Below are 72,089 nucleotides of genomic sequence, written 5' to 3'. Positions count from 1 at the left end.
TTGTTTCAAATTGTGTAAACATATTTTTTGTGACACAAGGAGGGTGTAGAATACAATATATTTGATAAATTTGAGATATAAGTCAATTAACTCTGTTACGAACACCAAGAACCTATAATTAGATTCATGTGTTAAACTAAGCCTTTACACAATCCATGCCCATGATAAGTCAACTATCTACTAATTTGTATACCTATCCCACTCCACCATACACTACCACACTCCTAATTTAGGTGCTAGCTACTCCTACTTCAATGCCTAATCACAACAATTTGGGATTAAAATGAAACTTTAAGTATATATGTGTGTAATGTCCATGGTGGGACGTATGAATTTTCGTCCCTGAATTATCTGTCAATGATTATAACCTTAAATGGGCTAGCAATGGTATATCTCATCATCTCAAAATGACCCGGCAAATGAAAATTTACAATTTCTACCATCATCACTTCACACTATCTCATGAATGACCCTTCCTATAGATTATATGCATGAATTTAGGGAGGGTCACCCCCTCTACCTATCCTATGATTGATTGTGATAGCAAGTGAATAAAGGACACCTGACAAATTTTTGTTGAAAAGATCCCCTACTTATAAATTGTACTTTGTTCACTTGTTCTCACAATCAATCATAGGCTAGGTAGAGGGGATGGTCTGTTAGAACTTCATGTATATAATCTGTAGAAGTGGTCATTTATGATATAGTGTGAAGTGATTATAACAAACATGATAATTTTTCATCTGTTGGGTCATTTTGATATGGTGATGATAGACCAATGCTAGCCCATTCAAGGTTAAAATCATTAATGGGCAATGTGCGAAGGAAAATTCATACATCCCATCATGGAAATTACACTCATGTTTACTTAAATTGTCATCATAATCACAAACAATTGTGAATTGACATCAAATATATGTTAGAATTTTGTTAGACTATTATAGATTAGAAAATGCAACCAATATATAGATTAGTTACAATAAATATAGTAGAAATTAATATATTAGCCATTCCAATAGTGTCGACTAATATATATTGAGACTAATATTGATGCTTCATGGGATGGTTTAACAACTCCTCTCATGCTTTATCCCAATAATCATTGAATGTCATAATATTTCTCTAAGGTTTTATTCAAATTCTGACAATCTATAAGACTTGTAGTCTTCCACTATTTGCATGGCTCTCTAGCTTCAAGTGGTACACTAAGTTTAGGTTAATTAGTATATGTTTAATGAAGGTAGTTTATTGTCCTTAATCCATATTCAGAATATATTGCAAACATTTCGTCATAGGTATGGGCTCTTGTAGGTTATTCATATTCTATATTTTCTTAGTTTGATTGATATTAGAAGTCTCATGCTCATAACACACACACACATACGCATATGCCAATATTTATCCAATATTAATAATTAAGATCTATGCATCAAACATATCTCTTAGCTTCTATACTCCTGTTCAGACTTCAGATCTTATATATGTATGTGAAATACTACTTTGTCCTATTCAAGTACCATGACTATAGTTTTCAGACTAGGTCCGATCTTTTAACAATGCGCTTTCAAACTTAATTTAGATACCCTGTTTAGAAAGTGAATTTCAGTCTTTAATCGTGATTAATATTTGTTTCTGGATTTTTGAAATGGTGTAACAATTCAGATGCCTAGTTTAAAAAACAATGCTCATGCATACCATTTGAATGAGATCTTAGAATCTATCGAAGGATAAATGTGCAATTATTAATTTCCAATGTTATTGAATTTCTCATTTTGGGCATCTAAAAACATCATCGAGTACACTCTTCGCTATATATTTTATACAAACCCCTCTTATCTATTCCCATAAAGCCCTAAGTATTTTGTATATATGATTAATGAATGAATAAATGAATGTTACATGCTAATGAATAATTTCTATATGTCTCTTTATGTACATGACATTTTTTTATATTATGTAAACATATTTTTTATGATAAAAATTATTGAGATGAAATATTTATGGATTTACAAATGAATGAATTAATTTTTACTATTTTTATGTATATTAATGTTTTGTTTTCATCTATTTCCTATATAGTACATATATTGGGTATTGGGGGTTTGAGAGTGATGTGGTGGGTGGGGGGCGGGGGGAGGCATGAGAGCTTCCAACTTCATGTGGTTGACCCTGTTCAGTAGAGAATAAAATAGGATTTAGATCATCTTGGAGAAAAACACCCTCAATCCAATAGAGTAACAACAAATTCAATGTTGACTTCGCTACTACTTCGTCAAGTGGAGGGAGGTTTGCTCGACCAAGATTAAACTACTCCAACAATTTATTCTCGAAACCAAGAGGAGCTCATTCAGATATCAATATTGTCTATATTAGAATCTCCATATTATAATGATTTTGTTTCTTATTGTCCATATTAGTATTGTCATATTTCCTTTGTTTGTCCTCTTCTTGGAAAATACAATTTTCAACCATTATATCATCTCCACAATCCATTAGTGATTCATGTCTTAAAAAAAATGACAGACGTTAAAAAAACCTAGAACTGATCTTCAAAACTTTAAAAAATGAAACAATTACCATAATATCAAAATGGAAAAGTACAATTCTACAAATACTTCTCAAACAAAGTGTCACTATTGATCAAGACAACCAATATTTCCATCATCTTCACCAATAGCATTTGGGGCATCTATGAATTCCAAACATACTCCTGCATAGATGCCATACATGCTACTGGTGAAGATGGGAGGCAATATTGGTTGTCTTGACCAATGTCGATTCTCTGTATGAGAAGTATCTACAAAATTACACTTTATGTTTTGATATTGTGGTAATTGTTTCCTTTTTTAAATTATAGCATTGACTAGTGAACGAGGTAAATAAAAATATAATTTTATTTTTATTAATGAATAATAACAAAAATATCAATTTAACATTTATTTTTTGTTACAGTTGATGATCCATCCCTCTTGCGGCAACCTCGACAACGTCATGAGTACACGACCAGGCCATAAAAAATAAAGAAATAGAAAAAGAAATGATTGTAATAGTTATATCATTAGAAACATCACATACCATATTATGAAAACATATTTTTGATGATATTTTTTTTTGAGATGAAGTATTTTGTGTCTATGATTAATGAATGAATGAATGTTATATGTTAATGAATAATTGTTATATGTCTATTTATGTACATGATATTGTTTCCTATTATGTAAACATATTTTTTATGATAAAATTTATTGATATGAAATATTTTGTAGATTTATGAATGAATGGATGTTTTCTATTTGTTTTTTTTATGTATCTTAATGTCTTGATTTTAACTATTTCCTATATAGAAGATAGATTGGGTATTGGGGAATTGCGAGTGATGTGAGGGGGGCAGGGGGTGCATGAAAGCTTCCATCTTCACGTGGTTGGCCTTGTTATGTAGAAAACAAGTTAGGATTTGGATAATATTGGAGGAAAACACCCTCAATCTAGCATAGCAACAAAAAAGTCCATGTTGACTTCATTACTGCTTCGTCGAGTGGAGGGAGGTTTACTATAAGATTAAACTACTCCAACAATTTATTCTTGAAACCAACAGGATCTCATTAAGGTATTCATGCACGCAAGTCTTTTTAATTATTATTTATTCATGTAATTAAATTTAATATTTGGTCAAATTTAATCTAAGTTTTCCTCATTAGTCTCATGAATATATGTAGGACAACTAGTTTCAATTTGGATGTTGAAGTGGAATAACTATTTGAAGAAAATAGCACAAAATGGTACGGGTTTAGGTGAGACAACATTTTTTTTTTATTTGTCTTGTATATATTGGTTGAGTGGGAGTTAAATAAAGTTTTATAAGAAAAAAGAAACTTTTCCATGAAAATAATTCATGTAGTATTTGTCTTTCTTTGACAATTGCATTTTTATTTGCATGAAATACCATAAATTGTGATTTTTCATGCAGGGGAATAGGAGAAACTTTTACTCGATTAATTGGGCATGAGGCACTAGTATGATTTTTCTTCAATTTTATTAATTATTTATCGCATCTAAATTCTCCTCCTTCCTTTTTTTTACAGGTACTTTCATTCGCATATATGGATTTGAAAGATTAACTACAGTTGGAGTCATATACGTGAAAAAAACTCATCGAAGTATTGCTCAACTTTAGTCCACCAAGTGCTTATCTACCAGGTGTGTGATTTAGTTTTCCATTGCATTTCATTTCAAGCAATTTTTTATTTCTACATTGCAAATCTTCCAATACCATAAATGTTGAGAAAATTACGGAAAACATAATTAGGGTTTATTTTATAATGTTTTCTATTGTTATATTGGCAATTCTTGTGATATAATGTTAGTTCATCATCATAATTATTATTTTTTGTTCATCATCAATACAATGCCAATAAAGATGACCACAATGCAAACAAGAACACCAGAAATAGGATCTAGATCAAGGAAAAACCCCTCCATAGGGGGAAAACCAAAAAAAATCTCTTCTTATATAAATTCAAGGAAGAATTCCAAGACCTTTGATCAAGACAACCCACCAAGTGTTAGGCCAGCCACCCAAACAACAATGCTTCTCTCTATAACTTGGTTTGTTTCTCTTCTCTATTTTGAAATCTAAACAAAGATAGCTTTATTCACATATGTGTGAGATTTACAAACAAAGAATCGATGCACAATCCAAATAAATATACCTTCTTGCTTTCCTCGCTATCCTTCACCTCTTTCTCGCTCTGAATTTGCCTCAGACTTATTGAAGAGACTGAATTATTTTTGTGACTGAAATGAGATTCAATACCTCTCCTTTGTTGAGAAATATATGGGCATTATGTGAGTTAGATTCTTCAATTTGATTTCTCTTATCTTGACAATTACTTGTGAAATTAGATGTTGATTATGTTAGTGTTCCTTTCATCAAATAAATGGAAACATGAAGATCACAAAGACAATAGCACTAGATGTAAGCACAAAGCCAAGGAAAACCCCCTATGAAGGCTAAAACCTAGAAAACTCTTTCTCTAGTATATTAAATCAGGTTGAGACACACTTGACCCTTTGACTAAAGAAATAGACTTACTCCAACCACTAAACCAGTTCCTCCTGCAATTGTCTTTGCAATCATGGTTCTTGGCTCTTTCTGTTTCAGCTTCAAATTTTTGATCCTCCTTCTACAATAGTCTCGACCCTCCTACTTCAGAAATCTTTGTCTTCCTACTTTAGAAATCTTGGCCTTCCTTCTGCAACATTCACAACCCTTTTTGTAATCATCTCTATAACAAGGAATTTTAACCTCCCTATAATTGTTTCTGCAATTCACATTTTTGGCTTCCTCTCTATAATGGTCTTCTAATATTCTCTACTTCCTCTCCATTTCTCAATCTTATAATACTTTCTCTTACTTCTTGAATTAATGCTTCACTTCTCTCCTTCAAATGGTGAAATAGTATGCTATTTATACTTATTGGTCACTATGCATTTTAGGCGACATGAACAAATTGACTTGAACCTAGCTTTGAAGGATGAATGGTAATCCTCTTGAGAGAAGGAACTTATTTGGTGGAGGATATATTTAGACACAAAAATATTTTTCCTTTCTTGACCTTAAGGATCCCAAGAAGGGTCTCTTACAAAAATGACTTTGACTTTGGCTCACAAAAATTTGGCTTCACAATTCCCAAAAAATGTATTTGAAGGCAAACATTTAAGAAATTATATTTCAAAGGCCTACCCCTTGATCATTCAATGTTGTCTTTTCTATAATGGATATGCAATCAAAGGAACATTTCTTGTTAACAAAATATTTCCATGTAAAACAATCCATTTTCAAGGTTCGATGATAAAGTTGAAAGAGATGAAATTATGTTCATTGCCCAAGTATCAACTCCTTGGAATATGTGGAATGATATATAAGTTGAGCACAATATCCATTTCAAGACATTTGGTTGCATTGCTTACTTATGGATAGATTCCAAAATATTTGTTTATTAAGCTTGTAATCAATGCTATAGAAAAAAATCAGAATGTACTTAAAGGTGAAACAAAAGCTTGGCAAGTTGTAAATAAATATAGAGATTTAGATGACGACCACATATGACATAATGTTATCATGTGGAATTCCTTTGCATGAATGAATTCTTATTGGATTGATCGGAACCACCCTTGGGGTACCATTAATTAAATGTGAAGAAATGATCTCAAAATAGGTATCTGGAATAAGCAAATGCTCCTAGGTCTGATGCAGGGGAAATATATGGATAACTATAGACATATAGCATATTAGATTTTACATAGAACCAAGTCATTTGTTAGTCCCTTGATGCTGATAGGAAAGAGAGAGGAAAAGTGTATAAGCCCAAATTCAATCCAAAACAAGATGTGCTCCAACTTATCCAAAGTATGGAAAACTAGTAGATTAATGAACCCATGATGGGATAACAACTCATTTTTACCCCTTTTTTTTCCTTGGAAATAATTCCATTTATGGATTGTAGGAGGAAGTATGACACTTTTATGGTATCTACAAGTTATAAGTGTGGTTGGTGTCTAGTTGGTATAGGAGTCTGAATTAATAAACATAAACTATACTTAGCCTTCTTCCATAGGATATGTATTTTAAAAATGTGATATGCTACCCCATCCTAGATACCTTAATAATAATGCCTTTAGTCACAAAAATTTCAATCCCCTTAACAATAGGCACATGTCTATCTTTCCCTTTTTCTGAAAATTCATGGAAAATTCCCTAGCTACATCATTATTATATCCTCTTAATTTGTTAAGTAATCCATCCAATGGTATCTCTCAAAAAATTTCACCACCTCGGGGTGTAGGCAGATCCTAAAGTGATTAGTGTGTTCCCTATGATTAAAGGTCTCCCCCATTTCAAAATCATGTGTTATATAATTATATACGAAGGTTGCAATGTTGAGGGATCTTATAGATGACCTCAAGGTCAAAAAATTATTTCGAGAGGAAAATCCCAATTACATATATAAGTGAATTCCCTTCTCGTTTAGAAAAATTGGATCAAAGAGATTCATTAGAATATTCTATTCAGTTGAGAGGTGTGTTCTATTGGAATGGTTAACAATAAATGAGTACATAAATTCCCTATTGCATTATATGTTTCCTAAAAAATTGTGGTGAATTCTCCTTTCTCTATATGCAAATATTTATACACTCTCCTATAGAGTAATAGGAAAAAATGTAGTGCAACAACAAAAATGAAATCTAGTCAAGGAACATGATTTGTGAGAAGTTCAACAACTTATTGATATATGACCAAACTGACTTATAATGTGGCTTCACGATAGGAGGTGTATTGGTGTTAGTGCTAGAAATGACCCTATATTAACTAATTTTGTAGTGTCCATTATCTTGTAATATAAAAATTTCTATAAGAGCGAGAGGAATTTTGATTATGATAGAGCCTATATATTTATGTTTGTATTATTTACAATGGTTAAAATAACTAATTGCATCACATCAGATCACTGGTTTAATTATCATGGAACCATGTGTGCACAAGACCCTACACCTACAAGGTAGAGTGGATGCCACACCACTATATCTAGCATTTTCATTAGCCACAAATGAAAAAGTTTTTCCAATATAACATGTTATTATAAAATTTAACTCTTCCTCATCGCCTACTTCATAGATATCATTAATTTCATATACGTTACATACATCATATGAAATGCGCTTCGTGAGCTGCATTGAGAAAATCAAGATCATCTCTTAAATTAAATGTTTAAATTTGTTTTAATGGTTGGCTCAAAGATGTTTCAATTTTTTTTAATGGTTGGCTCAGTCCCATTGCTCTTTCAATTTTTTTTTTGGGTGTATGTGTGTGCATACAAAATAAATGGAAATGGCCAAGTCAAAATAACAAAATAAGAAATAGTGAAGCTAGTTGATAGCAATTTCCATGGCCACAACCTTGTACCTCGCTGCTTATCCTTCCCAGGCCCAATTAGATGTATGTATCTCAGATCCCCCTCGGCGTAGGGGTCGCAAAATCCCTCCCAATTGGAATTGTTTCAACCAATTTTAGGGCACCGAATGATATACCATGAATAAACACCCATAATCCATTGAATTTTCACCGGTGACAAAACCCTACAATATCCCCCAAAACAACCAATCGAGTGGGCCAAACTTAAGATGATCCAACGCTTACATGTTAGGGATCAATCCTTACACCTCTACTTATTTTCTACATAATATCTTTGAGTTTACACTTCACTTCTTCCTCACTCTCCATGCAGAGAAAGACAAAGACAATGAAGTTGAGACGAAATGAGGTAGAGCCATAAGGGAGAGCCACAAAAGAAACAACAAAGTTAGGACAAAACAGAACATAGGAACAGAATGATGTCACTTATTATAGTCTTCAAAAGTTTATTGTGTATATATATATATATATATATATATATATTAAATGCATATCTCCATCAAATATTCGACGGACTAGTCTTCTTTTAAAAACATGACTTTGTAGCATGTTCGATGGCAGAGGCATGCCATCGAATATTAAATGATTGTTGGTTGAATTACTCATTGGATACTCAATGATTGAATCAATAAATGGAAGTGTCGATACCTTAACACTCCCCTTGGACATAACTCCCATCCGTCACATATCCAACGCTTCAGTGTCAGCTTGAAAGTGTCAGAGAGACAACACTTTTGTCGCATAATTTACATATGTCATCGATTATTTGATGCCTCAATGTTGGTTTGTTCCATCAGACAAAATTGTCAATGTGTTGAATATTTGACTGTGGTCTAGTGTGCAACCTACTAGTATTCAATGTTCTATCTGTCGGATATCTGGCGATTTGTAGCATCACAAAACCAACTTATAAACTTCGGTTTTTTAATGACCATTTCATAATTTTTATGTGTCAGATAATTGAAATTTGTACCATTTCATATCTGATGATATCTAAACTGTCGACTATTCAACAAAATTCCAATAAAAATTTGATAAGAACCAATGTGTCGGATAGCTAATGTCAATAAGTCACATATCCGACCAATAGTTGTCAGGCTTTGGCCTCATTTGTACTAGTGGTTAGTTTAAGATCCAAATCCATATACCTCAACCTCACCAAGGACATGCATATAGAAACAAAAAAGAGTATATTTCTCTAATACCATTTATTTGGATTGTGCATTAGATGAATGAAAGTAGAATATAAATGTAAACACACAGATATTGTAGAGATAAAAATAATACAACAAAACTCAAATTTTATTAATGTATGAAATAGAAAACTATTGTAAAATATAGGGCAATATAAAATATTTATAATGATGGTATCTTATATTTGAAAAGAGATGTGTTGTCTATGCTCATTCATAAGGAAAAATTGCAAGAGGTAAAAACTACTTTTTGACATAAATTGTGATTCTCTAAGTTACAATAACCCTAATCATATTACAAATTTTATTTGTAATATTTCATGGATATTCCATTGGATAACTCATCATAACATATCTACATGAAAATCTAAAATCTACAATGTTAGCATTAATTTCTCTTTATGTTTATGGATTCATTAATTACTATAGTATGCTTATACATGCAATAGATAAAATATGGAAAATAGACATGTTGACATTGCGATAAACACCCTCCAATTTTTTTCCCACACTTGAATTTTGGAGCCCATTGAGGATCTTACAGTCTATCGTCTTATGTTTAATCCATCTTCTTTTGATGTTTTGTAAATATTTTAAGTCTTCTTCCTAGTTTTAAATTGTCAAGTCACTTGCACACACATGCTCAGTCTTCGATGGGTTCATGAGAAAACTTCCTTTATGAAAGCTTGAATAGGCATAACACCATCCATAAACACAATGTTTAGGTAATGTTCAACTCATGTCAATAATCAGTGTGTACTTTCATTGACGATATCCCTCACTTTGATTGCAATTGCACTTTTAGTTCAGTGTTTTTTCCTAACTGTCGCTTTTTCTTACCTTTTCTTTCACAAGTGTCACTTTCATGTTTACAGCTATAGATTTTTCTTATTTCCACTTTAATAGGTGTATTTTTCATGATCTCATCACTCTGGCATGTGTCTATTTCAATTTCGGTCACATTTTACAAGTGTCATCTTCATGTTTTCCTACTACCTCGTGCAAGTTATAAAATCTTCAATCCTTCACCAAGTGATCAACGCCATCTATTCATGAGCCTCATTGATGTATCTTTTCCTCCTCTACTTGTGCACTAAGTAGTTTCTAAGGTTTCCTCCCTCTCACAGTGCATTAGTATTTCCTAGGATGAGTGGTCTAGCCTTTTACTACCTCCCTTAGTAGTAAGTCCATTCCAGATGAACAAGCAATCACTGTTGGATAAAAATGTGCCATCACAAGCCTAATGCAATTTGAAACAACGAAGCGAACTTCAAAAAAATTAAGTGTACTTTGGAAAAATTAAGACATATTTTGAAAGAAAAAGAGCCTTCTCTCCTTTCAAAATTGCATTTTAGAACAACAAAGTGCACTTCAGAACAACAAAGCACACTTGGGAAAAGAAAGGATCCTCTGTCTCTTAAAAATTGCATGGCATACTCATGAAGCAAGAAGACATAGGGTACACAACACACTTATGAATCATGAATCCTTCATCTTCCCTTAGGGTGCATGGGGAACTCATGAAGCACAGAGCCTTAGGGTGCATGGTGCACTCATGAAGCACAAAATCTCAGCATGCATGGCGCACTCACAAAGAAAAAATCCTTCATCCTTCCCTTAGGGAGCATGGCACACTCTTGTAACATGAAGCCTCCATCCTTCCCTCTTCCCTTAGGGTTTATGGTGTAATCATGAAGATTGAAACCTTCATTTGAGTGCACTCCTTCACCTTGAAGAATTGCACCCTCCTAGTTCCTATTGAGTGCACAAGCACACTACGAAGGTTGAAAGCATGACCCCTTCATCCCTTTGGTGTGTGCCCTTATGTCATCCTTGTCTCTTGAGTGCATAAGTGTAGCTTGCATGAATCTTGTGAGCCTTGAACTTTCATTTCCTTTAGCATAGTAAAAATTAACAGTGGAGCCTTACTAAGCCACTAATGAGTTTGACTATGCCCTCCTAATAAAGCCTATTTCTTTTAACCCTCTCACTGGCCTATCATGAGCTGATCATTCCATGAGTTAGATAGTGACAAACTAGATTTTTTAAGACTGATTTTATTTTTTCATGAATGATTTTCATCGGCAGGAGTACCTTCCTAGCATGACAAGGTAATGCTAAAAGTAGATAGCAAGGAGAAAGCATAAAGAAACATTTGCGGAGAAGAAAAAAAAGAGAGATATAATTGAGACATGAAGCATATCATAAACTGAGACAAAAAGAAGAAATTGCGTGATGACTCAGAGGATTTTGATATTGATCAAAGACCCTTTGGAGGGTGAATATAAACAACAAAGTTGATATTTCATGAAGATGAAGCATAGATTAGATCTACCATCAAGAATGCAAGATGAAGTAGCAAGGAAGACAACTTAACATTGCCACCTCATGATGAAGTCCATGTCACCATTGTTAAGTTGTAACTTGTACAAGTATCATCATAATGGTCAATATGTGTCTCTGTATCATGCCACATGATCATGTGGATTGTAATGATGTATATTCAAGGAAAAGGACAAAATGTAATGTGTGGAAGTCCAAGAGTCATATGTGTAATATGAAAATTCACATATCCATATATGTAAAAGAGTTTTGTATAAGTCTAAAATTCATATAAAGAAGTCCAAGAGTCATTCAAAAGTGCAAGGGTTGTTTAGAAGTCCAAAGGACATACTAAAAGTCCAAAAGTCGTGAGTAAATTCCAAGAGTCATGAGGATATGGAAAGTCATTCCTCTTGTTATAAAAGCAACCTCATAGCTCAAGCAAGGGGATTTTGGAGGCTTAAGGTTTGGAGATCAAGTCCTAGCATAGGAGAGAAAACTATTATTTGGAGAAGAAAGAAGTGACTTAATGTTCCACTATTGGAACTAGTGCCTCACCATTTTAACTTTGTACTTGGTATTTCACCTTATAATTGAAGCTCAATGAGGCAACACATTTTTATGCATGTATTGTGAATGTCTTAGGACTAGTCATCATATGTTTTCTATATATGTTTCATTCATATGTACTAAGGAAATTGAACTATTTTGGTGGCCTTAGTACTTATCTTTTTGAAGATGAGGTGCATGTTGTTGTGTCTATGTTAACTATTTTTCTAGATAACTAATGAATCATTCTTTTCTCATGTATCTCTCTTAGGTTATTACTATTATTTCCTTCTAGAGGCTCACTTTTGTCTCCCCCCTCGTGAAAGTCTCTTTTACACATTACAATTGGTGTTTAACTGTAGAAATATGGAGATAGAATTGCAACTACTCAAGAAATTTAATCTAAATCAAGTGACACAATTCTACTCTACTGCTATGCAGAAATTAATTCACAATTTAGAGAAACGTTCACAAACATGCAACAATCACGTACACAAGTACACAAATTTATCTAGAGGAAACCAACTGGTAAAAACCCCTTAAGCCTAATTTCATTAATTATATGAATAGAGAATGTATTACAATTGCTTGCACGATCTGGGATCAATCTGCAAGTGAATAACCGTTCTCTTTGCTCAATGGAAATATTTGACCCAGACTTATTCAATTTATGCCTCCACTTGAGCTCCTATTTCCTTGCACAAACCTTGAGAAAATTGGCCCCTATTTTTTAGGAATTTCCTCCAAATTGATTGCACAATTCCTAAGGATTGATCACTAATTGCATTGTTGTTGGGAAAAGTATCCAATACGGAATGACCCTATCCCACTCTAAGGGTGATAGTTCCTTAGCAACAATCAAAGCAAAGCTATCTGAGATTACTTCTTTATGAGATGTAAAAGAGGGGAGAAAGAGATCCACTAACCGATGTCTTTTGCTAATGGTTGATCCAATCTTCTCTCCTTGCTGCTTGCCCCCAGCTCCTTGCTCTTTCACTGGCCCAGCTACACCAAGATCCTGCAAAATAGCAAGAGAGGGAAACTACAAGAAGCATACATTCATAATTGATTCAAGGATTAGAATAAATCAAATACACAAGTATAACAATACACCATTGAGACACATGCATATAGAAGAACCTCAAATTCTTTATTAATGGAAGAAGTAAGGTTCAGGAAGTGATACAACCATAAGAGGCCCAATCCAGCATCACCTTCCCAGTAGAAAGAAATCTCCTCTTCACCTCCTTCAAAGCAAATCACCCAATAGTTCTAAACCCAAACCAACAGCAATTCTTTACATTCACAAGATTCCAGCCTCCTGGATCTCATGGGAGAGAGATCCATATATAGGAGTTTGGAGAGAGGATGAGTCAGCCTGAGATGTGACTAGTGTCCTCTCCCACTCCAGTTCTTCTTCAGTTCTTGAGTCCACTTGGAGGTTCTTGCTTCCACTTGGGGATCTAGAACCTCTTACTCATCACCAGTCGAATTCCTTGATCCAAGTGTCATTTTGGAAGCTTCCTGGGCATTGACACCTTGAGGAATGACTGTGCCACTTGTCCAAACTCGCCCAGCGTAGGTAGCCTTCTTTGCAGTTGACATTCAACGCAGGTAGATAGTGGAGCAGTTGACATTCAGCGCAGATGCTCAGTGGAGCAGTTGACATGATCCAGAATTGCCTTGTTTTTGAGTGTTTTCAGGTGGAGAACTTTTGTTCAGTGTTGTGGTTTGCTGGCCTTGTTCCTCTAGGGGTAGGAACAACATGTTTAGGGACTTTGGATCCCTTAGATTATGGACATTTCATGCTTCATGTTGTAAGGCACAAAAATGTCTATAACAGTTGCCCCCTAAAGTATGAGGTCGTTTATCGGGTGAAATGCTTTATCAGGAGGATCCGAAGTTCATTCAATCGCTGAGAGGTGACCTGTAATAAGATACAATACAATACATTATTTTTCATACTGCTTTCATGATCTAGCTGAGGTGGGCATTCCCATGCTCAGCTTTATAAATACATTTTTCTGTACATAGAACAGACAATCGTCTGATGGTAGACTGATAATTCTCTGTTGAAATTATCATCCTTTGAGTAGGATGATCATCTGCTGCACATGTCAATGTCTTTATTTCCTGAATATATATCACAGCCCGGATGGATGAAACTAGATCCGGGGTCTTCAAACTCGTCCGATCTTCACTCTAAGTACAAGTCGATCCATGTGAGAATTTCTTGGAGTCGAACATGGAAAGACATCGCTTGATTACCAGTCAGTGATGTAAACTGTTAACAAGCGCGAGAGGAATCACCGATAATGATGATGACCCTCAAGGTACGGCAGTACAATCCACGTGGTGTGAATAAAGGACTTGGCGTCGAACACCACGCAAAATCTTTCGGTCGAAGGTCATTGATGTATACCTGTCGCCGGAAGTGAGAAACTTGCCATTGAGGCATGCAAGCTTCAAAGTACTGAGGGGGTTGTTCCTAGATCAACTTCTTGGATAATGAGCTGAAGTCGACAAGAAGTGATCCGTCAAAGGAGGGCCTTAATGAATCCCACATCAGTGACACGGGACGGAGCTAATGATTGTGATGAAGGTGAAAACGATCTGTGAAATATGATTCAGGGTGGCGGTCATGAAAGGATGAAAGATGATGTATGGTAGTGGATGGGACACGGTTGACTCTTTCTAAACAACATCTCTTGAACATATAACGACACTGATGCGATGGATCGGTAGCATTACCCCAAATGTGGATGGTTTGGCGAGACCATGGTGATGAGACCGGTGAATGAAACAACCCAACCCGATGTGGTACGGAGGAAAAGTGTCATGTTCAAGAGTGACTTGCTACCATTAAAGCTTTGAGGTTCTCCCAATTTTTCCCCAGTCATTTCTGACCAGTGCCTCTTTATTTTTGTCAAGCTTGAGGAGGATAACATATGCTTGTTCTATAACCTGCCCTTCGGGCAAGCCCATCGCTATGTTTTAACGAGCCTAGCGATAGGGAAACTCGTTCTCATCTAAAGACAAGTTTGTCGCTATTTAATGCATTTTAACGAGTCTAGCGGCAAAGACAACTCGGTCCTTTTCATTTTTAGAGAGTCTGAAAAGGTACGTAAAGTTAACTCCAAAATTCCTTTTTCGTCATCTAATCCGTTAAGTCCAAAAAAGTATAAAACAATACAAAAGGGATGAGTTTTCGATAATTTTAACGAGCCGAATAAAACAAGCGCTCGACCTTTTTGTGCAATAATCCCTCAGGTCCAAAAAGATTAAAATCTAGAGGAGGGATAGCTCTTCCGGTCCTTTAACGAGCTGGAAGGCCAAAACTCGGCAATCTTTTCATATTTTACGAGTCAGTTGAAAAGAGCTTAAAGAAGACTCGTCTTTTGAGGAATGAGTGATAAACAGGGATAGCAACTGATTCCAGGTACAGGTTGGAATTTTCCAATCACGGCAGTGTCACAAGGATGGCTAGGTGAAATCACTCTTCGCAGCTGTTCCTCAAAATGGGTAAACAATCATATGGAGGTGAATGATTGGCCAAATGAAAGTGGAGGTGGCAGGTGCAAACACGACCAAGGCTTTTATGGCTGATAAATTTACGATCACAGCGGTTATTTACCGGGATAGGTTCATTTTTTAGTTAAAAATGAGCTTAAACTCTGGAGGAAACATTGCTCACTGCTTATATTTATTTTTTAACGAGCATGAAGACCGCGTTAAAACTGCTCGGATCTTGCGTTTATTTTTTAACGAGCATGAACTTTATGCTAAAACTGCTCGATTGTGCGTTTATTTTTTAACGAGCATGAACCTTGCTAAAACTGCTCGCTTATATAGTCAAATTTTGATTTTTACCATAAATAGCTTTTCTCTTTTCGAGGATAGTACTACATTCTCAATTGCTGCAACAAACTTTGTTAGAAATGAATAATATTTTCACGAAAATGAGATTATAACCCTAATATTTCGCTTTGAACTATGTAAAAAGCCATTAAAAGTTGTTTTTACCTCTCATTTTACCATTTCATTTGCATTTGGTTTGTTGGAGCTTTGGAGGTGCCTCTTCCCCCTTGATTTTCACCCGCTGATTTCGGGAGATTCTGCGGACGATTTTCAGCGCCGTCTGGACCAGGTAGGAGCTAAACCCTAGCTCTTTCTTTTCATGGTTTCCTTTTTCAGTTTTATGCCTGTTTTTCAGTCTTTCTGAGCCTCAGGGGTTTTGCCAGGGTGCCCTAACTTCAGCGCAGGTTTCCCATTCGAAACCTGCGTTGAATGTCAAGTTGCCTTAAGGCAGCCTGACCTTCAATGCAGGTAGGACACTCTCTGCCTACGTTGGGCTCAGAAAACTGAGTTTTTAGCACATTTTTTGATGAATTTTCGCCAGTTTCTCATCAAACTCAGGAACTTACTCCTTCTCTTGTTTGTTTTGCAGGGATCTTTGAACAAAATGTCCCTTACATGGCGAGAACGAGAACATGAAGAGGAGGACATGATTGCCCTCCATGACCCTGTCACGGTGAACGCGCTGTGGAACTGTGGCCTGCTGAAGTTTTTCCGTATTTCTAGCATGAGAGCACAGATCACTTTGCTGCAGTATATGCTTGATGCTTGGGATCCCATTAACCAAGTATTCCAGATCAGGGGAAAATCATCCCCTTGACCATAGAGGACATTTACTTCTTGACTGGATTGTCAAGGCGAGGTGCCCCCATTTCTTTGTCAGGATCGGCCCGGGGGACTGACTCTGTGAGAGATTACGTCCGCCAGTATTGCAGGGAAGGTTCCCAGCCGAGCAGAGACGGCAAGGTTGTTATCCGTGAGATTACTAATAGGTCTCTCAGGTCCATTCTGTATACCATTGGTAGGATGGCCGGTAGCGCAGCTCTACATGTTGCCAACAGATCTTATGTGCAGCACGCCTTGGAGTGTCTCCAACCGAAAGTATTCAACTGGTGTGATGCAGTACTTGTTCAGATGAAAAGTCAGTTGACCAAGGTAAAGGACAGGAAGCTGAAGAACTTTGGATTTGGTTCTATTCTGACTGCCTTCGCCTTGGAGAAAATCCCACTGATGTAGCCTCAGTATATTATACTTGACTTGCCTTCTCTGACCGAGCCACGCATGCAGAGGTGGGTCGATCACATGTCTAGGCATGCTGGTCAACCTCAGATTACTTTTACTGATGCCTTCTTCAGGTGGTTCGAGCGCCAGGAGATGGTCTTTTCGGAGTATCCATATGTGGGTATGGATTTCCGAGGTGATCCGGATTTGGTGCTACCGGATGGCGAACAGTGGGGCGCTATTGGTAAACTCTTTGACCATATCACTGTTTACTGTTTTTATTCATAATGTTCATGTGCTTTATTCTATCAAGGCTTTTAATCATACTCTTGGATGCATGCAGATGTTGGTCCTGTCCGTCCAGCAGTTCGTCCGAGACCGCCAATTGCTGCCCCGGCAGTGGAGCCTGCTAGGAGAGTTATTCTCCGCGACCTTGACGATGCTGAGACCCTTACAGCTGTGCAGGAGCAGGTTGAGAGCCTTACTCTCGGCATTCCCGATGTGAGGATTGATGAGTTACCTTTACAGCTGCAGCGACATACTACTGGTGTGCCTAGACGATGGACTCGTCTCTTGCGCATGATTGCACAGGCCGTGACGTGCTATCATGAGCACCACTAGGCTAGGGTGCCCCCTAGCACTTTTGAGTTTTTGGGTCATATGACCGATTTTGTCTTGGTTACAGAACATTATGTATGAACGATAAACAGCTTATATATATTTTGATTTTCGAGTTTTATTCTAGTTGAGTTATATGATCCATATGTACAATCTTTGATGATGTGTCCTTTTTATAAATGTTGCAAATGTCTATCTAACACATAGTTTGCTAATGAGTCGGTTAATGTGTTTAAGTTTATGGAAATATGCTGGTATTGAATTGAATCAAATTGTCTTTCCAAAATCTTAACCCTTAGGAACATGCGATAAATAGCTGGATTGCGAACGGAATATATACCATTGAGTTGTAGTATTACGAGCTGTGAGTCTAGCCTGACAATTAGTCGGCGTATGCCACGTGTGATGGCATCAGAGAGTAGTTCTATCAACGCGCTATACTCAATGATGTTATTCATTGATTGCCCAATACATACACCTCTGAAACTTACTAACTCGCCGCTTGGATCAAAAATGGCCCAAGCTGCGGAGGATAGGTTCCGCGAACTACGACTTGCTCCGTCGGCATATCCAACACATGTCTCCAGAAGGTTCGACATCTGCAACAAATGAAAAAGGTGGATCACTCGACCAGGACAAATACTTTAGCGAAAACAAAATACAACAAAAGCATGCAGGTTACTATTTAAGCATAGTAACGCTTGAGGTACAACCCGTTACGGGGCTGCGCCAGTGGAATTCCGTCATAATCCATTAACTCGTAGGCTCCTTTTGCTAACACCCTTTTAACAATATAGGGGCCCATCCATAAGGATTTGAATTTACTTGCTCCCAATTTATCGGATTCTTGGTCATAAAGCAAGACCAAATCACCTTCTGAGAAGACACGGGGTTTGACACTTTTGTCGAACTGCGCTTTGACTCATTTCTTATGGGCTTCGTTAGCCAAAGCGGCATCATGACGGGTTTCATCCAATTGGATTAATTCCAAGAAATGAGCCTCTTCTTCTGAAGTTCTGGGGAGGAGATCAATTGCGAGTTTAAGCGACGAAATTTCGCACTGGATTGGCAAGACTGCTTCCAGGCCATACACCAGTTGAAAAGGTGTGAACCCGGTTGCGTTCTTTACCGACGTTCGGTAAGCCCACAAGGCCGAGTACAAGATTAGGTGCCACCTTCTTTTATGAACCCCGATCATCCTTTGCAACATACGCTTTAGGACCTTGTTGATTGCTTCAACTTGTCCGTTGGCTTGCGGATAATACGGGGTAGAGCTATCGTGAGATAGCCCTAACTTGGCAGCTAATTCGACCATCATGTGATTGCAAAAATGCGATCCATGATCTGTAACTATAGCCTGTGGTACGCCGAACCTGGCGACTACATGATTGAAAAAGAAAAGGGCAGTTGTTTCACCAGTGTTATCCAATGTAGGCATCGCCTCGGCCCATTTGGTAAAATAGTCAACAACGACTTTAATATACCCATGCCCCCTGGTCGAGGTGGGGTTACATTGCATGAAATCGATGCCCCACTTGGCGAAGGGCCCAACAGCAACTATCGGCTGTAAAGGTGCGGGTGGTCTTCTGGTTTTGCTATCAAAAATTTGACAAGCATGGCAACTTCTGACTGCAGTTATGCAATCTTTGAACATGGTTGGCCAGAAGTATCCCGCTCTCAAGATCTTTTGTGCTGTTGCATATCCAGATTGATGCCCCCCACATGCGCCTGAATGACACTTATTCAGGGCTTTTTCGGCCTCCTCATGGGTAAGGCACCTCCTCAGGACTGTATCGATACCACGACGGTAAAGTGTATCACTGACGATCATGTAGTCTTTTGCTTGGTATCGTATACGTTTTTGTTAGGCCTGAATTTTTGGGTTTGGAGATAAACTATGATATCTCCATACCACTCATCGCTTTTAGATATCAGAAACAAACTTTTGTCCACGATTGACTCTTCTGATGTTTCATCATTGGACAACAATGGGAGATCGCATAATAATTCTGCGAAAACTAGAGCTTTCTTTGATTTGGATTTTACAAATTCCAGATCAAACTCTTGAAGGATCGCTATCCATTTTGAATATTTGCCCCCCAGCAACTGTGGCGACAGTATATAAGTGATGGGGTTGCAATCTGACAAGATGGTAGTTTTCCGAAAGAGGACATAATGTCGAAACTTTTGAATCGCTTGAACAGCTGCAAGCGCTAGTTTTTCAACATAAGAATATTTACTTTCTGTATCATTTAAGTTTTTACTTAAATAATATATAGGATTTTCAATTCCATCGACTTCTTGAACTAAAACCATCGCAATGGTCGTATCCGCTGCAGCCAGATACAGGTTAAAATCTCTTTGATAGTCTAGGGCGTACATTAATGATGCTTTTACTAGACAATCTTTCAGAGCATCAAAGGAAGCTTGCGCCACCTGGTCCCAGATGAAAGGTACATCCTTTTTCAAAAGACGAGTATAACCTTTAGCAAGTTCTGCGTAATTTGGAATGAACCTCCTCAGAAAGTTTGCTTTCCCTTGGAGTTTCTGAATCTGAAGCAAATTTGAAGGTGGAGGCAAATTAATGATTGCCTGAACCTTGCAGGGGTCGAGACGAATCCCATCCTTAGAGACTACAAAGCCAAGTAAACGACCAGAATCGACGCAAAACACACATTTGTGTGGATTGAGTCTTATCTTGTAGTGTCGGCAACGTAGAAATATCGCTCTTAAATGCTGCGGATGATCAGTCCGCTTTCGCAAATGAGCCGGAAGGTCGTCTAGATAAGGTTGAACAATGTTCTTGATGTCATGGAAGGCATAATTCATTGCCCTCTGAAACGTCGCCCCTGCATTCTTTAAACCAAAGGGTAATTTTCGATAAGCGAATGTGCCCCACGGACAAATAAATGCAGTCTTTGACTTGTCCTGTGGGCAGATATTTATTTGATTATACCAGGAAAATCCATCCATAAATGAAAAGATTTCACATCCGGCGCATTCATCAATTATCTGGTCGATGAAGGGTGTAGGGTAGTTGTCCTTTGGACAAGCTTGGTTTACATCCCTATAATCGACACACACTCTAATCGTCCCTTGTTTCTTCATAACAGGGACAATATTCGATACCCAATCGGTTAGAGGAACCGGGTAGATGAATCCAGCATGGAGAAGTTTTTCGACTTCCGCCTTAATGGCAGCGGCTTTCTTGGGGTGCACCTGCCGAAGCCGTTGTCTTACTGGTTTGACATCAGGATACATTTTAATTTCATGTTCAACGATACTCGAGTCAATGCCTGGCATTTCATCATATGACCAAGCAAAGACATCTCTGAATTCACGAAAAAGAGCGTTATACATTTCCAGTTCTGAAGGGGAACAACCTTTGCTGACATAAATATTCTCTACAACATTTGTTTTAGTCGAGATATTTATGGCTATAGTCTCTTCAATATTGGATAAGTTTCGCTCAGAGTCCACCGTATTTACAGTAATTGTTAGGAATTCAAAAACTGAAGGGTGATAAAGGTCACTTTGAGTATCTTCTTCATATTCCGGAAGAAGGGAACGATGGTGGTGATCATTCCATGGTGCCCCCTCAATCAACATTGATTGTAAGATTCCTTCGTCCGTCCCATGTACTTTAGACCAAGGATCTAATGAGGTACCATATTCTCTAGACCTATCTACCCAAACGCTTGACGAGCGTTGATTTGGGTTCGCCTCCCATGCTTGAAACATTGATTGCTACAATATTTCTAAAGGGCTTGGGGTCAAAACAATTGCTTGATCCATGTCGACATTGTCTTTTGCGACCTTCGTGGAAGATATCATGTTGCAGGTTGCTACAAACGGTATATTACCTATGTAAATAGGAGGTGGTAGCGCGAAAGTTCCCATCAATGTGGGGTCTTTCAATAATCCTACTCCGATATCTTGAAGCAAATGGTTGCTCTCATGGATCATGGGAATGCTTCCTGTAACTTGTGAACCATTAGGGAGGAAGTTTTGTCGGTCGACGACCGTAATCCCTCCTTCAAACGGGAATGCGATCTTCCTAAAATAAGTCGACACAACAGCTGCCATGGCATAAATCCATGGTCTACCCAGTAGGATGTTGTAGTCAAGATTTCCATCGATGACCTCAACATCAATTTCTACTGTTTTTCCTCCCAGTTCAACCTTTAAGTTATTAAGGATACCATACGGGGTATAAGTCCTTCCGTCGAAAGCTTTTAATGTCATTGAAGATCGCAACAAGGTTGGAGATCCTAATGTTTTCCAGCAACTCATCGACATAATACACGTAGATGCTCCCTCATCAATAATTGTTCTGTGAACAGTTTTGTTAAGGGCTTTCACTTGAATAAGGAAAGCTAGTTGAGCTGGTAACTGAGGATCGTATCCTTTGTGATCAAAGGATACAAGATTGGAATCCTTAGGATCAACCCCACCAATAGCTGATAACAAAGCCTGCCTTTGGGATGGGCAATTTTGTAATACCTCAAGAGTCGACATAGTGGATGGCGATTGGGCCAAATCTTCCACTATGTTATAATCTTCCACTTGTGTATTACTCCCTTTGGCGGTTTTATTGTTAATTCAGGAATGATGGGTGGTACAACTTCTGTTGAAGTTGTTGTCTAACTACTTGGTTGATCTTTACCTTTGTCGTTCGACAGCTGAGGATTCCCGTAATCTTTGTTCCTTGTCGAAATCAAAGCATCATTCTGCTGTTTTGAAACCGACAACATAAGTACTTGCGACGGGGAAGCATTTCCACTATCAATCAGATTTTGACCTGGGTTGGGGAACGGATCAGTCAACACAGCTGAGGTTTGGGAACTTTTAAAGAACCTCTTTAACTCAGCTTTGAATGGAAAATTCTTTGTGTAATGATCCTCTTCATCACATATTTGACATGGATAATTTGGTTTCCCTTGACCAGGAGGTTTTGAAGAATTTTTCCGAGGAGATGATTCACCCTGTTTCTTCTTCTTCCCTTTGTTTTGCTTCTTCTTGCTTCCTGGTTGATTGGTTTCTTTGCCCTTATCTGCTGATACGACATTTACTTCCGAAGCAAGAATTTCTTCTTTTGCATTTTGATCCGAATTCTTACGGGCTTTCTTTGACGAAGCCTTTATCGATTTCGCGTTTGCCGTGCCAATCACGCCATCACTGGCATGAGAGTCACTATTGGATTTAGGAGGAGGAGGAATTGAAAATTCCGGTCTAGGAGCGTCAGGTATTTTGTCGTAGAGCGTGCTGGACTGAGTATAAACTAAGTCCAAATACTGTGCACGAGCGATAACTTGCTCCTCTGTTACGACTCCCCCCTTTGCCACATCTTCCGTTATAGCAGGAAGTAACGACTTTATAAACCATTCAGCTAACAGCTGATCGGGAACGCATGTTTTCACCATCCTACGACGACGATGCCACTCATGTATATGATCAGATATATGGGTGGCAGTTGTCTGCTTGAAGTTGGTTAATATTTCTGTTCCTGTTTCATACCTTATCGATAATTGAAAATGGGTTAAGAAAGTCGTGGCTAGGGAACTAAAATTGTCGAACGAGGCTCTAGGTAATTCAATATACCATTTAGCCGCTGGACCTGTCAATGTCCTCTGAAAAAGGCGAAGCCTTATCGAATCGTCATTTAGGGTGTTCGACGAACACCACAGATGAAAATTCATCACGTGATTCGATGGGTCTTCACCTGGATTTCCATTGAATTTAGGAATGTCAGATGGAAGTTTATGAGGAATCGCTGGCCACCAAGGGGCATAAGCAATCGGATCGTTGGTTAACCAGTGTAAATCGGGTAACTCTAAAGTCGCCACGAATGGTAACTGTCGATTCAGGTTAGGCGAAGCATAACCAGGGTACAATGGGATCGCTTGAGCAGTGGGCCTTTGCATACCAACATAATGTAATTGATGTTGGTATGACTGGTACGGTTGGTGGACTTGACCACTGTAAAGTGGTTGGTTTTGACCGTTTTGGATATACGGTTGTCCACTGTTCGCAAAGATCTGTTGTTCAGAACCTTGGTACACCTGCTGGAATTGTGGTTGTTGGTATTGCACTAGCCATGGTTGTGAAGCCATGTTCTGTTGTGCTATGCTAACCGTTGGACCGAGGTGTGGGGTAATTGTACCCGTTTGGACCTGTGTCGCCCCACCAGTTGGCGATTGTGGTTGTGACCCATGGTCAAGGGGCTGTTGCATTACAACCTGAGGTTGACATGCAATAGGAATTGCTTGAACTTGTGACACTGTTACAATAGCCAGTGTGGTTGGGATGTTCATCATAGGTACACACTGTTGCATAGAATATACAACCCTTGGTTGTTGAGGTAGCATAGGTACCCAACTAATTGATGCAATTCCAGTATAACCTGAATACTGTTGTGAACTCCCGTATGGGTACCCTCCCGAAGGGGGTAATGAAAGGGCATACTGCCCCCCATACGGTATGTTATCACTTAGAACTATAGTTCATGTATATAAGGTTGTCCATAAGTTTCATATAAAGGTTTTCAGTTTTGTGAATAGGTTTATTGGTGTATGTCAATTTGAAATTTGAATTTCAAAAGGTATTGATGTGAATTCGTGTAAGGAAAAAATCATTAGATACCCTCCATCATTGTTAGTTAAAGCATGTCATGTCATTAGTACTTTGCGCAGTTTCGCAGCGCATGTTTGATTGGTCAGTTTAGCTGCGAAATGATGTTTTCGTTTTTTCGCAGCGTTCTGTTTGTCAGCCATTTAGTAGCGCATCTTGTTAAGTTTGAACTGTCCGCGCTACGAAATCGGGGTTTCAGGGTTTTTTGTAGCGCTCTTCCTTTGAATGTCAAATCCGAGAGAGGTGAGTCATAGGTCCGTTCATGTTTGTCAGTTTACGTCCTCTCCAGGTTATGATAAACCATCATTCCGCCATAAGGTCCAGAGTCATGCATTTGAGTGTCAGTTTAAGGGATTTTACAAGGGATGGTTATATCATAATGGGTTTTTCATAATGTGTAAACATGATTGCTGTATGAGAAGCCCAAGTTCTTATTTAAAGGGATCATTGCAAGCGAGCCTGCACTCCAAAGTCGAGTTTGTTTTCACGCTATAGCTACCATTAGTTCCCTGTGTGAAAATATTCAAAGCAAGATGGAAAAGAGGGAACATCGATCCGGTAAGTGTGTGAGGACAGAGCCGGAGGGGTTAGATGTTACTCTCAGGGATGAAGGTGTAGCAAGAGCCTTTCGAAATGCTGGTTGCTGGAGGTTTTGCGAAAAAATGAAGGGAGGACATGCAGAGGTAACGAAGGCTTTCGCATTAAATTTTACTGGACTGAATTCAAAGGTGTCAATGTTAGAGTTTCCTGTGTCTCCTGAAGTTATTTCCACTGTCACTGAAATTCCGAGGGGTGGCCAAGAATGGTTCAAAAACTTCAAGTTCGACATGAGTCCCTGTAAAGAGTTTTTGAAGGAACCTTATGTAGATGAAAACCTCACCAAAGCGGTGTCAAGGAGTTATATAAAAGAACATTATGCTATGCTCCTCACATGCATCCAGAAATACCTGACATGCGAGGGTAGGTACAATAAAGTTTACTCCTACCATTTCAAACTTTTGTTACATTTCACAGGTAAGGTTTCAATAGACATACCTTTCTATTTGTTCAGAAGCATTAGCAAAATGTGTGATAAAATTCAGTTAAAGAAAGATGGTTGTGAAACATCCCTGTTTCATCATGGTCTAGTAAAGTTGCTGGTGTTGGATAGTTTACAAAAGATTGGCAGAGATTGGGATTCATTTGTGTTTATGGCCGGCTTCCCAAGCAAAACAGGCCTCACTCCATTGCCTGTGAGAGAAAGGGAAGAAAGGAGTGAAGAACCTACTTTGGCTGAACTTAGGAGAGAAGTGACAGACCAAAAGAAGCCTAAAACTAAGTCAAGGAAATCAGAGAAGTCTTTGGCAGCTAAAGAGACACCTGAATCATCAGTGAAGAAAACTCCTAAGCCATTATCTAAGGAGACATCTAAAGTATCAGAAAAGGAAACTCCTAAGTCATCATCTAAGGAAACACCTCAGTCATCAAAGCAGAAGATTCAGAAAAAGAAGGATGAAGCTAAATCAAGTGAAGTTGAAAAAATTTCAAGGGTGAGAACCAGAGGTCAACTAAACAAAGAGAAAGGTAAGTCAATTACTGTGGAAGAAAGCCCTATTTCAAAAGGTAGTTTAAATGACTTACTTGAAGCCATTGAACTAGAGCAAGATCAGCCAATACAGATTGAACCAATAGAATTTGAGCAAGATCACCCGGTGCAGCCAATGCATATTGACCTCACTCAGTCTTCACCCGAAAGTTCTAAAAAATCAAGGGCTTCTAAAAGGTTGAAATTTGAAGAGCCTAGTAAATAATATGCTTTTAAGCCACGTAGACCAGTCACAAGAAGGCAAATCAAAGAAGTGGAGAAAGCGCAGAAAGAGAAGGCACCTTTAGAAGTGCCTAGGACAGAGGTACTTGAGGTTTTGACTGGAATAGTTCAAGCAGCCAAAAGTAAGAACAAGGGTAATAGGGTTATCATCAGTCAAGGTGGAAATGTTATTGCTATCAAGAAACAAGCTGGAACAACAAAAGAAGAAATACCTCAGATTAAAAATGTTTCTAAGGAAAGGGCAGTGAGATATGCAAATTATAAAAAGGCTGTAATGAAAGGCAGAACAAGTTTGATGAGTCAAACTGACTCAGTCTCTGATGCATATGTGTGGACGGTGCCAGCTCTGAAGCAGGCAAAAATCATGAAACAGATGAATACAAGCTTAAGAGTAGAAAACAAGGTTTTAAAGGAAGAAGTTAGCAGTTTGAAGATGAAGCTAGGCAAACTAGCTAATTAATCCAAGGGAAAATATGCCTTCCAAGTTTTGGTAAATTTTGGTTATCATCGTTTTGAAACTTTTTGAAAATTTTTGAAGTCCTTACACCTATGTAAAATAGCTGAAGAAATCACAGAGTTAAGTCATTATTTCTTTAAGGTTCATATGCTTAGTTTTGATTACCTACAGCAGTTTCGTAGCGCGCTACGAAACTGCTGTAGATGACTGTTTATGTGAAAAATTTGAGATTGATGCTGAGGTCAGCGAATCTTAAAGGGATGACTCGAGGCTAGAATGGAGATTATATAAAGCCATTCAGATGTTTAAAAGGTGACAGGTGTGAGTATTTAAGGAAAAGGTGAAATTTTTGTCTTTTGTTAAAGTCTTCACTTTATATCCGAATTTTTAGGGTTCTGGTAGGGTTACCGAGATTTTGAGTGGTACACCTGTTCAGTTTACAAGGTGGCCAGATCATAAGGTTTTTTCTATCATGCGTGATTATTAAAGGATTAAATGGCTTGAAGCATAATCTTTAATGCATGAAGACTAATGGGAGGCAGAGACCGTGAACATAGGGCACAGATTCTTATCAGTTGATGAATCATCCACATATCAGGCATCCGAAACTGCTCATTCAGTGAATGTTCTTCCAGCATGGCTCGGCTATCATTGAAGTGATACAGGTGTCAAATTTCAAGAAAGCATCAATGCACACGAGGAGATAGACTTGAAGTTTCAATGGGAATGGAACCCTCTGCTTTCACAGCGCAATACCTTTGTAATTAATTAGTTTGTTTAGATATGGATAAGATAATTAATGATAGGATTCCGAGCTCCCTTCATGCTTGTTGAGGAGTCTCAGGTAGTAGTATTTTGGTTTTGCTATATATGGAAATGACTCTGATGTAAAAAAGGTTGGACATTTTATACAAAAACAGAGTTATTTGGGCCAATGTAAGACTTGTTACAGTAATAGTAAAACAGTGTTGATTTCTTCTCAAGATTCTCGATGGATTATTTTGTTCAAATATAATGGTGGTGTTTTATATTATATGTTCTTTTACAGCCTTGTTATAGCACAATCACTCAGAATTCATATCTTATGCTCTGACTTCCTGTGTGTTTGGCAAGCTGTGGTTTTTGTGGAGTATGTTTGAACATTTAATGCAAAGAGCCTTGACTTCCATGAAATGACTATGTTTTTCTTGTTTACTTAGTGTATGAGACTCCATAGCCCAATGAGGACCAGTTTGATATGTATCCAACCAGCTTTTTTTTTCATGAATGAGTAAAGAGTTAGCCATCTGTTGTAGTGAATGATTTTTATCAAGAGTCTGTGAGAGAGCCCTCTCTGACCAAAGAGGCTAATCTTTGGTCTAAAGTCTGGTTGAAAGAGTTACATGAAATCTTGCTTGGTTGCAGCCCTTAGTAGTGATTTTGTGATAACACGGTAGCAATCCGGAACTCAAGGGGATTGATTGTCCTTGGGGACTGGATTGCCCAAATTGACCTCCAAATGGATCAATTTGGCGAGTCTCAACATAAGAGTTTCCGGATATTACTCTGGATGAACAAACTGGAACAGACCATACTGTCGAAATAGTCCCTTGGTGGACTCCTTCTAGCGGTTGTGAGCTAGTTGGGATAGATGGTATGCCGGCAAACATTGTTGGAGTGATGGCAGGGGCTTCTGCTGTCGCTGTGTCGTTTGACACAGTCCTAGATGATGACGTTTGTTCAGACATTTTAAGTCTATCCAATAGATTGCCTAGCGATTCTACAGGAACCTCCACTTGTGGTGGATTAACTTCTGATGAAGGAAATAGAATGACCCCGACTCCAAAATGGGTTGGAGTACTTGCTTGCGGATCCTCTACAATTTCCTCTATCGCAATCAAACCCGGTGGAAGAGGAAGACCGTCAGGTCCGTAAAATATTTCTGGTGCCGAAGAAGTGGTTGTTTCGATAGCGACAGTTGTTTGAGGAACAAAACTCTCTGGACCGGTTACAGATGGAACTGGTTCAGTTATACAAGTATTTGCCCCCAGACTAGGATCAGTATTACTGTCCTTCTGTGGCTGTTGAACTTCTTCTATAGAGGCAGGGTTTCCAGAAATGTTTGGAGTAACCGGAACCTCAGATGTAGTTGGAACACTTGTTCTAACTTTTATAGGAGATTTTGAACCGGTTAAACGAGTTCGCTTTGTCCGTACTGTTTTCGATTCCGGAGACAAAGACGGTTGACTCGTAAGCCTCCGCGAACGACGAGGTTTCAATTGACTTTCTTCCATGATTGCGGATTACTCGATCAACCAAAATATTAAAAGGGGAAATTTGTGTTTCCGAATTGAATGAATTTTATTAGACGCTTTTAGACACAACTTGCTTTTTCAGTTTTAAAGAGTCGAGAAAAAGCTAAAGATGACTCTAGTCTCCTTCGATGTTTTAACGAGCCCGAAGTGACAAATGCTCGGGTGGACTTTTTCAGTTATAGAGTTTGAAAAAGGCCAAAAGAAACTACTCTAGAGTTCTAGGCAGAGGGTGTGCCAAACCTTTCGCAAAACCACAGAATACGTTTTACGGTACGGGTGGTCGATCTTCGTGAATGCTGTGTTCACTACATTGCGATCAGTAGGGCGGCCGACACGGCTTCCTAAGTATAAAAAATATATGCCTATAGGGGTCTCCCAATATATATGCGACGGTACGTGGGAGCACAATCCGTATTAGTGCCACCGACTCTCAGGAGGAATCACCCACCTTCTTCGAGATCGACAATCACTATGTTTAACGATGCCGGAACACGTCTCTACCTAGACCTCTACGATGAGCGTTATGTTGCAAAGCGTTGTTAGATTCATTCAATATATTTTAAGTTGATCTTTTTAAAGTTTGCCTTTCAAGGTTCACCACGAGATGTATGATACAACTCCTAAATGCAGTCTAAAGATGAGAAGCAAGCTTTTTCAATCTTTTCAACTTATGAAAATCTTAACTACTGAGGGAAAAGAAAGACATCATCTTTTCACACAGATCATAGAGCACAAACTAATGCACTTTTTCCTAAATCAACATGCAAGCTGTCAAAATGCACATGCACAATGCAGGTATTTCTTTTCTCTTTCTTAATGTTGATGTACTACAAAAAGAAAGCTGTTGTATAATTTTGAATTCAATTTCAAGTGAAAGCAAACAAGCTTTTGTCCAAAATCAAAAGACACCTTTAAGATTTACTTGTTTCAACACTAGAAATACATAAATTCAAACCATATGACGAAAGCAAAAGCTCAATCAACTATGAACAGCAAACAAACTAACTCTTAAGATCAGAACGACACTTATCACAGGTCTAGATCTAAGAGGCCACAGCAAGACTAGTTCACTTTCGTTATGGGAAACTGCAAATGATGTAAGAAATACACAAAGAACAAATACAGTTTCTTTATACAACCGAGGTGGAATAGTGGCAAAGAAAGGTGGTTTCAGATAGGTACATTGACTGATAACAGGCTGCAAAAACAGGGATGAAAACAGGGCAACAGAAAGCAAAGAACCCCAGTTGCACAAGGCCACACTGGTTCAGCGCAGGTAGAACACTGTCAGTTTGACATTCAGCGCAGGTAGCCCCTTCGAGACCTGCGATGAAATGCAGATTGCCTTCACAGTGCCTGCAATGAAGAGAGAAACTCTCGTTTCTCTTGGGTTCTGGGTCACAGATTGCTCAAAAATCAACAGTTTTTGGCCAAATCAAAGCTACCAATCAAGTACACACTAAAGGATGATTCAAAGGAGGATGAAAAGCTATCACTAAGAGCTGTTCAGAGTCCTTGTGGATCAGCTCTTCAAATCATAAACATGCCCAGAAACTGAGCTAGAGTAGCTGCCCTCTACTTTGCATTTGAAAGATCCAAATGCAGTTCGATTCGGTACTCCCTGTGTTTAGGAAATGAATAGCAAAAACAAAAACAACCAACAAGATACGATCCCCAGCGGAGTCGCCAATTTGTTGTTGGGAAAAGTATCCAATACGAAATGACCCTATCCCACTCTAAGGGTGATAGTTCCTTAGCAACAATCAAAGCAAAGCTATCTGAGATTACTTCTTTATGAGATGTAAAAGAGGGGAGAAAGAGATCCACTAACCGATGTCTTTCGCTAATGGTTGATCCAATCTTCTCTCCTTGCTGCTTGCCCCCAGCTCCTTGCTCTTTCACTGGCCCAGCTACACCAAGATCCTGCAAAATAGCAAGAGAGGGAAACTACAAGAAGCATACATTCATAATTGATTCAAGGATTAGAATAAATCAAATACACAAGTATAACAATACACCATTGAGACACATGCATATAGAAGAACCTCAAATGCTTTATTAATGGAAGAAGTAAGGTTCAGGAAGTGATACAACCATAAGAGGCCCAATCCAGCATCACCTTCCCAGCAGAAAGAAATCTCCTCTTCACCTCCTTCAAAGCAAATCACCCAATAGTTCTAAACCCAAACCAACAACAATTCTTTACATTCACAAGATTCCAGCCTCCTGGATCTCATGGGAGAGAGATCCATATATAGGAGTTTGGAGAGAGGATGAGTCAGCCTGAGATGTGACTAGTGTCCTCTCCCACTCCAGTTCTTCTTCAGTTCTTGAGTCCACTTGGAGGTTCTTGCTTCCACTTGGGGATCTAGAACCTCTTACTCATCACCAGTCGAATTCCTTGATCCAAGTGTCATTTTGGAAGCTTCCTGGGCATTGACACCTTGAGGAATGACTGTGCCACTTGTCCAAACTCGCCCAGCGCAGGTAGCCTTCTTTGCAGTTGACATTCAACGTAGGTAGACAGTGGAGCAGTTGACATTCAGTGCAGATGCTCAATGGAGCAGTTGACATGATCCAGAATTGCCTTGTTTTTGAGTGTTTTCAGGTGGAGAACTTTTGTTCAGTGCTGTGGTTTGCTGGCCTTGTTCCTCTAGGGGTAGGAACAACATGTTTAGGGACTTTGGATCCCTTAGATTATGGACATTTCATGCTTCATGCTGTAAGGAACAAAAATGTCTATAACATGCATGCAACACCTCTATGCTCAAGACTAGTCTACTACTGATGTTACACTGCGTTGGAATCTCCACCACAGCTAAGCAATTTGAATTCCTTGCATGCATGAGGTATTTTTGGTTGATTGACTAGTTAACTGGATGATCTCTAAGTTAGATTTTTGTCCCACTACACAATTGACCTCCATCTAGTTCTATTAACCATTAGAATTAGTTTGACTGAGTACAACTAGAAATAATTGAACTAGATTGTTGAAAATTAGCAATCAACACATGAAAAATGAACTTCAAGCAAACTAGCTCGAATTTACTGATCTAACAGAGTGTCAAGGGCCATGTCACCTTGTTTAATTGTCTCCAAGTTGTCTTCTGATGTGGAAATTTCGAATTTACTCAATTTGACCAAGGCTAAGAAAAATTGAGCCTTTCTTGCTACACTTCTCAACACTCTCTCTTAGAAAGAAAGGGATTTTCAACCACCCCTATCCTACACCTATGGAATTCAAACTTCCCTCTTCAAAATTCCTTTGTCAAGATGTCAACATCTCGTTCCTCTGTCGGAATGTATTGTAGCAACATTATCCTCCTCTACACATAATCTTGTAAATGATGATAACATATATCTATATGCTTGGATCGATTGTGAAACACTGAATTCTCAGAGAGATTAATGCAACTTTGATTATAACAATAGATCACATTTGATTCCATCTCTTGACCAAACAATCCCAGAAGTATCTTTCTCATCTAGATTCCCTAAAATGTTGTTTAACTTGCAATCTCTCTCTACTGTAAAACGTGCTTTTCTGCAAGTTAAACAACATTGTTTAACTTGCAACCGTGTATTTAGGTTCCATCAAGCCGAGCACCACAGATCTCTGCTTCCTACTGTACCAAGAAATTTTTGCGGAACCAACACTAAAAATTCCACCTGATGTACTCTTTCAGTCGGATGGACTCCCTACCCAATCTGCGTCTATGAATACACACAAATTCACTCCCTTAATCTATTTGTGCCATAATCCATACTAGGTAGTGCCTCTAAGGTATTGTAAAACAAGCTTTACTTCCTTCCAATATAATTTGGTCAGCCAAACCATAGCTTGACTCAGCTGGTTGATTTCATAACTCATATATGGTCATGTGTTCACAAGATACATTAGTGGACCCACTAGCTATCAGTAAATGGTAGCATCAACCTCTTCATCTGAAGTGACATTCTCCTTCCTCCAGTTTGTCACTATAGGTGTCTCCATGGGCTTACAACTCTCTATGTGAAGTATCTATAGTATATCAGGGGCATACTTTCCTTGAGACACAAACAATTCCCCATCACCTTCTCATACTTCTAACCTGAGGAAGTAATGCATAAGATGTTGGAGATCAGATGCACAACTAACAGTAAAACATATACACAGCCATAAACTCATGCACAAGCAACACAGGAATTAACGTGGTTCACCCAACCAATCTGGGCTACGTCCACACAACTAAGGCATCGGCAATTCTTATTAATCAAACAGGAGATTACATAAATCAAACTCACACTCTACACCCAGCTATCAGTATGACTACCTATTTTATAGCAAGGAGAATCTAACTGTCTCTCACATCAAATTTAGGATGCATTAATTTTCTCCCAACAACCTGGAGCTAATCCAGCAACAGATTTTCTATTGTTGTCACACATTGGGATTTTTGCCTATTTCATCTAAAACAGAAAAATCTCAACAATCTCCACCTTGAAAACAATTAGCCTGATGCCCTATACGTTTATTATTTTTATCTTTTCTGCAAGCCAAGAGAAGCCAAACACCAACGTAGCTTCTCTAAAAAAACTGGTTTCGTGAACATGTCTACACAGTTTTCCTTTGTATGCACCTTTTCAAGAGAAACTCCTCTTTCAGTGATAACCTGTCTTACAAAATGGTACTTAATTGGAATATGCTTTGATTTACTATGATAGGCCGGATTCTTAGCCAAATGTATTGCACTTTGACTGTCACAAAGTAACCTGATGTTGTCATGTAACCTACCAAACTCACCAAACAAACCTTTCAACCAAACCGCCTCTTTGCAAGCATGCGAAGCAACAATGTATTCTGCTTCAGTAGTGGATAAAGCAACAATGTTTTGTAGCTTTGACATCCAGCTAATAGCTCCACCTGCAAGAGTAAAGACATACCCTGAAGTTGATCTTCTCTTATCCAAATCACCTGCAAAATTAGAATCAACATATCCGCAAACAGATTCACTACTCTTATTATAAGTAATACAATAACTACTTGTGCCTCTCAAATACCGAAGCACCCATTTTACTGCTGACCAGTGCTCTTTACCCGGATTTGCCATGTACCTGCTGACAACCCCAACTGCATGTGAAATATCTGGTCGCGTACACACCATCGCATACATCAAACATCCTACTACATTGGCATATGGAATTCGAGACATATAATCCTTTTCTTCATCTGTATTAGGACATAAACTGGAAGAAAGCTTGAAATGGGAAGCTAAAGGGACTGACACAGGCTTCACATTATTCATACCAAACCTCAAAAGTATTTTCTCAACATACTTCTGTTGTGATAGCCACAGCTTACCATTACTCCTATCTCTGAAAATCTCCATGCCCAAAATCTATCTTACTGCTCCTAGATCTTTCATATCAAACGTCCTTGCCATCTGAGTCTTCAACCTGTTGATTTCTTCAATGATTTTGCTTGCTAAAAGCATATCATCAACATACAACACTAAGATAATGAACATGCCATTATTTAACTGCTTAAAGTAAACACAATGATCATATTCACTTCTTACATATTTCTGACTCAACATGAAAGAATCAAACTTCTTATACCACTGTCGAGGCGACTGCTTCAGGCCATATAATGACTTCTTGAGCCTGCAGACAAATTTCTCATTGCGATGCTGAACAAACCCTTCCGGTTGTTCCATATATATTTCCTCATCTAAGTCTCCATGTAGAAATGCAGTCTTAACATCTAATTGCTGCAACTCTAAATCAAGTAAAGCCACTAATGCTAACATAATTCTAATTGAAACAATTTTAACCACTGGTGAAAATATCTCATGAAAGTCTATGCCAGCTTTTTGAGAAAACCCTTTTGCAACCAGTCTCGCTTTGTACTTGTCTTCCGTATCATTCACACCCCGTTTCACCTTGAACACCCACTTTCATCCCACAATTTTCCTGCCTTTGGGAAGTTCAACCAGATCCCACATGCCATTCTTACCTAAGGCCATCATTTCTTTCTTCATGGCTGCTTTCCATTTGTCACTATTTGAACCTTCTACAGCTTCCTGATAACACAAAGGTTCATCATCGTTAGCGGTCAAAGCAACTGAAGTAACATAATCATCATACCTTCTCGGAGGACGTTTGATCCTTGTAGACCTCCTTAAGGATGTTTTTGGTGCTTCCACAATTGGCTGTCTACTATCTATAGGAACTTCTTCATGATCGCCATCTGAGACCTGTTCATGTCCTCCATCTGAACCCTGTTCATAATCTGATTCTGAAACCTGTTCATGACTAGAATCTGAACTATGATCATCATGACTATCATCAGAAGTGATGTCAAACTGAATGTGCTGAAAATCAGATACATCATCCTGTTTCAATTTATTATCTACATCTAACTGTACAAGAGAGGATTCATCAAACTTTACATCTCTGTTGATGATGATTTTGCGGATAGTAGGATCCCACAATCTAAATCCCTTTGTTCCATCACCATACCCAACAAAGACATACCTTTTCGATTTCGGATCTAATTTAGTTCGCTGATGTTTAAGCACTAGAGCATATGCATCACAACCAAACACTCTGAGTTTAGAATAGTCACAAGGGTATCCTTTCCATACCTCTTGCGGAATCTTGCAGCCTATCGCCGTTGATGGAGATCGGTTTATCACATAACAAGCTGTTGCCACCGCTTCCGTCCACAACTCCTTCTGCAACCCAGCGTTACTCAGTATACACCTTGCTCTCTCTAGAAGAGTCCTGTTCATGCGTTCAGCAACTCCATTTTGTTGAGGAGTATAAACCGTGGTCTTATGTCTCTCGATCCCTGCATCCTTGCAATAGCTGTCAAATTCCTTGGAAGTAAATTCACCACCATTGTCAGTTCTTAAACATTTTATAGTTCTACCAGTGTTGTTTTCTACCAATGCTCTAAACTGCTTGAAAACTGTAAAAACATCAGACTTCTTTTTCAACATGTAGACCCATACTTTCCGAGAAAAGTCATCAATAAACGACACAAAATACGACGAGCCACCATACGAGGTTGTAGGTGCTGGACCCCAAACATTTGAATGAATATAATCAAGTATTCCTTTACTAGTATGTTTTACTGTTTTAAACTTTTGTTTACTTTGTTTTCCAAACAAGCAATGTTTACAGAAATCTAACTTTCCAGATCTTAGATTAGGAAGTAACTTGCGGTCAGCCAAAATTTTCAACCCTCGTTCGCTCATATGGCCCAACCTTTGATGCCATAGGCGAATGGAACTACTGTCCTGTTCAGACACCAACACATGATCTGACCCAGTTCTTCCTTCTAACTGAAACAGATTTCCTACTTTCTTAGCTTTCATTACTAGTAAAATACCTTTGTAAATTTTCATTACTCCACCTTGAATGACAGTTTTATATCCATTTGTATTAAGTGCCCCCAGTGAAATTAGATTTTTTCTTAGATCTGGTACATGTCTCACATCAGTTAACAATTTGGTTGTGCCATCTAACATTTGCAGTTGTATACTTCCTATTCCAATAATACTGCAAGTGACATCATTACCCATGTACACGACTCCATCATCAACTGATCTATATGTCTTAAACCAATATTTATGAATACACATGTGGTTAGATGCCTCGGAATCTAACAACCAATGTTGATCATGTTTTGATACATTAACAGACAATACCTCATCACTCATACCTGAACCAGATATCGAACCTGTATCTGTGGTGTTGGCTTCCTTCTTTTCTGTCGAAGAGCCTTCTTTAGCAGCCTTCTTTCGCTTCCAGCAATCCTTTTTCAGATGTCCAGCCTTGCCACAATGCCAGCACTTCACCTTTGTCTTCTTTCCTTTGGACTTTGAACGAGAGTCGCTATGCTTGCCCCCGGAGTGTCTTTCTCTTGAGCGACCTCTGGCCATCATTACTTTTGATGTAGAGGTGTCTGCATTCAACCTTTTCCTCGTCTCCTCAGACAACAAGGTTCCAACAACATCGTCAAACTCAAGGATGTCTGTTGTACTAAAGCTTATGGAAGTAACAAAGTGATCCCAGGATTCGGGCAATGAACACAATAGAGTTATTGCCTTATCCTCTGAATCAAATTTCACATCTAGACTGTCTAATTGCACCAGTAAGGTATTAAAAACATTCAGGTGATCAGTAATCGAGGTACCTTCTTTCATCCGCAAACCATAAAGCTGTCGCTTCAGGAGAATCCAGTTTGTCAAGGATTTTGTCATATACAGCTTCTCCAACTTCGTCCATAAACCAGCTGCAGTCGTCTCTGACACAATGTTAAATAAAACATCATCAGCCAAACACAACCGAATTCCGCTCAAGGCTCTTCCATCCAATTCAGTCCATTCATCATCTGTCACGGGGGAAGGCAGTTTGGACCTGCCCAGCAACGCCTTTGCCACGCCCTGCTGTACCAGCAGATCATGCATCTTTACCTTCCAGATCTCGAAATTATTTTTGCCATTAAATTTCTCGATTTCGAATCAGGCACTCTGAGTTTTCGCCATAACAAAGAATCTCCAATTTTAATTTAACAAAAACAAAATTGAATGTCAATAAATACCTATGCCTCAGATTATCTTCGCCTTTTTAAAACAAAATCAACAACCCCCGGTGCTTTTGCTATTTAAACCTCAAATTTCAAATTAAAAAATCAAATGGCGCTTGCTGATCAGCACCTGAACCGCGCCTATTAAAAAACGGTTTAAGTGATGACATATTGGCACGAGAATCGCACTCAAATGCACGCCAATCGGCTCATTAGCGCATTGGCGCTCTTAACTAATTCGTATCCGTGCTAATTCATTCGTTGGCGCACTTTATTAATTTGTTGGCGCGCCTGTTATTAATAAAACCCGCGCCAATCCGCAGCACACCATATATACATATAAAACACAGCGCATCTATCCACGCAGTTTTAGAATATAACTACGCCGTTTTTAAATATATATCCACGCTGTTTGAAATATCATAACCACGCATTTTTTTAATATAATTCCATCTCCATGCAAGTGTTATAATTCATTGCCACGCAGGTTTCAAATATATATCCACACGCAGAGCACATGCATACCTCCAATCAAACGCACCAACAGCAATGTACAGGCCTCCACACACAGTAAAATGATCCACGTCTCCAGCAATACAGCTCCACGCAGGTAAGAAAACAAGGCTCCACGTAGGTTGTAATACCTTCACGCACGCAGCAGCAATAAACTCCACGCACCAGCACGATCGCCTCTGCCTTCTTGAGGCTCCAGGTTTGGGACCCGCGGCACAACGACGACCTCGTCCTTGGCTTTGTGGATGACTAAGATTAAATCCGATTGGAAACTTTTGCTTCGGCTAACAGAAGCCACATTACCGCTTCTTGGAGAACAACGCACATATGACAACACATTAAAAAAAAACAGACAATCAACAACGATGATTTACAAACATTACCAGCGCTCCACCTTCAGCATGCTCATCAGTTGCGCCACGCCTCCAACTGCTCTGATACCACTTGTTGGAGATCAGATGCACAGCTAACAGTAAAACATATACACAGCCATAAACTCATGCACAAGCAACACAGGAATTAACGTGGTTCACCAAACCAATCTGGGCTACGTCCACACAACTAAGGCATCGGCAATTCTTATTAATCAAACAGAGATTACATAAATCAAACTCACACTCTACACCTAGCTATTCGTATGACTACCTATTTTATAGCAAGGAGAATCTAACTGCCTCTCACATCAAATTTAGGATGCATTAATTTTCTCCCAACAACCTGGAGCTAATCCAGCAACAGATTTTCTATTGTTGTCACACATTGGGATTTTTGCCTATTTCATCTAAAACAGAAAAATCTCAACATAAGACCCATGTATTTCATCTTCAATTCCCTTGCAAGGTCCTCCTTGCAAGAGTTGATCAATTTCTCATCACCTGTCAATATTAAATCATCAACATATAAAAAAATGATAAACTATAACAGACCTGGTGAAAATTCCACGTAATAAAAGTTAATAAAGGAAAAAATAATAACCACGGATGATGGGACAGTTATTCCAAGCTGACTGTTGGGCAAGACATCCGAGTGTGGGTGTTCATATTTTATTATGGCTAAGGAAATAGGAAAAAGCTAAGGCTTTGGAAAGGAAAAAATGACATTTTTGACACATTTATTTATGAAAATAATGGAAATTAGGAGAAGATAAAGGTGAAAGGTCACATGTTGCATGTGAGGAGGGAAATGAAGAAAATAAATGCCTAATTGACAAAAAGGCTTCTGAGGATTAGTTTGTAACCTTTTTTCGATTTAGTTTTGGAAGAGCATAATCAAGCAGTTATAGCAGGATTCTTTGCAGGTATAAATTTGAATGTGTATTTTCCTTGCTAGATTTGGCATGCATGGTATTGCATGTGGTTCTTTCATTGTTATGGCATGGGTTTTTCCAGGTGTGACAGTGTTTTCATCCTAGCCTTGCCATTTATGGATAGCTATCGTGCGATGGGGTTCTCATGTTTTGGTTGAGCTGGATTATCTAATGGATTTGAAGCTGAGTGAGGTGGATCTTTAAATGATAGAGCACATGCCCTAGTGGTCCCTGAACCAGACTGTGGATCATGGTAAAGCCACTGGCCTAGTAACCCCTAAGCCAAATTGTGGGTTGCGGTAAAACCAGGATTGCGTTGCCTCAGTGGACCTAGGAATCCTTTCCAGTGAATGGTAGGATATACAGTAAAGACAAGAGGTGGATTGCTTTTCTTTGGGCCTAGTAATCCCAGGTGGGATATGTGGTAAATTATGGAAATTGAGTCTCTATTTAGGGCTTAGTGATTTGATGTAGATTACAATAAAACCTGAGAGACTGGGAGATAGGAAAATTCCTCACGGTGTAGGTGGAGAGATATGGTGGCATTCATGCTTGGTTTAGCCTAGTGATATGGTGTTGATCATGGTAAAGACAATTATTACATGTTTATTGTGTTTGTCTAGTGATCCGATATGGATTATGGTAAAGCCTAGTTTTTATCAATGAGGGTGAGGTGGTTTAGCCTTAGGATGCCTTGGTTGGTTCTTTGGTTTGAGTCCCACATTCATGTTTGGAATATGGTACAGGGGTGAATGGTTGAAGAGAGATTTGGCTCAACCATTCTATGGTTGGGTGGAACGTGATAGTCCCATCTCGGGTTTGGATTTTGCACCATCAATATGATGTTATTTCTCCTTGTATTTCTATGAGTATTATACTGGTTATATGTGGATCATATATATGTGATTTCCTTGGTAATTTTGTTGCTATTATGTTGGTTATGTATATGTTTTATGATAGTGAATATGTATGGCTCTCATCATGTTTTTAATTGTAATGAATGAAAAATGTATCTATGACCTCATAGATGATAATGCAACAAATGATATAAGGGAACAATGCTTCATAGTGATTCTCATATAAGTATAAGAACCATATGCTTAAATTTTTTGTTTACACCTGTAGATTGCATATTTGTGATATCTTTGACAAAATTCATGGAATGGCTAGTACGAGTTTGGTTAAGGGCTTGTTAAAGCATTTGCATTTTCATTATTATTTCCTTATTACCTTTATGTTATGAAGGTGCCATTCAATTTTGGGCAGTGACCTAGGCTCTGGGCCTGAAAAATTGGCTCAAATCCCAGGGACACTGGGAAAACATTGGGAAAAATAGTCACTAGACGTTGACATGCCTCGGCATGAGAGCGTCCATAGCCTCCTAGAAGTTGTAAGGTCCATATCATGGGAGCATCCAGGGGTCAAGTGGTCTAAAACCTCAGTGGGGCCCAGGGGCTAGCTACTTGAGTGGTCAGGATGGTTTTTGGGAGTCTTGTAGCTAATGTGCAAGGTTTTTATGTTATGTTTCCATCGATTCCATTTCCTTAAGGTCAAATAGGAGGTTGAATACAATCATAGTAGCCTCCCGTCAGATGTTTACCCTGATTGTCTAGTTACTTGGGTAAATGTGGGAGGAGGGTGTTACATAAATAGTTTACCTTCTACCAAAATATGATATAGGTTTGCATCTTCTTCACTTTTGGTGAAGCCTAATCCAGTGAGATAACTATCAATCCAAGTTTACCAAGCTTGGGGTGCCTATTTGAGACCATGCAATGTTTTCCTATTTGAGACCGTACAATTTTTGCTTCAGTCTGAGCACATGAGACTCCTGATCAAATGTCTCAAAACCTTTTGTTTTCTCTATGTACATTTCCTCCTCAATTGAAGCACTGAGAAATGTTGTTTTTACATCCATCTGGTGGATCTTCCACCCCATCTGTGAAACCATTGAAAGAATTTATCTAATGGATGAACACCTTGCTACTGGAGCAAATGTTTCCTCATAGTCAATTTCTTCAAATTGAGAGAAACCTTGGACACAAATCTGGCCTTATACTTCTCTATGCTTCCTTATGCTACATGCTTAACCTTGAAGATCCATCAAACCACGACTAATTTATCTGTCAGTCTTGAGACTACTTCCCAAACATTGTTCTTCATGATGGATTCATATTCTTCCACCACTGACCTAACCCAAACTGGTTTCTCAACTAATTCCTCGAAAGAGGATGGCTCGGTCTCTATAATATTAGTTATTAGATCCATGTAGCCAATGTACCTCTCATGTGACCTCCTTTTCCTGTGCAAATTTGAAGGAACTCGCACATTATCCCTCACATCCTGCACCAATCTATCAACTCCCATGGTTCTTTTTCTACCTTCTTTGAATGGTTCTGCTTGAGCGGGTGTCTCCACTTTGCCTCCTCTATGCTCCTTCATTTGTGGCTTCTCCACAACTTCTTGATTCTCCTCCTTTGGAGCTAAAACCTCCTCTTCTGGTGGGATTTGAAACTCCCCCTCAAGAGAGAATCTCATTGCTTTCTTCTCATCAAAATTTACATCCCTTCACACAACTTTGATTCTAAGGTAAGGTAAGTACACTCGATAATTGTGTGGAGTTTCAGTGTAACCCATAAACATTCCCAACTATGTTTTAACCCAAGTTTCTTCCTTGACTATTTCGAGACATCACAGTAAACAAAGGCTCCAAAAAATGTGAAATGAGACGCATATGGCTTTATCCCAATAAATCATCCTCCGATGTAATCATACCAAGAATTCAATGAGGGCTCTAGTTCTATAAGTATACTGCTAAGTTACATGCCTCTTCCCACAAATGTAGTGGTAGGCCTTGGACATGTAGCATAACTCTTGTAACTCCCACAATGCTCAAGTTCTTCCCCTTCACTAACCCATTCTTCCATGGGTTGTGGGGAGTTGTCACTTCTCTTCAAATTCCTTCTTTGGCACAAAATTCCTTGAAGTCATTCGAGACATACTCACCTCCATTGTCCCTCTTGAGAGCCTTCACCTTATTTTCGGTCTCTTTCTCAACTAGTGCCTTGAATTCTACAAATTTTGAGAATGTCTCATCCTTCTTCCACATGAATAATATCCAACACTTTCTTGAGAAATCAACAATAAAAATAGCATAGTACTTATGTTTGGTAGTGGAGGCTATCGAGGATGGTCCACAAACATTAGAGTGTACCTTCTCCAAGGCTGCATTTGCTTTTCTATCTTGATCATGGAATGTGGATTTTACATACTTCCCCAAGGTACAACCCTTGTAGACATCTTGTTGTTCAAGTTATACTTCAGGGAGGTCAATGGTTATTTGCTACATAATTTTAAGGGTGCCATGCTGAAAATGGCCCAATCTTATGTGTCGGATTTCACCGACATGACGACTTTGCACTTTCTTTAACTTACTGCTTAATGCATCACAATATTCCACATCAAGTTTATATAGGTTCTTCACATGAACTGTGATTTTCTTCACCTACCCAATAGCTATGTGTCTTGTAAATTCTTTCCCTTTACTGAATATCACATCATAGCCATGGTCTTCCAAAAATGCTACAGAGATGAGGTTCTTCTTTAAGCCTGGTAAAAACATGACATATTTGAGGCGAAGAGGGGATCATGGCTCCCTCTTAAAGGTTACTGTACCAATCCCAATACTATTGTACCAATGTAAAATTTTCTTCATTCAACCAATGTAAAAATTTTTATCCTCTCCCTTGGATGAACTTCCATATTTGGTATTTCACCTAATTTCTTCTTGTACCAAATCATATCATAAGAATTCCCAATTCAATAATTTCTCCCTCTCGTTCACCAAGTCCTGGTAGTTATGCTAGCTTTTGGGAAGGCCTAATAGAGCAAGGCTCACCAGGTCATCTTTTGCAACAATCACACCAACCCTTCCAAGGTCATCCCAAACTAGTGTAAATATGGTGAGATACTGGGGAATAATATCATTCTTTTGCATTTTAATGTTTTGAAGTTTGTCTTTGACGACCAATTTTCTAAGGTTGTTGCTATTCGTGAATAACTTAGTTAGTGCCTTCCACATTGTGAAACAAGTCTCTTTCCCGTGGATATTTGAGACAATGTGGTCTCACAATCCCTCTAAGACTATTCTCCTCACCTTGGCTACATCTTTCTTCCATTGGGCTATGTTCTGGGCATCAACCGATCTTGGTTTTGGAATGTCTATCTTAAAATATTCCAACAACCCATTGTCATCAAGTAGTGCCTCAATGAGATCCTTCCAGGCAATGAAACTTGAGTTTCCTTCCAAGGAATACTCTAATCTCAGTCCATTGAAGGCCATTCTTCCATCTTTGGAGAAATACTACTACACTAAAGTTGCAAATTCGAACCTCTTGAGGAAAATAGTCAAAATTCTTATTCTAATTTGAATCCTACTCTGATACCACGTAGAAATATGGGATAGAATTGCAACCACTCAAGAAATTTAATTGAAATCAAGAGACACAATTATACGCTACTGCTCTATGGAAATTAATTCACAATTTAGAACAACATTCAAAAACATGCATCAATCACATGCACAAGTACACAGATTTATCTAGGGGAAACCAACTGGTAAAAATCCCTTAAGTCTCCTTGCATTAATCATATGAATAGAGAATGTATTACAATTTCTTGCTCGCTTTGAGATCAACTTGCAAGTGAATAATTGTTCTCTCTGCTCAATGAAATGCTCAGACCTAGACTAAATCAATTTTTGCCTCCACTTGTGCTCATATTTCCTTGTGTAAATCTCAAGGAAATTGGCCCCTATTTTTATGAATTTCCTCCAAATTGATTCTACAAATCCCAAGGATTGATCACTAATTTCATGCAACACCTGTACACTCAATAATAGTCTACTACTAATGTTACATTGTGTTTGGTAATTTAATTGATGTTAAATTACTTATGAAATGTATATGCACTATATGCGCTAGGAATATTTTTCACTCACACAATTCCTAAGTTAATTTCAGATATAAAAACACACATGTTTCTTTACATCTATGTAAGTAAATAAATCACTCATAAAAATGAAACCAATTCTATTTCTCTTGCTTAAAAGAAAGATAACACTCTTCTTGAAATAAACTTCACACTTTCTTCACACTTAAAAATAAAATAACACTCACTCTTTGCTTGAAATAAAATCTCACACACATTTGCTTTAAATGAAATCACTCTTTATTATAAATGAAATCACTCATTCTTATAAACAAAATCACACTTGAAATAAAATCACACTATAAATAAATCTATTTTAGTAGAAAGAAAGATTAACTCTACAAATGGAAATCCTATTTATACCACTACAATGTAAAGTTATGCTTCTAATCTATGTTAAATTATACTCTGTCCATGTGCATAAGAGATCTCGCTTCACTAAACAATAAAATGATTAGATGAACCTGTTGCAAAACAATCTGAAATTTACATTCAAAAATCAAAACTTGAGCGATTAAATGAACTAACAAAAGTCCTACAGGAAACACGGAATAAAATACTAACTGCAAATAAAATAAAACCTTACTGTCTTTAGGGGGCCCTCCTATGAGAAGTAGGTATCATTATGATTCCTTCACAAGATGATTAACCACGCATTGGAATCACATAGTAGATAATTAAGAACAAAACAAAGTTTATATTAAAACAAAGTGTTTATAACATAAAATTCCAAGTCTATGTTCACTATGCCGAGAGGCATATTTATAAAACTCCTCGCATTAAATGTTTCAGAGTATTACACCTGATTCTTAATCGACATTAGCTATAATTAACTTTGAAAGATAAGATATCGTGATCTGCTCATGATTTTCTATCAATGCAGTAAATCATGAGGCTAAAAATATGCATCTTGCTCGCCTGGCTCTCCATCTATGGTGGTTGACTTTTGCTTTGGCTGGGTTGTTGGGGTGTCTTTTGTATCAATCTAGGCTATGAAAGTAGGAAAAATCATTGTACCAACTACTTTACATCTACCCATATGCCCTATTCTTCAGTTGAAGCTTCGCAACCCATCAAACCTTGGACTTAGCTGAAGAAACATACATAAGCTACAGAATCGTTGTAATTCAGTAGCTCAGGTAAATTTTGAGTTAAGTAATAAATACAAATGATATTTATTAAATAGAAGATGATTATGTATCTGCCATGCTATCAAACTTGTAAAATTATACAATTGGAGTTATGAAGGTCAAAAAGGGAGGAATGGAGTGAAAAAGAGTTGTCAAAAAGAAGCAATTTTGGGGTTCAACACACTCTCTTGGAAACTCCACCACAATCGCACAATTTGAATTCCTCGCATGCATGAAATTATTTTGGTTGATTGATCAGTTAAATGGATGATCTCTGAGTTAGACTATTGTCCCACTGCAGAACTGACCTCCAACTAGCTTTATTAATTATTAGAACTAGTTTGACTGCGTACAACTAGAAATAACTGAATTGGATTACTACAAATTAGCAATCAACACATGCAAACTGAACTCCAAGCACACTAACTCGAATTTACTGAGCTATCTATGTGAAAATATCCATGTCACCTCAGTTAACTGTCTCCAAGTTGTTTGTTGATGTGGAGATTTTGAATTTACTCAATTTGACCAAGGCTAAGTCAAATTGAGCATTTCTTGCTACACTTCTCAACATTCAGAATGTCAACTTACTTTCTTGTTCAAGGGTTATGTATATAATCTCTTATGTTATTAATTTAACCTAAGGTGAACCTTATAATTATGGTGGTTAGGTTGATAATCCATATGGGGCTCCTACTCCAAACAATATGAGGTCGAATTGGAACTTCACATCGGGGAGGCACCCTATATGTTGGTGGTATCCAAAACCATCAACGTTCTAGGGCTAGAAGGAGGACCAGATGAAAAGTTGTTCCCATTAAGTCTATTTTGAATCTCTTATCATAAATGGCTCTTTCCAAAATTATAATCCCAGGATGTTTTTCTAAGGAGCTTGATTTTACCTTCCTTGCAGAAATCATTCATGACTTGTCTCAATTCAAGTTTGATGGTGAGAGAAAACTAACTATCCTTGGACACTTATTTAAATTGTTAAATTTTTGTCTTCCTAATGGAATTCATTGTAAATATGTCATGACCAGGTTGTTCACCCTCACATTTGAAGTTTGAGTTAAGAAATGGTGTCATACATTACCAGTTGCTTCTATCCATTCACTCGAGCAACTTGTTAAGGAGCTTCGTGAAGGCTTTGACATGTATGATTATCAAGATGTTTTAAATAGAATTAATTTGATTAGAATGGAACCTGGTGAATCCCCAGAGGAATTTATTAATCGAATTCTTCACCTTTGTTGTGAAAGAGGGACCTATTGATTCAGATTTCATTATGGAAAAAAATCAGAATTTGATTATACTCTCTTCGATATATTTTGAATCTAAACCCCCAAACGATTCTCTCTCCCAAAATTTTGCAAACCATGGGATGCCACAATATTTTTAGGAGGAACCTACTATTCCTTTTGTTCCTTGTCCTCCTCCATTTTCAGTACCAATTTGGGTGACCCCTGGTAATGATGTTAAAGTTGGGAAATATAAAAATCAAATTGTTGATATGTCCATTCAAACTCCATCTAGTTATTATGATCCACATCCTACTAAGAAAAACTTGGAATGGTTCACTAATTACATGGAGCCTAAAATTAAAACTCATTCCTCTGGTTTTCAAGATCACATAAAAATGCATAATTCAAGTCTTGGATTTGATTTAATTTCTTATAACCTTCAACCTACATCATCCATGTTTCATGATTCCTTGTTTGTTTCATCTACTTCAAATGATGTTCAACATGTTGTTTGAAGTTGTAATCAAGAACAAGGTATTTGTATTTCACATGTAGAGAAAATTCTTGAGAGTATGTCTTATCTTTCCTCCCTATTTCAAGATGATAATCTCACCTTTCTGGATGATCTTCAATCTTCTAACCTTGATAACCTATCAAATTAATTTGAACTTCGCATCCAAGTTGAGACTTTGGATAACCATCACCATGACATCCCCGTTTCCATTAACTCACATGGTGGTGAACATTCAAGTATATTAGATGATGTCTTCTCTTCTTCTAAGAGATTGGATTTGCAAGGTATCAATTCAAAATTTGTTTCTCATAGTTTACAATCTCCATTTGTGAATTTGGATGTTGTTTTAATTCAAAATGATCCTAATTTTTTTTTAATTCATACGTCCATAGATGAAAAATATGAAGTGGTAAGTTGTTAGGTTTTTAAATCTTTGGAAGATCTTGGTCAATCTGAGTGTCATATTGGTATGCCTATCTTTGACCATTATATTAATGACAATGATGTTGATATGTTGTTCTTTCAAGTTCAATCTGATTTAAGTACAATTGTTGCTCCTCCTCCCGAGTCTTTCAATCCTTATTCACCTCTAGCACACTATTCATTGTACCCATACTTGTTTGATAAGTTTGTTAGACTAGAAGTTTCCATAAACCCTTTCGATCTTTATCCAGTTGATCATGGTTGCAATTAGGTATAGGATGGTGTGATACTACAATCAAAGGATGAAAAGTTTGAATCTATTATTCATGATCTATTCAACTGTAAATCTTTCGCAAGTCAGGAGGAATATGTTCCAACTCTAAATGATCAAGGTATTTTTCAAATTGTTGTATCTCAATTTTCTATCCATCAAGAGTTTAATATACTTAATCCTAAATATGATCAAACCTATGACATTAATAGTGTTTTCATTAATACATGAAATCTGAGTGGCGCCTGTCTACTTGTTGATGTTTCTAAGCCAACCAAATTTGATGATCCACCATCAGAAAGTAATGAGACCTGCAAGGAAGTCGAGGCATCTCAACTCCTATTGATGGTTATGCTAGGTCCTCGCAATCCTATTGCAATATCCAAACTAAGTTGGATCCATATTTTCATGCATAATTCTTTCCTCACATTCATCCACTGGTTATGAGTTCATTATTAAAGGGATTCTCATATTTTCAGTTGGATCTTCAAGATAGAATTTTTTATCAGATGAAAGGTTCTTGTTTGGCTAGTTCCTTTTCATGTCAACCCCTTGAGCTATACCGAGGGTTGGAGAGCACATCTTTCATGGATCCTTATGGTTCCAATGGCTATCATTTTGATGATCAAGATAAAGTTCATACTAGGTTGAAGGATTTTTCTCTCTTAAACTCTTCCAAATATGTTATTTTGTGTAGAAATTTTGAATAATTTAACACATATTCACAGAGATTATCCTGATCATACAATTATAAGCGGAACATGTATAATACATAATCTCCTCTATGTTGATCATCAATTTATAGAAGCAGAAACATTCACAGGCGTACATAGAAGCATCAATCACACATATCAACACAGTATTTTCCCGGGGAAAGCATCTCGCTAAAAACCCCAACTATCTGTATATTATAGTGATTGAATCATGTAACAATACATAGTACAATACTCCTCACAAGTACTCAGTACTATCTCCACATGCTACACACAATACAGCTCAGATCTGATCTCCAAATCTCCCTCGCTGCTTTCCTGCTTCCATAGTTCAATACCTGCTCAAGAACTGATGAGAATGGTTTACCAAACTCGTATTTGACTTGAAAATAATCACTCACACTGTGTTGGACGTGAGCACAGGCTACAATTCTTGGTATTGGCCAATTCATTGGCATACTCAATCCCTCTGATTGTGCAAATCATCATGCACAACTATAGTCACAACTAATAGCAATCTGATCCTCTAACACCTGTCCCTGCTGAACTGAACATGCACTGACATGCAACTAAGTTAACTGATGTATTCTATAGTTGCATTATGAGTTAATAACTTGTGAATTAATTAATAACTAATTCACCCAACTCATCTCTAGTCTATTGATCAGTTAGACTAAATACAACTAGTTTAACAAAGCTAAACTGAACACAACTCCATCAACTGCACCTCCAGTCTACTAAACTCAACTCACTTGAGTTCTAACTGAAGTCCTGCATGAAAATATTAGTCATCCCATAGGTAACCACGTATTTCCTTCTGGGATCTGCATGTACCACATCCGTAGCTCATCCTGAAGTGCTCCAAGAGAATAAGACAAAGTTTATAGTCTAAATATTATTATGAGACAATAATATTTGACTTTTCTATTTTTGACAGCCAGTCTAAAAATAGACTTTGATCAATCATACTGTGATCACTCATACTGTTCTCACCCATACTGTGATCACCCATACTGTGATCACCCATACTGTGACCATCCCTGCTGTGGTCACTCCTGCTGTGATCATCCCTGCTGGGATTCAAAAATAGAACTTGCGCCATAATTTGCCTGCGGGCCCACTTCGTGAAGGCGACTCCTTTCCACTAAGCTCCATCATCTTGTTGCAATCTCAACAAGCATTTCTTGTTGCACACTTTTCAACATTTTGTGCATATCATGAAGCTAATAATCTCCATGGAAAATTTCCTTTTCTGGAGTAATATCAATTACTTCAATCATTCAATCGACCAAAACCATTATCTTGGTATATAACTATTGGGTTTGATTTGACATATTTCTAATTTCTTGTCAAGTCAGTATCCTCATTGGTTTCCTAAATTCACAATGTCAGTAATTGTTTTGAATTCCCTAAGATTTCTTATTGTTTACTTTCCATGTAATTAGATACAAAGGGAACTGATAGAGGCTCGAGAAGCTTATATGTTAATCAACCAATCTGATCATTATACAAGATATTCTCTTTGTGATTTAAAGGTTTTAACTGAGAATTTACCTTCTCATAATTCTCAGGGTCTTCAAAGTGGTTGTTATGAATATCATCATCCAATTGTTGAATATATAGAGCAATCTTACCTCGCAAGCTTTGTTACAAATAACAAGTTTGGATCATTTATAATGTTTGCAAGAATTGAAAACATAGATGAATGTGTATTCACAAGTAGCCTGCAAGGTTTGTATGATCAACATTTCAAACAAAAAGGTAAACTTTGAAACTAGATCAAATCGGTTAGTATGGAAAATTCTTTTGCTAATAAGAAAGACTTTCAGTTAGTTGTGCAGGTTTTCAAAGTTCTTATCTTTTATATTGCACATTATTTTATATTACTTTTAATTTCTCGTATCTTTGTGGTTGTAGGTTGGGAACGAAGATGGTTACATTGGAAATATCATTACATTTATCCCTGACCTTCGAGATGATTAGGTTAGGAGTAGGCTTAGTTGCATTTAGTTTCCCTCGCATTTCATCCACCCTCTATCTTGCTCTCCATCGAGTCTCTTCATTTTCTTGTTTTCTTATTGCATATTCTACATGTTGTTTTATGTTACCCCTCTATTTTCTTTGTTCTTCAATTTTGTTTTGTTGTCTTTTCATGTAATTTCATTTTGTTTTGTTTAGTAATGCTTTGCATGAAATATGCTCTTGTTTGGCTCAAAACACAATGTGGAAAAACTAGAAAATGGAAATTGTGATGATGAACAATGCTTGGCTAATCTGTTACCTCTTATCTATCTTGGGGTTACATATATTTAAATTCAATGATGTCAGAATGGAAAATATGATCCACTTGAATGGAAAGGCTTTGTTCAAACTATAAATCTTATATCTATTCCAGGATCTTCGTTCCTCAACTTGACAACGTAAATAAATAATGTTTTTTTCTCACCAATCCAATCGAGTAGAGAAAGGTATTAGGAAAATTGATTGGTGATCAAATCAATATCAGGGGCCTATATTACCTTCTTTGAAGGAAAAACCTCTCCTGCTCACAATAAGTCGAGTCCTTGTTCTACCCAAACAAATAAAAAATTGTCGAAGCATAGTTATACAAATAAAATAAATAAAGAGTGAAGGAAGAGAAAGGCTTCTTAAAATGGAAAGGTGAAACAAGCAACTTCGTCAGGGTGTTGGTCAGGCCTGCTGGCAATGAATCAATGATTGTGTTCCTTTAGTGACTCTTCCGAGCTACTTTCCAAGCTTGCTAGTAGCGGAGCAACTCCAAAGATGAAAAATCATACTCTGATTATCTTAAACTTGCATGTATATATTACCCTTTCCTAGATTGAAAAAATTATGATTTAGCAAGCCTTGATATGTGTTTAACCAAGTAAGGGAATGGAGGGGACTATATCTATAATTGGGTTAAGTAGGGAAGCTAAAGTAATCTGCAAGATGAATCAATACTTACTAAAAGACTGAGACCTTGCACTTAAATAATTAAACTTTAAACAAAGAAGTTGGAGTTCTACTGGTGTGGTGCCAAGTGTTGACGTTGCGATCAACACCATCCAAAATTTTTCCCACACTAAAACTTTAGAGCCTACTGAGAATCTTACAACCTATCTTCGTATGGTTACTCCATGGTCATTTGATGTTTTCTAAAGCATTTAAACCTTCTTCCTAGTTTTAAAATTTCAAGACGCTTGCACACACATGCTCAGTCTTTGATGGGTTCATGAGTACACTTCCTTTATGCAATATTGAATAGGCATAGCACCATCCATCAATATAGTTTTTTGGTAATTTTGACCTCATGTCGAAAGTCAATGCACACTTTAATTGACAGTCTCCCTCACTTTGATTACAATTTTACTTTTAGTTCAGTGAGTTTTCCCAAGTGTCACTTTTGTGCACCTTTGACTTCACAAGCATCACTTTCATGTTTACAACTATCAATTTTGCTTGCTTCCACTTTAATAGGTGTCTTTTTCATGTTATATTTTCTCTGACATGTGTCGCTTTCATGGATGGTGACATTTTTCAAGTGTCGCTTTCATGTTGTCCTACTACCCAGTGCAAGTTGTGAAAGCTTCAATCCTTCATTAGGTGATGAGAATAGCCTATTTATGAGCCTCATTGACTTATATTTTCCTCCCATACTTGTGCACTAAGTATTTTATAAGGTTTCCTCCATCTCACTATGTATTAGTACTTCCTAGGATGAGTGACCTATCCTTTTACTACCTCCCTCTGTGAAAAGCACATTCTAGATGAACAAGTAGCCACTATTGGAGAAAATTGCGCCCTCCCAAGCCTAAGAACACTTTGGAACAATCAAGTACACTTAAAAAAAAAAACTCACTTTAGAAAAAAGAAGGCACACTTAAAAATAAAAAGGGCCTTCTTTCCTTTCCAAAGCGTAATTTAGAACAATGAAGTGTGATTAGGAACAACAAAGTGCATCTCGGAAAACAAAGTATCCTTTGTCTCTTAAAAATATCATAACACACTCACAAAGCATGAAGCCTTAAGGCACATGACACACTCAAAAAGCATGAAGCCTTCATCCTCCCTTAGGGAACATGGTGCACTCATGAAGCATGAAGCCTTAGGGTGCATGGTGCACTCATAAAGCATGAAACCTTAGGGTGCATGACACACTCACAAAGCATGGATCCTTAATCCTTCCATTAGGGCACATGGTGCACTCTTGAAGAATGAAGCCTCCATCCTTCCCTCTTCCCTTAGGATGCATGGCGCAGTCACGAACTCTAAAGCCTTCATTTGATCACACTCCTTTTACTCAAAGAACTGCAGCCTCCTAGTTCCTATTGAGTGCACAAGCGCACTGCAAAGGCTAAGAGCATGACCCTTTCGTCCCTTCGATGTGCACTCTTGTGTTTTACTTTGTCTCTTGAACATAAAAGCTTAGCTTGAAGGCCTCTTGTGAGCCTTGAAATTTCATTTTCTTCAGCGCAGTAGAAATGAATAGTGGAGCCTTAATAAACCATTGATGAGTTTTATTATTCCTTCCTAATCAAGAATCTTTCTTTTAACCCTCTCACTGGCATATCACGAGATGATCGTTCCATGAGTTAGGTAGTGACAAAATAGATTTTTTTAAGACTGATTTAATTTTTTCATGAATGATTTTCATTGGAAGGAGTACCTTCCTATCATGACAAGGTAATGCTAAAAGTAGATAGCAAGGAGAAATCATAAATCAACCCCTGCGGAGAAGAAGAACAAAAGAGAGCTATCATTGAGACATGAAACATCTCATAGACAAAGACAAAAAGAAGACATTGAATGATGACTCAGAGGATTTTGATATTGATCAAAGACCCTTTAGAGGGTGAAGATAAGAAACAAAGAAAATGTTTCATGAAGATGAAGCATATATAATAACTACCATTAAGAATGCAAGATGAGGTAGCAAGGAAGACATCTTGGCATTGCTACCTCATCATGAAGTCCATGTCATCATTATCAAGTTGTAACTTATACAAGTGTCATCATAATGTTAAATATGTGTTTATGTGTCATGCCACATCATAATTGGGAATGTAATGATGTATATTCAAGGAAAATGACAAAATGTAATGTGTGGAAGATGAAGATTCATATGTGGAATACAAAAAGTCACATAGTCTTATATGGACAAGAGTTGTATAAAAGTATAAAAATAATATAGAGAAGTCAAAAATTCATTCAAAAGTTCAAGAGTTGTTTAGAAGTCCAAATGACATATTAGATTTCCAAGGGTCATGAGGATACTCCAAGAGTCACAAGGATATGAAAGGTCATTCATCCTGTTATAAAAGCAACCTCATAACTCAAGAAAGTGGATTTTGGAGGCTTAAGATTTGGAGAGCTAGTCTTGACTTCTCTACTTGGCATAGGAGAGAAAAACATTATTTGGAGAAGCAAGAAGTGACTTAATGTTCCACTACTGGAACTAGTTCCTCACCAATGTAACTTTGTACTTAGATCTTTCACCTTATAGTTGAAGCTCGATGAGCCAACACATTTTCATGCATGTATTGTGAATGTATTAGGACTATTCTTTAGATGTTTTCTATATATGTTCCATTCATATGTACTAAGGAAATTTAACTATTTTGGTGGCCTTGGTACTTATCTTATTGAAGGTGTGTTGTATGTGGTTTAATGATCATTGTGTCTACGTGAACTATTTCACTAGATAACTAACAAATATTTATTTTCTTGTGTCTCTCTCTTATGTTAGTACTATTACTTCCTTCTAGAGGCTCACTTTCGTCTCCCCCTCATGAAAGTATCCTTCTACACATTACAATCGATGTTTCACATTGTCAACTTACTTGATTGTTCAAGCATTATGTATATAATGTCTTATGTTATTCATTGAAACCAAGGCGAACCTTACAATTATGGTGGCTAGGATGATACTCCAGATGGTGGTCCTACTTCAAATAGTGTGAGGCTTAATTGGGACTTCACATTGGGGGGACCTCCTGTATGTTGGAAATATCCAACATTGTCAACAAGACAATAGTAAAATAAAACTCACAAAGAACAATGAACATATTAAATGATCTAGGAAACCATTATTGGAAAAACATCAGTTGGAAGGTGAGGTTGCTATGTTCTCTCTTTCTTTGAATTAAAATGAATGCAAGTATAAAGGAGTGAGACCTATGGCCTATGGGATCCTATAGTGAAAAAAATCACTTTGTTTTCTGTATCCATATCCAATCTCATCTTGTCTTCTCATCTATGGAACAAAATGCACATGGATAGAATAAAACCATTTTTCTCCCAGTGCTCTGATTATAACAAAACTCTATATCCCACTAGGGGTTAAGTCTGACTTCTTCAACTCTTAACTAGAGTTACAATATCAACTCTTCTAGAGTTTCCTTCATCATGATCATGTGGACATCCCCTTTCCATGACTAATGGTGGATGATGTGGCATCGTCTCATATCATGGTGGTAAAAATAGGAATGCCAACTTTAATGTGGCATAATTGTTGCATATGGACTTTGATTGAGGTGGTTCATGCAAAGTTTGGAAGGTATATATGTGTAGAATAATTCTAGGGGTGAAACTTTAACAACACATTTTCACCATAAAAAATGTTGTTTAATGGCTTAAACTACTTCCAAAAGGTTTCAAACCCAAATTTTCCAAAATGGGAACTATTACTAAAAATGGTCCTACATGTTAATTCCTCCACTTTTCCCACTATTAAAGCTTCAACTATGGATGAAAAATAATATGATCATACAATTTAGATCAAAATATTTACACAAACTTGTTGGATTCACACTTATCCTTTTGGGTGGGGGGCTTGAATCAATATAAGACAAGTTCTCAATTAATCATTCATGAATTTGTTGACAGTGTTGGACCCGCCAACATTTAGTGGATCTCCCCGATATAAAGTCCCAACTAGACTTCACACCGTTTAGAGTAGGAGTCCCAGTAGTGGGTGGTAATGTAATTCCTTAACCACGGTAGCATGCAAAGGATAGTTTGATAACTTTGGGTGAGAGCAACCGTGTGGGAGAGATTCAAGTGTGATGCATGAAGGCTCTAACACACAAAGGGAAAATGAAGTGCACCCCTTGGAATCCTGTAATAGTATGTAGATTGAAAGGAACACATGAGTGAAATTACATCACAATCTAAAATGCAGAATAGCCCACAAGTTAAAGTGATGAGTCAATCCAACAACACGCATTCAACAAGATTCATACAAATGCATACAAAGTAGTTCATAAGCATGTGTAAGTTAAATAACATACATTTCCAATACAACAAGAATATTCCTACTATATTAACAACATATGCATGAAAGTGTGTTGGCTTTGATTTTATTATTATAAGTGAAAGTTCCATCCATACATACACCATTGACGACCACTATCCCTAATAGGGAAACATTACAGTCAATAAAACTTTCTCCTCCAAATAAGTATGCTCACTCTACACTATTGAGAAGCCAAGGCTCTTCACAACACTCCCAAGCCTTCTCTAAGCCTAAGCCTAGCCAAAATCTTGGCTCCCAAAGGCTCGTTCTATGAGTTATGAGGTTCTATTTATAACAAAGGGTGGGGTGACCCTTGACATTCCCCTTTGTGACTCTTTTACTTCCCTCTTGACTCTTCAACTTCTTCAAAAAATGACACATTATATTACATGATGACTCTTCATATTCCAATATTGACACTTGGAATTTAACTTGCAATCATGATTAAAAATAATATTACATTTTCCACATGTACCCATGTAAGACAAAATAGGGTAGAGACAACCTAACAAGACACAACATTATGTTTCTTGAGTTTGAGGAAATTCCATCTAAACAACCTCCACTTGTTGCTTCTCAGTCACATATCAGTGCCAAGATTGGTACTATGTGATGGTTTCCCCAAAATATTTGACAGTGTCTTTCTGGAAGCAGACTCTAGCCTCGATGGCATCCATCTAGCCTCCATGGAATCTGGGTTTATTGTTTTGGAACTTGTGTCCAACACGTTTTGAAGCATGAGTAACATGGTCTTAACCTTGATAGGACCATCGTTGTACTTTTCCATGTTGTGTGCATTCAGCTCCAAGTCTTCCCTAGTGTCTTCTCGTCTTAGCTACTCCAATTACTCATCGATCTCCAACCAGACTTATTTCTTGGGTTTAACATCGGTGAGGGAACTAATTGATGTGATCTTGTGTTTTCTCACCAAGAGATCCAAGATATTGTACAACAGTGCATATGAGGCCTATGTGCTATTGATTAATGAGGCGAGCTACTCATTGTTTTGAATCAACATTCAGACCTTCGCTTTCTCTAGCTCTTCATGTTGCTTCATCTTCTTTGCTAAGTAGAGTGGGGCCCCTTTGTACTGCATTTTCCAATCTTGTACATGGGTAATGGAATCATGTATGTTCTTGAGAGTTTGAACAAACTCTTTGCTCCACTATTGTAGGCCATGAAGCTGGACAATTTCTTTATGCACAATAACAAATCCATCATAGATCTTCGGCATGGTATCACCAAGTGTTGATACTTGAAGTTGTTTTTCCTCTTGCCTAGCATTGTGCAAGTTCTTTGTCATTTGTTGATTCTCAGCCATTAGATACTGAAAATTTGAGCTTGTTGCTCCTGCATATGCCAAGATGGCTTGGGAAATGGTAGTTGGATGCTTCTTGATGTCCAACACTATCACCCTTTCCTTGATGAATGCAAGTGATGTGTGATCATCTGGAAACTAATTCCTTCGCGCCTATACAATCCTCTTTTGGAACTCGTCAAATGATAGATTGTACACATCCATGACTGGATCATCATTAAGGAGAACAACATCTCACTTCTCGCTTAGGGCTGGCTCTATTATTGGAGGTGGTTGAGACTGAGAGATGACCTATGGTGCTTTCGGCATTAGCTCAGTGTATTCTTGCTACAAATCTTGTTCCAACTCCATGTTCGTCACTTCAATCAATTTCTAACTCTGTTGAGCAAGCTCCTGATCCTTCATATTTTCACCCTCTTTCTTATTTGTTGGTTGTTCCTGCTCATCAACCTGTATCGACGGTGTTTCCTCTATCATCACACCTTGCCTTTGTTCTTCTTCTTGCTTATGCTTCTCTTCTCTTTCTCTCCTCCTCAACTCTTGTTCTTCCTTCAGCTTCTTCTATATATCCTGCAGCTTCAGTTCTGCTTCCTATAACCTCTATTTTTCTCTCTTCCTCTACTCTACTCTCTTCATCCATTTCTCCCTCTTTTCTTCCACTACCAAAGTTTCCTTTGCTATAATATGATCTGTCACCATTTTGCAGCTTTTCTCTCCCTCTGGATCATTAACAATCTTCCTCTTTCCCTTGTCTTGCATTGGATTATTTCCTTTTGCTTTTGTTGTTGTTGCTTCCAGAGTTGCCGCTGTCTATAGAGCGGTCTTCCAAGTTCTTTCAATAATGATAGGCTCATTAAGTCTAGAGGCATTGTAGTAGTACCTCCAAGGATCCTCCTCTAGCCATGAAATGTATCGTGGATCCACGGAAAGTAAACTCTTGTACATTGGTCCTTGCAAATATCGTGGGGATCATACGGATTAAAATCCTTGGTGTTGAACTAAAATTTGACTATGCCCTTAGCTTCAGCATCTTCATCTTTAAGGTTCTTAATCTCGTATAATTCAATCTGAAAAGGAAGAGTGTTCCATGGCGCTTTCTTCTTCCTATGCACTCCTGTTGACAACCTTGTAATGAGGTGGTATGAAAATTATTGCATGATCAGTTTGTCAGTGGCATACCTTGGTAGGACATGTGGATGCTTATCTGTGCCAAACACTCTAATGAAGGTGCCACCTGGTGAGGCATACCAATCTCCAATGTTAACTATTTCCTCCATTGCTTCTCAGGACATGCAAGGTGGATCTTGCTCAAATATAAGCCTGTATAATGGGATGATAAAGTGGCCAGTTAGCCTTGCCATCACTCCTCGATATTTGCAGTCAGAAAGAAACTTGCAATAGATGTTCATGAGAATCTCTTGTGGTTTCCATGTCTAGCTCATGCCTGGGAACTTTTTCTGGCCACAGATTTCATCTAGTAAGTATGCGGACATGTAAAACCTTGCTTGCTCATTCTTGGGCGGATTTCAAGCCTTAGTTATATGGGACTTCAACTATTGAGCCAATAGATATAAACAGTTGAATGCCCCCCCATGATTCACCAACTGGTCCAATAAGACTGCCCACCCTTTAGGGAAGATCTTTGCGCTCTCTTGACCATATATTCTGCAAGCGAAGATGATCAAGGACTAGTATGCCTTCCTAAGGGACTTCGTCTCGTAAACATGGGTGGGTTTCTGTCTAAACTTCGAGGGCTCTTTCACCCAGTGCTTGATAATGTCTCTTGTGTTCACATAGATATGGGTGGCATAGAAGAGTGAGTCCATGTGATTCACTAGCTGAGGCAAGTGATACATCTGAAGAAAGTATTCTACCCTGAAGGTGTCAAGCTTCCTCCCATTGGCACTGATTAATGTCATAGTTTTTTCATCTGTATGTGAGAAAATCCAACTAACTATGTTCGCACACAGGAAGGTGGTGTACTTACATGCAACCTTATATAACCTTGACCATTAGATGTTAAGATAAACCTGCCAGCCTTCTAAGTATGCCTTTGTTGAACTATGGCAACAAGAATATTCCAATTTAATTTGTCCTTGAATTAAATTGTGAATTAAAATCGAATTTAGTCTTAACAACTACTTGGAAATAATTAATTAATTTATTTTAAATTAATTAGTTGGAGAAATTCAAGTTAGATGTCTTTCTAAAGTCATGCAAGATTTATCCCTTAAATTAAGGAGATAAGATTGAGCTATATTTGAGTTGTAATTAGTTAACTCAGTTTATTGAGTTAAGTCCAATTAAATTAGTTCCAAACTGTTTGAGGAACTAATAGTGAGTTAACAGTTAGTTGATGCATTAATGCACTCAACTAGTGCTACTCCAGTTAACTGAAGATTTCCTCATCAAAAACTCATGCATGTCTATTCTGAGAAAGACCCACTTGAGATTAATTTTCAAGGATAGTGTACTATCAGATGCATGTATTTCCTCATGGAGAAAACTCATGCATGCAGTCAAGGATTCATCCTTGGGGATTACGCATTTTTTAAGGCTTGGTTTTCCACTTGATAATAGGCTAATCATCCACAAGGAACAACGCAAGGAAATAGGAGCTTGGAGGGTAGAGAGGAAGGCTGGAGAGAAGCCAAGATTGCATGTAGCATCTGTGAGGATTGTACTGAAAGCTAGCTAGCTGTGAGAGCTAAGGCTTTGTATAATTCCTATGTATTTCCACCATGTATGATAATACAATAGTGTGGGGTTTTTATCTGAGACTTTCCCCAAAGTATTTTCATGTGTATTGTGCCATTGATTCTTCTTCTTCTAGTTATGTTGTTCAGCTTGATATTTAAGCTTCCACAAATTGATAGTAGAAGTAGATTATATTATTATTCTTTGATTTATATTGCATTATCGGGCTAACCTATCACAGATTTTCTACATGGTCTCAGAGATGTGAACAGTATACTGAGAAGAGAATTCGAAGTTTGAAGTTCAGGGTTGTAGGTGCAAATCGAATTCATATCATACTTCAAGGTTGGCCAATGGCATTCTATGGCTTGAGACTCAAGTATGCCTTGGAAGGTAGCTCAAATTACATCGCATGGAAAGATAGAATGGAGATTGTATTAGAAGACAATGGCTTGAAGGAATTCATTGATCAAGGAATCCCAAAGCAAGCTTCAACTAATGCACAAGAGTTGGATGAGTGGAAGAAGTGTGTGGCAAAGGCAAGATGGATCATCGTTGAGGGAGTTCAAGACCATATTGTCTCGAGTCTCCATGGGAAGGATACTCCATTTCAATGTGGAAGACATTGAAGGACCTCTGCCCGAATAGTAGCGACTAGAGGAAATTGGCACTCATGGATTCGAAGAATCAGGATAGAGAAGGGCGATACTATTTCCACATATCTGAACAAGCTCACCACTTGCAGAGATGAGCTTGGCAGTGTGGTAATAACTACTACTGATGATGATATGGTGAGCCTCGCTCTCCTTGGCCTTCCAAAGAGTTGGAATAGCTACCAGGACTCTATGAATGGAAGGGAGAAACTACTTGATCTAGGTGGATATTGGTGGCCACCCGCCAATTCCTCTTGGACCCCCACCATTACTTCTTTCAGTTTTTTAGTTTCCTTAATTGTAGCACAGTTTACTACTTTTAGTTGTTTTTCGGGTCCTAAACTTCCAAAGCCATTTTGAGGCCCTAAACGACATTTTTTGGGAAATATATCACCAGCGATTTTTTGTTTAAATCGTCTCTTCCATTGTATTCCTTATAAAGATCTTTCCAATGGGTTATCATGTGCATCAAATGGAGATAATATGACCAAGTCATGACCTCGGGAAGTTGGCTGTCAAACTCACCCCAACGAGGCCCATAAACTCTTGGTGTTACATCTCCTCGGGTTAGGGTTTTGGCTGTTTAGGGTTTTCTCTTATTGTTCAATAATAAAAAGGCCCTTGAGCCTCATTGTAAGGTAGTTAAGAGGCATGTAGCTGCCACATCTCTTCTCAAAGATAAGCTATCATCGCCCTAGCTGGTTTATTTCCATTTCTGTTTGTAAGCATATTTCAATATTTTACATTAATGAAGTGAAGTACTATTTCTGGTGCATCTCTGTGTTTATGGTTATCTCTGTAATTTGCTTCATTCTTGTTTAAATCCAGATCAGTGGTATCAGAGCGGTATGCTTTTTTTCTCTATTTTTATTTGCATGTCCCCAACAAGGTCAGGATATAAGGAGTTAGGGCTTGAACTGGTCGAACCTTTGCAAGACCATCCACACAAATCCCGACGGCTTCCCATGGCAGATGAAAAGAAAGATGAGGGGCAGGAGATCCTATCAAAATCTTGCTCAAAGAAGCCCTCGAGCAACAAAGGAACATGATGATGGACAAATTTGCCCAGATCCTTTAGCGGCTACCCAGGGGCGATGCATCGGCTCCCAACAACTACTTTGGAAACGCCACCGTTTAAGGTACATGTTAATTTTGAAATCCTCATATTCGAGGGTCAGATAGATGTAGATGCCATCAATAAATGGTTAAATCTGTTAAAGGGTTATTTTTATGTTCATGATTTTTCCAGTCGGAAAATATTATTTTTTCTCTTCTCAAAGTAGGCCCCCACGTCAAGGATTGGTGGGAACCTACTGCAAGCAGAAGGATGAAAGTACAAGCTCACTATTTTAAGCCACACCCACTTGAAATTCATTCTAGGATGTCATCAAGGAGTAGTACTACCCTGTTGAAAGTTATGAGGATCAATACATAAAGTGGACCATGTTGTGACAGGGAAGGGACCAAGACATGCTGGAGTTTACAAATATTTTCCATACCCTTCGCACAAAGTTGGGTATTAAGGATTTGGAGCAGCATTTGATAATCAATTACTGCAGCTACCTGCACAAGTACATCTAGGAAGAAATAGAATTCCTTAACATCTCGCTTGACATGGCATACCGATATGTCGTCAAGGTCGAGCAAAAGTTTAAACAGAAGAAGCGAGACTTTGGATCTACGAATTCAAAGCAAGGGAAAGGTTCCCCCAAACTGCAAGATAAAGGACAAAGCCAAGGCAGGGCGGCCCAAGACAACCTGCCAAAGCTACAAGCAAAGAACAACACCACGAAGCCGAAAAAGGACACGGGAAAATGGTGTGAGTTCCATAAGAGCTCCACTCACAACACAAGTGAGTGTTGGGCCAAGCAGTCACTCATGGCTGAGCTAAAGGTTTCAGAATCATATGCATGTTCTGACTCTAAGTCATAACCTGACAAGGGGAATGACAAAGGGAAGCAGATTATCGATGCAGAGCCCAACGACACCATTGCCACCACGAAGATCCAGAAGGAGTAACCCAAAGATCCAGAGGAGGAGGAGCGTCTCTTCCACTCCCAGATGTGGGTAAAGAGCTCCCCGCCACAATTCATTGTTAAACTCAAGAGCCAAAAGAACCTCATTTCGGTAGAGGTCGTGAAGCGGCTGGGCTTACCGACCACAGTACATCCTCAACTGTACACCATCGGGTGGCTTCACCAAGGACGGGATCTTCGCGTTAGCCAGCAGTGTCACCTTCCATACAACATCAATCCCTTCACGGATGAGGAATTGTGTGACGTTGCTCCCCTTGAAGTTTGTGATGTATTATTAGGACAACCATACTTGTGGAAGTGACATGCTGTGTATGAATCAAGGCCCCATGCTGTTATTGTTACTTTTGGAAATAATTTGTACAGGATAGTGGAGGCAGCACCACGTATCGTCGTCTCTTTGGTTACTACAAAACAATGCAGTAAGCTAATTTTCAAAACTAGGAAATTTGTTTTCCTGATGATACAGCCTCAAGGAAAGAAGAAGATGGTGGCCATGACCTTCAAACAGGGACCCTCTGCACAACAACTATAGATGGACAAGGTCGTGGAGGAGTACAAAGACATCTTCACCTCCCCCGCAGGGGTTCCTCTGTATTGTCAGGTTAAGCACTCCATCGATCTGACCCTAGGTGCGCCACTGCCCAATGGACCAATCTATTGGTGCTTCATTCTGGAGAATGATGAAATCAAGAGGCAGATTCAGGAGCTATTGCAGAAAGGTCACATCCGTCCGAGTTCATCGCCCTGTGGGAGCCCGATCGTGTTGGTACAGAAGAAGGATGGGACTTGGAGACTCTGTATTGACTATCGGGTGCTGAACAAGATCACTGTTCATAATAGGTACCCGATCCCATGGATTGATGACCTCTTGGACCAACTGAAGGGGGGGAATATTTCAGCAAGATAGATTTTAAGTCAGGATATCACCAGGTACCAATCAAACCCACCGATGTGTGGAAGACTTCCTTCAAAGCCAAGGAGGGCCTTTTCAAATGGTTGGTTATGCCTTTCGTATTGACGAATGCTCTTGCAAACTTCATGAGGCTAATGGATGACATCTTGCGACCATTCACCAACTCATTTGTAGTGGTATACTTGGATGACATCCTAATCTTCAGCTAGAGTTGGGAAGAGCACCTCCACCACATCCGACAGGTTCTCCAAACACTGCGGCAACACAAGTTATGTGCCAATTTGGAGAAATGCACTTTTGGCATGACCCAGGTTTAGTATCTTCTATACATTATTGATGAACAGGGGGTGCATGTGGATCCAGCCAAGATCCAAGTCATTCGGGATTAGCCATCTCCAACCACTCTGACAGAGCTCCGCAGCTTTCTAGGTCTTGCCAACTTCTACTACAGGTTTGTGTTGGGATTTTCTCATTTCACTTGGACCTTGAGTCAAGTCACCAAGGAAGGAGTGAAAGAAAAATCCTTTTGGTCTGAATCTCAATAGAAGGCATTCACAAAGTTGAAACATCACCTCTACTTAGTGCCAGTGCTCGCATTACCAGACTTGCAACAACCATTATGAGGTCGAGTGGCATATCACAGTGAGACACTTTCAGACATAGTCTAGAAGTATCCCACTTAATAATGAGAAAGAGATGTATTCCATTGTGTAGGCCTGCCAACAATGGAAGCATTACATTTTGGGGAAGGAAACGGTCATCCACACAGACCACCAATCCCTATAGTTCATATAGACCCAAGGGAAATTGTAGAATGATTGCCATCAGAAGTGGTCCACATACCTGCAATAGTTCCATTTGAATATCAAGTATAAGAATGGCAGCACCAATAATGTTGCATATTGCCTCAGTCGACCACCAATCATGGCATTAACCACCGTGCTCAACTCTTGTGGGCACGAGACTTATGATTTACCACTTCTCTACAAAAGTGACCCAAAATTTGGCCACACATACCAGACACTCTTGGAGGGTCAACTTGTTCTAGATTTTCACCTCCAGGATGCCCTGTTATGCCACCTAGGTCAACTTTGTGTTCCTTCAAAAGAGCATGCCAAGATGATATGGGAAGCACACTACAGTCAAGCTGTTGGGCATTTCGGGGTCGAGAAAATGGTGGCAGTACTATAGAAGTATTTCTATTGGCCGAATCTTTGACAGGATGTCGAGAAGTACATCAGAACATGCACTGCCTGCACCATTACCAAACTGCCCATCAAGAAGAAAGCCCTCTATACCCCGCTGCCTACCCCTAGTCAACCTTGGGAATCCATCTCCATGGATTACATGTCAATCCTTCCTTCCACTAAGCATGGAAACAACTATGTTTTTGTGGTCGTCGACAGGTTCTTAAAGATGGCCATCATGGCGGCCTGTAAGAAGAATATCACAGCAGAAGCCACTGCTAAAATCTTCTTTGAACAAGTGTGGGTACACTTTGGGATCCCATAGTCTATCATCTCAGATCAGGACAACAGGTTCCTTAGTACATTTTTATCCAGTCTCTGGTCGATGCTGGACACCAAACTTACTAAGTCCATAGCCTTCCATCCTCAAACTGATGGCCAGACAGAGGTTGTCAATAGGATGATTGTACACATTTTGCGCATGTACAACTCAAAGCATCCACACACATGGGATGAGATTCTCCCCTATGTTTAGCACAGCTACAACCAGGCTCTCCACAACTCGACTAGCCACAACCCTTTTTAGGTGGGCTTGAGATTCCAGCCACTATGTCCCATTGATGTGGCCATGCCATTTGCAGCTACTCACGCATATTCGGCTCATGTCGAGTCTGAAACAGATAAGGAAAACAGCTTCATTGAGCACATCCAACATATTTGCCATTAGATCCATGACATTTTGGAGAAATCAAATGCCAAGTACAAGCAGCGACATGATCAACATCGGGTGCCACATAAGTTTCAGGTGGGCGACAAAGTTTGTTTGCATTTGCAAAAGGAATTCCTTACTGGAGCCTATCGGAAACTCAGACCACTCTGATATGCTCCTTACACCATTACCAAGGCTGTGGGAGATAATGCATTTGAGCTAAGAATTCCCCCATTCCTTGGCCTGCACCCAGTGTTCAATGTCGACCACCTTCAACTATACTTTCCACCATTACTAGACACATCCGACATTGCAGAACAACTCACACCCACAGAATTGAATCCATATTGCATGGAACAAGCTGCAACTGATCAGATCATGGAGACATAGATCAAGCACACTCACCAGCAGAATATCCAACTATATTGAGTTGTCAAAGTAGGCCAACTCCTTCACTAGGGCAAGTGGCTCACCAGGGACCAAGTTCAGTAAATGTTTCCTCATCTCATGGAGGAACTCAACGCAATGGGGACTATTACTTCCTAAGGGGGGAGGAATGATCAAGGTGGATATTGGTGGCCACCCACCAATTCCACTTGGACCCCCACCATTGCTTCTTTTAGTTTTTCAGTTTCCTTAATTGTACTACAGTTTACTATTTTTAGTAGTTTTTCGGGTCCTAAACTTCCAAAGCTATTCTGAGGCCCTAAACGATGTTTTTTTGGAAATCTACTGCTAGTGATTTTTTGTCTAAAATCGTCTCTTCTGTTGTAGTCCTTGGAGAGATCTTTCTAGTGGGTTACCATGCACGTCAAACAGAGATAATATGACCAAGTCACAACCCCGGGAAGTTAGCTATCCAACTCACCCCAATGGAGCCCATAAACTCTTGATGTTACATCTCCTCAGGTTAGGGTTTTGGTTGTTTAGGGTTTGCTCTTATTGTTCAATAATAAAAAGGCCCTTGAGCCTCATTGTAAGGCAGTTCAGAGGCATGTAGCTACCACATCTCTTCTTAAAGATAAGCTACCATCACCCTAGTTGGTTTATTTCCATTTCTGTACAGTAAGCATATTTCAGTATTTTACATTAATGAAGTGAAGCATTATTTCAACTGCATCTCTGTATTTATGGTTATCTCTGTAATTTGTTGCGTTCTTGTTTAAATCTGGATCAGTGGTATTAGAGCGGTCTTGTTTTTATCTCTGTTTTTCTTTGCATTTCCCCAACAAGGTCGAGATATAAGGAGTTAAGGTTAAGGCTTGAACTGGTCAAACCTTTGCAAGAACATCCTCGCAAATTCCGACAGCCTCCCATGGTGGATGAAAAGAAAGACGAGGGGGCAGGAAATCCTATCAAAATCTTGCTCGAAGAAGCCCTCAAGTGACAAAGGAACGCAATGATGGACAGCTTTGCCCAGATCCTTCAGTGGCCACCTAGGGGCGATGCATTGGCTTCCAACAGCTACTCTGGAAACACCACACCGTTTAAGGTACAAGTTAATTTTGAAATCCCCATATTCAAGGGTTAGATAGACACAAATGTTGTCGATAAATGGTTAAATCTACTAGAGGGTTGTTTTTATGTTCATGATTTTTCCAATTGGGAAAAGATTATTTTCGCTCTTCTTAAAGCAGCCCCCCACATCAAGGACTGGTGGGAAACCTACTACGAGTAGAAGGATGAAAGTACAGGCTCAATATTTTTAGCGCACCCACTTGGAATTCATTTTGGGATTCCATCAAGGAGTAGTACTACCCTGTCAGAAGCTATGAGGATCAATACATAAAGTGGACCATGCTGTGGCAGGGAATGGACGAAGACGTGCCGGAGTTTACCAATATTTTCCATACCCTTCGCACAAAGTTGGGTATTAAGGATTTGGAGTAGAATTTGATACTCAAATACCACACTGCCTGCACAAGTACATCCCGGAAGAAATAGAATTCCTTAACATATCCTCGCTCGGCACGACATACCGATATGCCGTCAACATCGAGAAAAATTTTAAACATAAGAAGCGAGACTTTGGATCTACAAATTCAAAGCAAGGGAAAGGTTCCCCAAAACTGCAAAACAAAGGACAAAGCCAAGACAAGGCGACCAAAGACAACCCACCAAAGCTGCAAGTAAAGAATAGCACCACGAAGCCAAAAAAGGACACGGGAAAATGGTGTGAGTTCCATAAGAGCTCCACTCACAACACAAGTGAGCGTCAGGCCAAGCAATCACTGGTGGCTGAGCTAAAGGTTTCAGAATCAGATGCATGTTCCGACTCTGAGTCAGAACCCGACAAAGGGAATGACAAAGGGAAGCAGATTATTAATGCAGAGCTCAATGCCACCGTTGCTACCACAAAGATCTAGAAGGAGGAACCCGAAGATCTAGAGGAGGAGGAGCATCTTTTCCACTCCCAGATGTGGGTAAAGGGCTCCCCGCTACAATTCATTGTCGATAGCAGGAGCCAAAAGAGCCTCATTTCAGCAGAGGTTGTGAAGTAGCTAGGTTTACTGACCACAACACATCCACAATTGTACACCATCAGGTGGCTTCACCAAGGACGGGACCTTTGCATGAGCCATCAGTGTCACCTCCCATACAACATCAAGCCCTTCACGGATGAGGTATTGTGTGACATTGCTCCCCTTGAAGTTTGTGATGTATTATTAAGAAAACCATACTTTTGGAAGTGACATGTTGTGTATGGATCAAGGTCCCGTGTTGTTATTATTACTTTTGGAAATAAGTTGTACAGGATACCGGAGGTAGTACCGCCTATCACCATCTCTTTGGTTACTGCAAAACAATGTAGTAAGCTAATTTCCAAAACCAGGAAATTTGTTCTCCTGATGATACATCCTCAACAAAAGAAGAATACGATGGCCATGAGCTCCAGACAAGGACCCTCCGCATGATAACTACAGATGGACAAGATCATGGAGGAGTATGATGACATCTTCACCTCCCCTGCAGGGGTTCCTCTGCACTGTCAGGTCAAGCACTCCATCGATATGCACCCAGTGTGTCACTGCCCAATGGACCAATCTATCAGTGCTCCATTCTAGAGAACGATGAAATCAAGAGGCAAATTCAGGAGCTGCTGCAAAAAGGTCACATCCATCCGAGTTCATCACCCTGTGGGAGCCCGATCATGTTGGTATAGAAGAAGGATGGGACTTGGAGACTATGTATTGACTAGCAGGCGTTGAATAAGATCATTTTTCATAATAGGTACCCAATCCCAAAGATTGATCACCTCCTAGACCAACTAAAGGGGGGGAAATATTTCAGCAAGATCGATTTGAAGTCAGGATATCACTGAGTACCAATTGAACCCTCCGATGTGTGGAAGACCGCCTTCAAAGCCAAGGAGGGCCTTTTCAAATGGTTGGTTATGCCTTTTAGATTGACAAATGCTCTTGCAACCTTCAAGAGGCTAATGGATGACATCTTGCAGCCATTCACCAACTCATTTGTAGTGATATCCTTGGATGACATCCTGATCTTTAGCTAGAGTTGGGAAGAGCACCTCCACCACATCTGACCAATTCTCCAAACACTGCAACAACACAAGTTATGTGCCAATTTGGAGAAATGCACTTTTGGCATGACCCAGGTTCAGTATCTTCGATACATTATTGATGAACAGGGGGTGCATGTGGATCCAACCAAGATCCAAGTCATTCAGGATTAGCCATCTCCAACCACTCTCATAGAGCTTCGCAGCTTTCTAGGTCTTTCCAACTTCTACCGCAAGTTTGTGTTGGGATTTTCTCATATCACTTAGACCTTGAGTCAAGTCACCAAGGGAGGAGCGAAAGAAAAATTCATTTTGTTTGAGTCTCAACAAAAGGCATTCATAGAGTTGAAAGATCGCCTCTTCTTGGCGCCAGTTCTCGCATTACCAGACTTGCAACAACCATTTGCAGTCAAGACAAATGCCTCTGACTATACTATTGGGGTAGTCTTTACTCAACACGAGCATCCAGTGGCATATCACAGTGAGACACTTCTAGACATAGTTCGGAAGTATCCCACTTATGACAAAGAAATGTATTCCATTGTGCAGGCCTGCCGACAATGGAAGCATTACATTTTGGGGAAGGAAACGGTCATCCACACAAACCACTAACCCCTGCAGTTCATACAGACCCAAGGGAAATTGCAAAATGATCGCCATCAGAAGTGGTCCACATACCTACAATAGTTCCATTTGAATATCAAGTATAAGAAGGGAAACATCAATAATGTTGCATATTGCCTCAGTCAACCATCGATCATGGCGTTAACCACCATGCTCAACTCTTGTGGGCACGAGACTTCTGATTGGAAACTTCTCTACAAAAGCGACCCAGAATTCGGCCACACATACCAGACACTCTTGGAGGGTCTGTATGTTCCAGATTTTCACCTCTAGGATGCCTTGTTATGCCACCTAGGTCGCCTTTGTGTTTCTTCAAGCGAGCGTGCCAAGATGATTTGGGAAGCACACTACAGTCGAGCTATTGGGCATTTCGGGTCGAGAAAATGGTGGCAATACTGTAGAAGTATTTCTATTGGTTGAATATTTGACAGGATGTTGGAAGTACATCAAATCATGCACTGCCTGTGCCATTGCCAAACTGACCATCAAGAAGCAAGGCCTCTATACCCCGTTGCCTACCCCTAGTCAACCTTGGGAATCCATCTCCATGGATTACATGTCAAGCCTTCCTTCCACTAAGCATGGAAATGACTGTGTTTTTGTGGTCATCGACATGTTCTCAAAGATGGCCATTATGCCGACCTGTAAGAAGAATATCACAGTAGAAGCCACTGCTAAACTCTTCTTTGAACAAGTGTGGGTACTTTTTGGGATCCCACAGTCTATCATCTAAAATTAGGATAGCAGGTTCCTTAGTACATTTTGGTCTAGTCTCTGGTCAATGCTAGACACCAAACTCACTAAGTCCACAACCTTCCATCCTCAAACTGATGGCCGGACAGAGGTTGTCAATAGGATGATCGTACACATTCTGCGCATGTACAACTCAAAGCATCCATGCACATGGGACGCGATCCTCCCCTATGTTCAACGTAGCTACAACCAGGCTCTCCACAGCTCGACTGGCCACAACCCTTTTCAGGTGGGCTTGGGATTCCAGCCACTATGTCTCATTGATGTGGCCATGCCATTTGCAGCTACTCACGCAAATTCGGCTCATGTCAGAAACAAATAAGGAAAATAGCTTCATTGAGCACATCCAACATATTCACCAGTATGTCCATGACATTCTAGAGAAATCAAATGCCAAGTACAAGCAGCGACATGACCAACATCGGGTGCCACACAAGTTTCAAGTGGGCGACAAAGTCTGTTTGCATTTACACAAGGAACACCTTAGCAAAGCCTATTGGAAACTCATACCACTCCAATATGGTCCTTACACCATTACCAAGGCTGTGGGAGACAATGCATTTGAGCTCAACATTCCCCCATTCCTTGGCCTACACCCAGTCTTCAATGTCGACTGCCTTTGGCCATACTTTCCACCATTACTAGACACATCCGACATTGCAGAACAACGCACACCCACAGAGTTGAATCCAGATTGCATGGAATAATATGCAATTGATTAGATCATGGAAACACATATCAAGCACACTCACCAGCAAAATATCCAACTGTATCGAGTTGTCAAAGCAAGCCAACTCCTTCACCAGGGAAAGTGGCTCACCAGGGACCAGGTTCAACAGAAGTTTCCTCATCTCATGGAGGAACTCAACACAATGGGGACCATTGGTTCCTAAGGGGGGAGGAATGATCCAGGTGCATATTGGTGGTCACCCTCCAATTCCACTTTGACCCCCACCATTGTTTCTTTCAGTTTTTCAGTTTCCTTAATTGTAGCATAGTTTACCATTTTTAGCAGTTTTTCGGGTCCTAAACTTCCAGAGTCGTATTAAGGCCTCAAATGACATTTTTTTGAAATCTACTGCCAACGATTTTCTATCTAAAATCATCTTTTTCATCATAGTCCTCAGAGAGATCTTTCCAATGGGTTATCATGTGTGTCAAATGGACATAATATGACCAAGTCACGACCCTAGGAAGTTGGCTTTCCAACTCACCCCAACGTGGTCCATAAACTCTTGGTGTTACATCTCCTCAGGTTAGGGTTTTGGTTGTTTAGGGTTTGTTGTTATTGTTCCATAATAAAAAGACCCTTGAGCCTCATTGTAATTCAGTTTAGAGGCATGTAGCCACCACATATCTTCTCAGAGATAAGCTACCATCGCCCTAGCTAGTTTATATGCATTTCTCTTTGTAAGCATATTTCAGTATTTTACATTAATGAAGTGAAGTATTATTTCCACTGCATCTCTGTGTTTATGGTTATCTCTATAATTTGTTTCATTCATGTTTAAATCCGGATCACTGCTTGATTGGGAACGACTGTGGTTGGATCTTATGCAGGAGGATATCAGGAGGAGCAGACGAGATGGTTCTTCATCCAAGAATGATGATGAAGAAAATCTGGCCTTAGCAAGTAAGGCAAGGAAAGGGAAGGGGAAGGCTTCCCATTTAAAATTGAATTCTTCTCACGGAGGGAAAAAGGGTGACATGTCTAAAGTAAGATGCTTTAATTGTCACAAGATGGGACATTATGCGACTAATTGCCCATCGAAGAAGTCCAAGAAGGGAT

The sequence above is a fragment of the Pinus tabuliformis genome, chromosome 6, assembly GCF_031772625.1.
Source record: "Pinus tabuliformis cultivar Carrire ecotype Pingquan chromosome 6, CPIR1, whole genome shotgun sequence".
Lineage (NCBI taxonomy): Eukaryota > Viridiplantae > Streptophyta > Pinopsida > Pinales > Pinaceae > Pinus > Pinus tabuliformis.
The sequence above is the reverse complement of the archived record's forward strand: the minus strand, read 5'-3'. Positions refer to the sequence as shown.